This window comes from Conger conger, chromosome 10 (assembly GCF_963514075.1).
Source record: "Conger conger chromosome 10, fConCon1.1, whole genome shotgun sequence".
NCBI classification, from domain to species: Eukaryota; Metazoa; Chordata; class Actinopteri; order Anguilliformes; family Congridae; genus Conger; species Conger conger.
Genome location: NC_083769.1, coordinates 10,152,628 through 10,224,716, shown reverse-complemented (window position 1 = coordinate 10,224,716; position 72,089 = coordinate 10,152,628). Strand labels below are relative to the sequence as shown.

At 43.0% G+C, this 72,089-nt stretch overlaps 1 long non-coding RNA gene across 1 annotated transcript; it reads right to left on the bottom strand.

The window, feature by feature from the left end:
* Positions 1 to 25,513: 25,513 nt before the first annotated feature.
* Positions 25,514 to 70,729, bottom strand: LOC133138150 (uncharacterized). The gene is made up of 3 exons (XR_009709681.1): positions 70,268 to 70,729; positions 67,622 to 67,717; positions 25,514 to 25,675 (listed from the first exon to the last, which is right to left on the bottom strand). It is a non-coding gene; the product is annotated as an uncharacterized LOC133138150 (long non-coding RNA).
* Between the last annotated feature and the right edge of the window lie 1,360 nt (positions 70,730 to 72,089).

The following is a 72,089-nucleotide window of genomic DNA, read 5'->3' as shown; positions in this document are numbered from 1 at the left end:
AGAGTACCGTACATAAGGTCATTTGAAGGTGTTGAGGCGTCTTTCGTTTGCCCTTACTCTCAAAAAAACCACGTCGAGGGTTGAAGTGGGTCCTCCCTGCCGGCTGCCTTTCCCGACTTCCTCGTACAGGGAACCCGTCCCCCTTTCTAAAAACAGGCCGAGGAACCTCGGGCTCATCTGGTGCTATCACCGAAATAATCTGGGAGACGTCTCTGCGCCGCGCAGTCAGGCAGCTCTGGAGAAAATGGTCATTACCGGAGAAGAAAAGCAAGGCCATTACCTTCACCCCGGAAAGGACACCTAGATAAACGCGCTACCGCTACACAATCCCAGCAGCGCCTCAGAAATGCTTACAGGAGAGGTGATGGACCTTCCCTGGGTACAGGGCTGTTTGGGGGTTGGGGTGGTGGTGAGGTGGGGAATGGTGATGTCACCTGATGTCTGCTGGTCGGCATGGTGCTGGAATGAGTAAAGCGGACTTCATACCAGCGCCACTGAACTCCACGTCCTGTGGGCCGCAGTGTCTGCAGGTATTTGCTCCTAATGTGCGCTACACCGCCTGATTTCACTGATTATTTTACCCGCTTGGTTCAGATAATTCGGTAATTAGTGAAATGAGGTGGTGTAGCGCACGGTTGAAGCAAACGGCTGCAGACACTATGGCCCGCAGGACGTGGAGTTGAGCAGCGCCGCTTCTGAGGCTGTCCCTCAAGTCATAACCGCAAGACCCCGTCCCCGACCTCCCACGAGCGTGTTTCCTCCGACATAACGAGGCTCCTGTCAGCGGCGTCGCCGCGGTAACCCGGCCGGCCTTCCCGCCCTCTCTCAAGGTGAGATCCTTTCGACCCGGCGCCGCCGACCGTCCAGGTCTCTCTCCAGGCCACCCCTCCGAATGAATCATCCCGCCGGGCAGGAGGTGTCCGGAGAAATGTAGGCCGAACGAAAAAAAATTAAAAATCATCAATTTATCGCCGTGTCCCCTCCGGGGCAGGCGGGTTGAGGTTACGGAGACAGGGTACAAATGGGCCGCACCTCCGTCGCCCTACAAACGGGAAGACAACTACACACCGCGCCTACACGATTCAAAAGGGGACTTGAAGGCCGGAGCGTTGAATTCTGGGACACGGGGGGGGGGGGGGGGGGGGGGGGGGGGGGTGGAAGTAATGTGTCGTCGCCTGGCATTTCACGGGACACGTTCAGCCATTTCAAATCTGAATACACGTATGACAACCCATGCAATGCTGTCACGAGCAAATGCCACACGCCTGTATTTTCTAAGGTTGTGCTGCTCCATAAACAATTTGCTGTATTTCCACGGCAGTATTTCTTAGGGGACGTGAAAATAGCGGAGCAATTTGTCCCCAGCCGCAAGTTGACCCGACTTCTCCGTTTAAGCAATTCGCCGGCTCGAGAGCAGGCATTATCGTCTCCGCTTGTTTCATTACGGTTCAATCTCAGCAGAGAGTCCCCATTTCAGAAGAAACCATTAGCAAGCAAATGCGCCCCAGATTACAATAATCCCGGCCGGTCTTCATCCATCTTCGCTGAGCAAACAGCAAATTGATGAGCAAAGTGCAGCTCGCAGCACTTCATCGTGCGAGGATTCTCACGAGGTCACTTCCTTTAAGGCTGATGGATCGTTTCGCCGAACACGTGCGAGGACACGTACCGCCTTCGCGTGAAGTCGCACAGCCACGAAAGTGGAGCGCCCACACACACCCGCGCACACGGACACACACACGCAGTCGCGCACAAGCGCAAGCCGAAGAACGCTCAACGTGCGGATTACGTGCGCTATCATACGCCAGAAAAGTGGATGACCTTCCTCAGGTCAAAAAAAGTTCTGTGGGCTTTCTCCAAATCCATATACATTATGGACAACAAACGGGGGGAGAAAACGATTATGTTTTGTTTTTTTTTCTCGTCGTCTTAATAACGATTATGCCCTGAAGTGCATCCAATCAAAAAGGTACAGCTAAGGGCGTTTTAAGATTTAAAACTGAGACGGATTAGGGATTAATGAAGACAAACTGGCATCGGCAGATGGGCTACGGGCTTTTTGGATGGCAAACGGTCAATAAGTCATCAGCGCGTTCTCTCCTCGAGATAATGCACTCACTCCCAGATTACGCCAGCCTCCAGAACACGCCTTTCCGTCCTCGCCCCGAATTCTCATTCTTCTCAGATTCAATACTCGGCCGTCGTCTTTCTCAGCTGTGAAATGGAGGCACATTGACATTCAGACTTTTAAACAACAACAGCATAAAAAAAATAAATCAATTTCTCCCTCTCTCCCTCTCCTCTGCCCCTCGCTCTCGCACACGTTCTTATTGTGTTAGAGACTTCTCTGCAGGCACCTCCGGGGGATTGGAGGTGCAAGACTCTTAGGTGGAAAAGAAACATTTGAAGAGGCTGCTTCACACGCGGGTGGAAGGGGAGTTGTCTACAAGTCGGGGAGAGGCGCGCGGGCGACTGCATAATTTAGCGAGGTCAAACAGACCCCCCCCCCCCCTCCCCCCGCTTTGCGGTCGGGAGCCGTCCACTGCGTGGCGCCCTGCTGCTGGAACCTTCCGCCGACCTCAACCAACCGCGTCTCCTGCACGGACCGTGACTGGACACTGTGCCCGGGGCTCACCGGGTCCAGCTCCGGCCTCGTATTGGGGGTCGCTTCAGGTCGGAGGTCAGCACCGGACCAACCCGCTCCAGGCCTAACGAGCCTTTGTGCAAGAACAGCCAGATATCAACCGGAACACAGTGATTGGCTTTCATTCAACTCACTGCAGAAAATGGCTGTGTTTTTGGTCTCGTAAGATGTCGAATACGTATTAGCTTGATTTAAGTTACCGTTTGACAATTTGATACAGTTTTCTCCCCCCATTGCCAAACTCTTACCTCATTGGCAGTTTCTTTTTTGTCTCATTTAGAAGCAATATAAATAAGATTTTAAGTGTAGATATAACATATGACTGACTCATTCTTCAGGGGTTTTTTTTCAGCGCTTTGGGTGCAGTGAGGAAGAGTGAAGGCATCGTATGACATCGTAGATGGGTCACTGTTAGTGTCACCAACAGACCCATATTAGGTGTTCTGTATATCATGCAAAAAGATTTTCTCATAGATATGTCTTTGGTAAAATACCAAATTTACTTCACCATCCAGTTCATGTGCCCTACAAACATTACAACATCAGTTAAAACGGTTTATCTGCATGTGAGAGAACTAAATGAGCAATTCCCATGAATACACAAACTGTAACCCCCAGCCCCCCCTCGACAATATCATCAGTCCCCTTCAACCTGTGAGCCCAAACCCTAACCCCCCCGCCCCCCATACTCAGGGAAAGTAACTACTTTTTTACCTTTGCTTGTCTCTAAAACGTGCACAGATATATACAATAAGAATCTTCACACCTGCAATTGAATGTGTCACTTCCGTTGTCAAGGCGACAGAGGATTCAGGTGCTGTAGTGTGAAGGTATCAAAACAATGACAACTAACTTCCATTTTGAAAGTTAGTTATTATGACCGCGACGAGATGTTTTTGGCGCATTAAATTGTCAGGAGAGGTGCGATAGCTTTTCTCTGCACGTCTAATTGGTGCGGCCTCGTTCTCTCCACCAACTTCCCAGAATCTTGGAATACAAAGGAAAATGCAGTCGACACTGCGCAGAGGCCATATGTTTGAGTTAACCGCACTTCAAAAAAAAAGTGTGATTTTCCGAGCTGTGCGATGGCCAATTATCACTTTCACCGTGAAAAGAATTAGCGTGAGAAAACCTGACATGACCGGTACGTGTCAAAGTCGCTTTAAATATTGGAATTATATTTCTTCTTCATATTTTTCTTTTACAAGGTCGCAACAGAAGCAGAAGCACTTCACTTTGGCGTCCATGTTGTTAGAAGGAATTCTTTAAGATCAATTTGGCACAGAGAAGGGAGCAAACGATCCGAAACAAGCAGCACAAATAATTAAAATGTGAAAATATCCCAAAAAAACCAAACAAACAAAAAAACAATTAACTGGCTAAGTGAGTTAGCCCCCTTTAAGTCTGAGGTCCTTCTATTAATAAAGCATAAAGAATACAACATGGCTGCAAACATAATCTCATTATTTGTAATACCCTTAATTAAGAGCACTCACAGCGAGGCCTTGTTCTGCATGAATATGCTACACGCTTTCCCATTAGCCCCGGGCACGGGTATTCGACGCGGACAATTGGCGCTAAACTTCGGAGCCCAGTAATAAGTGTGTGTGTGTGAGAGAGAATAAAAGAGAGGCAGGGGGAGGGAGAGAGAAAGAGAAAGAGAATGAGACTGAGAAAGGAGATTGAGACAGAGAGAGAGAGGACGTGAGCGAACTATTGACACTTGTTTACTTCATCTGAATCTAATTGTAATTAGGAGTATTCATTTTTATTCACTGTTACACACATTGGCAATATGTACTCATGTATTTCCTGCCAATGAAGCACATTGAAATTGAAACTGAATGGAGAGAGAATAAGAGGGGGACAGGGAGGGAGAAAGACAATAAGAGGGAGAGAGAGAATGAGAGAAAGGGAATGAGAGACAGAGAGAGAGAATAAAAGAGGCAGCAAGAGGGGGAGAGAAAGAGGATGAGACAGAGAAAGGAGATTACGAGGGAGAGAGAGAGCGTGAGAGAGTGAGAGGGGAGAAGCTGGAGATTTGAGGTGTTGAGATTTCATGCTCCTCAGGAATGAGATTGAGAGGGAGACAGACAGAGTTTTTACCCACCTTTATTGTGACACGGCAACAAGCCATCACACAGGCCATTTAATACAGAACAAAGAAAACCAAAAACCAGAAAATTGCAAAAAGAAAACTCCACACACAAAACACAAGAAGACAACGCAAAGAGAGGACAAACGTCCAACAAACAAAACCCAACACTGACCCAAAGGTCAAAAGTGAGAGAGAATGCAAAGGAGGAAGAGAAAGGGAATGAGAGAGAGAGAGAGAGAGAGAGAGAAAGGGAGAGGGAGAGAGAGAAAATCAAGCTGGAGATTTGACGTGTGGAGATTTGACGCTCCCCGCTCAAGCATCACACCGCCTGACCGCTCCCGCCCGTCCCCCTCCTTAACTCCTGCCAGTTCTCCAGAGGAGCTGAGGCGAGGAGCAGCTAACAAAGCTTTCACCGACAGGAGCGCGGGCCACGGACTCGCCCTCCGCGGCACAGAAACGGGCTCCTCGGGTCCATTAATCAGGAGGCCCTCCTTCCAGCCCCCGACTCAAATAAATGGCCTCCTGTACCTTCCATGAAAACAGCAGCCCAGACTGCCCTGAATTTACACTCCACCTCCTCCAACAACCCCCTTGAGAGGCAAAAGCAAGCCAAGCCCCCTGGGACCCAGAAACTCCCTATTGGGGCCAGACAAAGAAAAGCACCGTTAACCTTCATATTATCTTTCACACACATTCAGTGTTTGACATCTCTTAAAAAGCAGTTAACCTTTTTTTTTCCCCCCCATCTTGATACTGTGTGATTTTTCTAATTTTCTAATTGGTGGGATTAAATAGTAAACATGCAGTAAATATAAGGATATGCATTCTTAAGTCCTGTACCAACACTGCATGTGTACTGTGGGGTTATTTTGATACTCTGTAACAGTATAAAATGGAAGAATTTATCTCAGATTCCTTTGTGGATGATACTGGTGGCATTTTCCCCACACAGGTGCCAAACGTTCTGTACTTTAGGCTTAAAATGAGATGTTCCTCACAGATTTGATATATTTATGGATAAAAAGGCTAGTCATTCGGGAGACAATAAGAAGGCGAAAAACATTGTGTGTCAGCATTTTTATTGCAATACTTTTGTGTTTCTTTAAACTCTTGAGGGTCAATTTGACCCCAAACATAAAAGCGGTCATACAGTCGTAACATGACATGACGGTTAAAGAAGCGGCCATTTTGAGCTGCTCGGTGAGCAAAGAGGGGAAAATGGGGTCCTCTGCAGACACGGTCACCCCCTCCTCTGTGTCGATAAAATCAGGAGCAGGAAGTAGAGAGGTTCAGCACTGGTGATGTCTGGGAGATTAGGCCCGCCTGCTCTCATGTCAAGCCTGAAGACTGGCAGAGCCTGTCAGGGGATTCAAAGAGAGAGAAGATAAGGTGAAATGGGCTGTATTTGACAGCCATCTTGATGGAGCCTCACCAGTCTCACTCCAATGAGAAGATTAGAGGGGGAGAGAAGCCATCTTTTTTCTGTTTTTCCCCTCCGTTATTTCTTTTTCCCGACCAGGCCGGCTGAAAGTGGGCAGCCACAGATACGCAATTAAGGTAAGTGGACAGAAGACGGCTGTGGAGGGTGAATAAGAGACTTAAGGCCTGTCCACAACCAAGGACAATAACTATAATCATAACTATAAGTGTGGTTTTAAAAATCGTTCAAACTCAAGTGGATGGCCACTGAGGATGAATCCACGCCACAAGTACAACGACAACAGCAGAGGCGAACGATATCGTTGGGATCGCTGTCAGAGCGAATTTCTACCAGCCACATGAGTGATAAAACACTGACCGCCAATCAAAATTCATCCGGATTTACAGGGCGTCACGTGAAATGTCAGATCACCAAAAGACTATTAACAGAACGTCATCAGTGTGGATGCTCACATCGTTATAGTTATGGTTATAGTTCTAGTTCTTGGTGGATGCTCACATTGTTATTTTTATATGGGGCGGCCTATAGTAGTGGTTAAGGTAAATGACTGGGACACCCAAAGTCGGTGGTTCTAATCCCGGTGTAGCCACAATAAGATCCACACAGCCGTTGGGCCCTTGAGCAAGGCCCATAACCTTGCATTGCTCCAGGGGAGGATTGTCTCCTGCTTAGTCTAATCAACTGTACGTCGCTCTGGATAAGAGCATCTGCCAAATGCCAATAATGTAATGTAATGTAATGTTATAGTTCTAGTTCTTGGTGTGGGTGCACACATTGTTACGGTTATAGTTCTAGTTCTTGGTGTGGGTGCACACATTGTTACGGTTATAGTTCTAGTTCTTGGTGTGGGTGCACACATTGTTACGGTTATAGTTGTAGTTCTTGGTGTGGGTGCACACATTGTTACGGTTATAGTTCTAGTTCTTGGTGTGGGTGCACACATTGTTACAGTTATAGTTCTAGTTCTTGGTGTGGGTGCACACATTGTTACGGTTATAGTTCTAGTTCTTGGTGTGGGTGCACACATTGTTACGGTTATAGTTCTAGTTCTTGGTGTGGGTGCACACATTGTTACGGTTATAGTTCTAGTTCTTGGTGTGGGTGCACACATTGTTACGGTTATAGTTCTAGTTCTTGGTGTGGGTGCACACATTGTTACGGTTATAGTTCTAGTTCTTGGTGTGGGTGCACACATTGTTACGGTTATAGTTCTAGTTCTTGGTGTGGGTGCACACATTGTTACGGTTATAGTTCTAGTTCTTGGTGTGGGTGCACACATTGTTACGGTTATAGTTTTAGTTCTTGGTGTGGATGCACACATTGTTACGGTTATAGTTCTAGTTCTTGGTGTGGATGTGGAGGTTACATGACTGCACAGGTCATGCACTGGCAAAAACCTGCAAAAGAATTTGACAAAAAAACTGCACAAACTGCAGTCTGAAATGAGTTTGAGACGTGCTATCTGCAGATCTGCGAGACGTCCAGTTTGTCCTCGGAGCTCACGCAGCCCTGCGTCTCATCAGGAAAAGGACGGCTCGCCTCGAAGCAAATTCCAGAACACTGATGCAGTAAATGCTTTTCCCGATGCCTTAAATTGCCTTTCTTTTAAAGATTAAACGAACACAATTAAGACAAATAGCCCACGCACGGCTGTTCTGGGTCTACCCATTTTAGCTCGTCGCTCCGGAGACCAACAGCTGGGAGAAAGCAATTAGGCGGACGCGTCAGCTTCGTTTCCCGGTCCTCCGAACCGCCGTTCTCTCCGTTCCAGCGACTGTGGGGCGGTGGCCCCGCCTTTGGAAACGACGTCGGCGGGAAAAAAAAAGTGCCTTTAAAAAAAAAAAAGAAAAACATCTGCCGGGGGAAGAGGCGAAACGTCCGTTTCGCACCGTTGATGGTCCTGTCGGCCCGTCTGCTTTAAAGAGCTCGGGAGACCGAAGCGAGGAGATCAATCCGCGTGTCGCCCATGTGCATCGGATAGCTTTATCCGAGGGGCGGGAGGGCTGGCGTGTTATCATTGATGTGGCGCGTTGTAGGATTATAATGTATATGCTTTGACAGGAGAACCTCTGTTTCAGCATGTTAACGTGACACTGGCATACACTCACTCATACTCTGTAAAAGAAAAACTGCTCAAGCTATGTTTTGAAAGAGCTGGTCATAGCTGGTATTTACAGCTGGGAACAAGGACTGATCTTTTAGGGATTTTCAGGGGACTGAAGAAATTGAGAATTTACTTTGTCCAATCATTTATTTGTTGTTACAGTACTGCCTATGTAGCCCTTGGTGAAAGCGTTTGGATCAGAAACCAGCATACACATTAACCGTTGAGCTCAGAAACCAGCCTACACTGTTTAGATCAGAAACCAGCATGCACATTTTACTGTACAGATAAAAAACCAGCATACAAATTTAACTGTTTGGACCAGCATACCCAATTGTTACGTGAACCTCCACTGTGTCACATAAGTCTTAAGGCCGGTTCATACTCCGTCGCTCGACCGAAATCGCAGAACGTTCACGGACATCACAACGTCGGCCGACATCGACCACGGTCGTCGTTTCATTTAAAACCAGCCTTCGGAGCGCGGACTGAGGGACACGGAGCCGCGGCGGAAGGCGAGACGGCGGACGCGGGGTCCTCTGGGGGCGTTCGTGAGATAAGATGGCGGGAGGTGGCACCGGGATGCCACAGCGCCTGCATTATTTAAGAGAGCGCTTCTCCATTGCGCCGTGTCGTTGGGCCCCCCCCGTCCTCTGGGACGGGGATCGGCGCGGACACTCGATACTGCGGTTTACAAAAGCTTTACAATGTCAAACATTTAAACAGCGCGACTGAGTAACATCCCCGCGCACCTGTTTCCCTCTCCGTCCATTAGATGTGGTAGATTTTTATCGGGGGGTTTCTCGCCGCGGCCAGCCCTCGCCCGCCTCCCGGACTGCCTGCGGGGGGCGCCGGTGAGCCACGGCAACGCACCGAGCGGTGGTTTGTATTTCCCGGGCGTTGAAAACGAGGTCTTTGCCTGGAATTTGGCGTGTGTAGCCAGGTAATGGAATTTTAACAAATCACCTCATCTAGGCTTAGATTAGATTAGTAGATACAGATATATAGAGATAGATTAACAGATAGAGAGAGATAGATAGATAGATGAGGGGGAACTCGCCTCAGCCACCACCAATGGGCAGCACCCACCTGGATGATGCAACGGCAGCCATTTTGCTCCAGAACGCTCACCACACAGCAAGGGCACCACCACACAGCCCCCCCCCCCGCTCCTCTCTTTCTTACCCCCCTCTCACCTGCCCCCAGTGGCAGCAACTGAAAGGAGCGAAAAATCACACGATCGTTGCGTGCAAGATTCAGGAACGGAGCTGGATCTAAACAAGCATTTTGGCCCCTGGGGCGGCCTTCCTTGGGGGTTGGAGGTGGTCAGGTGGGTGGGGGAAGGGGGAAAGGGGGGGTGGCACATCTGTTTGCCCGCTGTGCGCAGACCCGCCACAGTCTGCGGGAGTGGGCGCGTGAGGGAGAGGGAGCTCTGCTCGCTCTGCTGAGGCGTGGCGTTCTGATGGAGCGCACAGCCGCCCAGGGGGGCCACAGCCCGGCCCGTCCGTCACAACGTACGGCGGAAAGTTTGCAGGAAGTTTGAGGACTTATGCGGAGAACTGCCATGACACATACCACCCCACCGCCCCCCCATCCCCTTCCCCTGACAATATCCCACGTCCACATCAGTGAAAATGGAGAATATTACCACCTGGAATCCCACTGCCGTGCCTCACCTGGAAAAGCATGTGGTGCTTGATTGATACATGTCTGTTCACTCATTCCCACTAACTGCTATTTACTTGTTTGCTGTTACTAGTACAATTACCGCTATTTGCAAATGAATGATATTCATACTATTACTGTTAATTACATACATTTAGTGACAATTATATCGTTACTGCTTTACTTGTGATGTAAGCATCCACTTTCTATAAATGCTACAGACTAAATCAAGCAAGGCATTGATGAGGAACAACACCACGACTGAGTAAGGTTCTTTACAAAAACTGTATAAATGACAAGTACTACATTATGCTGTAGCACTCTCTAAATATCATTCATAGGTGATATTATAAAATCATTCAAAGGCGATTATGTCAGTTATAATAATAATTATAAACAATAACAACAACAATACACGTTTCATTTACAATATACAGCTCAAACCCTCACAAACAACATTTGCTGAATGTGAGAAAACCATGACATATGAAGTGACACACAGCATATACCCGTTAGCAACATTAGCACTTCTGAATGTCTATTTACCGCAGTGCTTTTGAATGTGCCGTTTAGTTATATACTGAAGCTGTAATGTAAGGACGTTCGGAGAGCGTTCCCAAAAGGAAACACACAAAATCAATTCTCCCCGTCAAGCGATAAATTTGCACTCAACAGCTCTGAAACATGAAATATTAAATAAATGTAATAAAGTACCTATCAAAATGACACCAACTTCTCCCTGCAGAAAGATTAATACTTACAAAACGTGAAAAAAATACAAAAACCTTTACATTTATAGAATTACAGATTCTTAAAAAATGAACAAAATAGTCATGTTTAAAAATGTATTTACTATGAAAAAAACAATGAATAAAATGCAAAACACAGAAATATTAAGAGCCATTTCAGGAACAAAATCAATACAATGACATCAACAATTACTCATGAGCACTTTGAATACTGCACCCAGGCGAAGATGCCCACTGTACGCTTGACTCTGTAGGAAGTTATTTAATCTGACATATCTATTTTTGCAACAGTTTTTAGTTTATTTCCAGAGCTTGCCTGCAAATTACCTTTCTTAAAAATAGTTTTACAATATCATCAAAGTGGGCTTGTGGTTTCAATCCGGCCTACTTGATAAATTACTTTTTTTGGTTAAATTGAGTTTCCTCAATTTAAGTGTCCATTCCATATAGCTGCAGTTGCAAATGAACTCCTTTCATCCAGTAAGAGACAGATGGCAGAAACCAATCACAGAATGAGTGGGACACTAGCACATTGCAACATAACAGATTCTTTAGATTGACCAGATCCTCAGCTCCATGTCCATAACATTGATTGTTCTGCCACAGATGTACAGTACAGTACTGACTAAACAGATATTCGGCTCTGTATACTTACCATTGAGAATTCCACGTCTGTATGTTTGAAGCTGAAACATAAATTGGATAAATGTTCTGAAAGTCGTTGAAGGACATTCTCCTATAACAGCACTGTGACAATGGCATTTGGCCTTTAAATAGTGTTGGAAACCAGCCTGAAAAAGCAGAGAGGATGGAAGAGACACAGGAAATGGGTATCCAGCAACATAAAAGCCAACATGAAAGCCAAGGTGGGAAGAACTACAGAACAATATATAATAAATAGCCACACAAGTTAGAAAGTAAACGAGCTTAATGGAAACTGAATCTTAGAGGGCTTCTGATCCCCCACATTTTCTGTTGAGTTGTATTTACTTTCCTTTTATAGCCATTAGATTGGCTCCACATAGCTAGGGCACCACATCTGTGTTTAATTAGCAAGCTCATAGATAGTCTTAGATAATAACTGTTGGCTAATTACACATCTATTAATCATTTTGAAAAGGCAATTAAATGCTTAATATTTGATAGAGACGGAATAATCACTCAGCTGACTCTCACCTGTGAAATATTTATTAAACGTTAATAGATTCGGGGAGTAATTAATGGAAACTAGATTAAGACCATAATTTCCACCAACAATGAATCATATCTGGAGCCCGGTTGCTCAGCACGCCCAAGGCTGGGATGCATTTGTCCAAACTGTCGCATTTGCATGCCAATCAATCCGCTTTAATGGGCAGGCGGGGGCTTAATGACAGCGCGCCGTGTTGTTTCCCGGAATCCGTAATTCCTAGACTCCTTCTGCAGCGAGACTCCCCACGAGGCCGGAGTCAAGCGCGGGTTCATCCATCCTGAAAGCTGTCAGGGGGACCGCCTGCCTTTCAGAGAAGCTGCCGGAAGGACTGGAAACGCATCAGGTCCGTAGAACAGGCGACCCAAAATGCGAGACCAAGGTGCAGGTGTTCTTTATAATAAGAGTCTGTGTTATGAAGTAGCAGGTCAGACTGGCGAGGGTCAATAGACCGCAAACGGATACGGCAGGGATCAGGCAGTTCGTAATAGAAAGTCCAGGCAATGTGTCAGAATTCCAGCAAACAGGTGTGTCAGGGATAATCCAAAACGTAATCGGGGTTACGGGCGAAGGGTCGTAAAACAAAGGGGCTAAGCAGACGGAAACAGAATCCAGAAACAAAAAGTCGAGGTACAAAGACAGGTCGATAAACTATGGTTCCGAATCAGACAGATGGTCTTAGCAGAACGCAGAAGTCAGGGGCCAAACAGATCGTAACAGATATTCATCAGAAATCGCTGGAAGGTATGATAGACACATAATCTGGTGACGAAGGGGTTTAAATAAGACAGGTAACGAGAGGGAATGGCAATGAGGTGTGGGAAACAATCAGGAAGTGAAACAGGTGAAACGGGTGAATGGTGACAGGGTGGCTACGGTGCACAGAGGGAACAAAAACACGGAAACACCAACGACAGACAGAATACAAGACAGAAAACTCGAAACGGTGGAGCGATGGCCTCCGACCCTGGACCAGGAGAGCTCCTGGGTGTGCTGGGGTTTGTTTTCACCTTAAAATCAGCACCCTGTTGAGACCCAGGGGAGGTGATTTAAGTGTGTAATCAACTGCTCTAATTGGTTAAGTGCCGAGTAACAACAAAAACCAGCAGGCCCTGCAGCTCCATGAGACCAGGCAGGAGACTGCCGCAGTAGAGCAAGCAAAGCAATTATAAAATATCAACAAATTATGTTTGGGGTCAATTTGACCCCCTTTAGAGTTTGACATTGCTTAAAAACCAGTTAACCTTGATACTGTATGATTGCTCTAATTTTTTTTTGTTTTGTGATTAAATAAACATGCAATAAACATAATGCTGTACTAACTTTGCATACAAACATGTTGTGTGACCATTCTGACCAGAGACTCTGTAAGCTGTATAAAAAGTACGTCTCTGATTCTTTGTGGGTGATTCTAGTGGCACTTTCCCAAACAGGTTTCAAACTTTCACTTACCATCAGACTAAAACAATGTAGAAGTTTCACAAATTTGTAATATTTTGGGATAAAACTGTCATCATTTGGAGATAATTATGTAACACAGATTGTGACACATTGCGAATTTTATGTGGCTTTTACAGTAATTTTATGTTTATGTTTAACTTTTGGGGTCAATTTAACCCCAAACGTAAAAGCGGTCATAAAACCCTATCATAATATGAGGGTTAACTGCACGGTAACAGACCACTGATTAGAAAAATACTGGTGGAAAGACAGCTGTGCTGTTGGGAGGCTGCTCGTGGGCCGCTTTTTGCTTACCGTACAAGGAAGAATCCACTGCTAATCTGTCCAGAGACTCAGAGAGAACAACGCCGAAACAAGTGCTGTCAACAATTTCTTCTTCCTGTCTAAATTACAGACCTGAAAAAACTAAGTGAAAGGCAGTGAAGGGAGATTGAAGTATCAAGAAGCCAACAATGGGCGAGGAAGCAATTAGTCGTCATTGACTTGATTTAACCAATCAGCAGGCTTAGCTCCCTAGAGCCAAGCATAACGATTGGCTGAAGTCAGTGAGTCACTGATAGCACATCCAATTTTTTTGTGTCATCCTCCCCTCACGGGTAAAAAGTCATAGGGTCGTGGGGAGGTGCCACAAATAATGTCACAATTACGTACGTCAAATCGCAAACATTGCAAATGAAAAAAATCTGAATGTTTCTACTGTCTCAGTAGGCTCCGACAAATGCTGGCTAGACAGAAATGTTAGCTGGCTGCTGACGCGAGGCCGCTCTGCCCGCACTCTCAAATTCCCTCTGACGGGGATTTGGAAGCATTTAATTTCTTCGACTGGAGTAACCTTTAGCATGATTAATATTCATCATGCTTTTTAATTATTTGCCACGTGCTGGTTGTTCTGTCATGTGTCGGGCGTGAGTGGTGTGCTATCTTCAGCACACAAAGAGCGCTCTGTCCTTTTATTGCACCCCACGATAAAATGACTGTTTTTAAATAATATTTTTTAATTGCATCCTCCCGGTAATTCTATGACATCAAAGCTTCAGGGCAGTCTCCAGAAAAGGGGGCCGTCTGGCTTTTCCAAATGAGAACGAGAAAATTATTTTTTGCCTCAAATGAAGTGTGGGTAGCTACAGTATTCTTGCTTTTTAAAAATGATTTTAATGAAAAAATATGGCCTTTTTGCTTTTTGTTCCTATTTCTAACTATAAATGCTGTTTGCGGACGGAATATTTTACTTTGATGCCGATATTACGAGAGCAGAGAGCTGCATTCTCAGTTTCATATTTCTTTATAATTGATTATCCTTTATAATGATTTATTTATTATATTTCAGATTGTAGTTCTTCAATATTAGGGAATCTTCCTGATGTTCTTCTGGGCTGTGCACATGGGACCTCTTTAATGGATGTGATCTTTCAGCAGCAGATTGTTCTACGCCGCTTATTTACCAGAAAGTGGCGGGTGAATGAGAAATGGATGCCGTCCTCCTCAACTCATTCTTTGTATTCTTTCATCTTTCTCTTTCACCTTCGACAGAGCATTTTTCTTTGACAGTACCACACCTTAAGATTGAGATAACATAACATAACATAATAACAGGCCATTCAGCCCAGCAATGCTCGCCTTTTCCTACCATTAGATTGTACCTAATGCTTAGTTTGTCTCAAAGCTAAATAGTATCTTCTCCCAATGTGGTGCAGCTCTCAATATTCATATTTGCAACGATAGTCAATTCATATTTCTATTATATCCATAACATGTATTACTTCATGCGTTTAAGTTTGAATGGACAATCCTCATTGCCAAGGCAAATTTCAGACCGCAGTGCTGACTAAACCAACACATATTAACTGATTCCAATGATCCCTTTTATGCTAAATTTCCATTAACAAGGTAAGATTATATATTATTTCTACATATATATTACTATTAAATTATTTATTTAGCTGATGCCTTTATCCAAAGCGACTTACAGTTGATTAGACTAAGCAGGGGGGCAGTCTTCCCTGGAGCAATGTGGGGTTAACGGTGTTGCTCGAGGGTCCAACAGCTGCACTGATCTTATCATGACTGCACCGGGTGAAATGTACCTCAGCCACTAGGCTGCAGGCGGCCCATAAGGCTGTCCGATTGTCGTAGCATAGCGATTTAGTTGGCTTCGACCATTGCTGTGAAGTTGACAGTATATTTATTACATTTGGAGCAGCTGCAGCCAGCCCCTAGACAGTTTTTTTTAAATGCCGTGCTCGCTAATTACTGAAGAAAAACAACATTTTGAAAATCAACACTAGGCATGGAGAATTCAACTACTGTTAACTTGGAAGTTTTTAAGCTCTGTCACAATATTCAAACTTCTAAAAAGCCACGCTAAGCAAAATGTATTCTGAGCTAATGTATGTGGCATTAACGTATTGTTTGGAGTTGGAAGCACCGCAGCTGTTGGAGGTGTAACAGTTTAATTTATGTGTCAAAGAGAAAGGTGCAATTAAAACATAAATTAATGGCCGGTTAATATGTTTCTTGAGCTCAGAACACCAGAACATAATAATCAGACAAGCTACCAGCACTAGCTGGTGGACCAGTTCATACCTAGACCAGCTTTATAACCAACTTCGGCCATGCTGGTTGACCAGCTCATACCCAGCTAGACCAGCTTATGACCAGATTCACCGGCTCAAATTTCAAGATGTTCAAGCTGGCTGGATTTTACAGTATGGGGCATTTCATTTTTTGATGCAATTGCAGATGCTTAAAATGTGCCTATTCATAGTGAGGTATGACTGCTGTATAAATCTTAAACCCCAATAAACGTGCTTGTAAGCCAATGTAAATACTAGTAACTAAAGTATTCCATTATGGGATATTAATGAACAGCAGCACAGCCACAGCGTAGGGTAGGCTACATCACAACAACAATGGAGGGAGCATTTTGAGCGCATTTGTTACAATGCATTAAGAAAAACAAAATGATATTCATGTGGGTGTCGGCGTGTATGTACCCTGCTGTGAAATTCAGCCAGCTTCAATAGCTTTAAAATGGAGATGGTCAAGCTGGTGAAAAGCCGGTCTAGCTGGGTATGAGCTGGTCAACCAGGGTGGTCAAGCTAGTCAAAGAGCTGGTCTAGCTGGGTATGTGCTGGTAACCTGTCTGAGGTGGTCTGAACTGATCAACCAGCTACCAGCCATTTCAAAAACTAGTTTCAGCTGCTTCTTTCACCAGGGTAGCACATCATGAGGCAGGCCTCACGTTTTTTGACTTTGCACAGGGCCTCACGTATAAACCAGACGGCCTCGTCCGCAGGTGTACAGTGAGCCATCTCTACCAGCTCCTAATGTCCCCAAAGGCCAGATGCCAGAAGAGGCCATGTTCCAGCCGGTGAAACAAAGCTTCCCTCTTCGCCCTTTTAGCTGGAGGTTTGACAGTTTCCGACTGATGCGCCAACTACGCACAACCTTCCAAAGGTAGCATGCAAAGATTCACCCAAAAGCACCTTCTCGGAGTCTCTCCATTTTTTTAAAAGAGGGAAACCGGAGTTCAAGAGGCTGAGCACGGTATGACGAAGGTCATGAAAAGTTAATGCAAAGAAAACACCCTCTGCCTTCATTATTCACCAGGGCCATGCAATATTAACGAAGGGCTTGCGCGCAGTGGCTTTTTAACAGGGGTTTGCAGTGGCTGGGGATGCCATTACGACAGAGTTGTGATCACTGCTCTGCACTGCCGCGGCAGAGATGTAGCGGACAAAAGGCCCGCAGATGCATCTGCTGCCTCAGAGCGGATTTGAAAGGCGTTTCTGCATGGATGCTAAGGTGGGGCTCCAGGGCTGGGCAGGGGAATTAGCATACGTTAGCTGTCGGGGCTCAGTGCGCTCTGTGGTTATATTTAGTTTTCCTGCTGCAGTCGCAGCAGGAGCGGCGGCCATTTTGTTGATACATTTCATACATTTCACAACGTGAAACGATAGGCACAGATTTGTAATACATTAGGCACACATGATCTCAAAAGCAATTTCACAGGAAATCAATGTGTAAACAACAAGCCAACATTAAATCCGACATAAAAAATGCTGACTCATTCAACCAAACCCACGAGTCGCAAGGAAACATCCTGTTTCTCGTAAAGCCCTGAACATTCAGAACTGACAATTATTACATCTTAATTTATATACACACTTTTCATCATTCAAGTTCAAAGCGCTTCACGTGGATAAAACACGGAATGAAAGCAAAAAAGGACAAAAAAAGGATTTTGCAGGTACAGTCTGTGTTGCAGGTGCACCCATTAAAAGGGGTGGTTAAAAATCACAATTAGAAGCGCTAGATTAAGCGCTGCGCCGTACGCCGAAGCCAGCGGGCCTGGCGATAGACGCCTCACCGCCTGTTGGGTAATAAGGAACACAGCGGGCTTTCGCAGGACACAGAAGTTAAGTAATTGGGCCGGGCCGGCTCGTGGGAAATGGGGAGCTCAGCAGGACGGGCCTGCATGGATCGATATCCTGCTTAGAAGAGAGATGAGGCTGGCCGACTCTCTCATTTAAATGTGTCTCGTGTACGGCACGCCGACGGCCGAGACAAAGCCAGCCGTTTCCTTTTCAAGAGTCAAAATGCCCTCGGTGGGCGGGGCTTATAGAGCTAAACCAACCACGCCGCAAGCCCTGGTCACCTGACCCCGAACTAGCCCAACGAGACCACAGCTTTAGATATGTGTTCGAGCCAGGTCGGGTTTTACTGTGTACCTGGGGAATGGGGGGGGGGGTCGGGTTTGGGCTGAATCTCTGTCAGATGTTCTTAATTTTACAAAATGGCAATACAAGCCCAATTTAAAATTAACATCTGTGTGGAAATTATAATGATTAATGTGTCTTCCTCCACGTAATGCTACCAGGAAAATGAATTAAATGTGAAGACACTTTGCTACAGTTGGTGCATTTTAACCAAAAAGAGGACTGTTTGAGCATTAAGGCAAGGTAAGTGCAGATTTTAAAATATTACTGAGGAGCAACAGTTAATATACATGCAATGAATATACACACATTTTTTCAGTATTGAGTTATGGTAGTTAATGTGCACAACCCAATGCCCTGGAAACGGAAATTAAATAAATGACCACTGAAGGAATTTGTCTTCAGATTTTTTTTCTCTGACCCAACAGCTTTTGCTTAACTAATTCATCAGGGGTATACCAGCCCTACCTATGCTGGATCTAACACTATGCCCTCAAACCTGTATGCTACTTAAAGCTATCTGTTCTCCACCTGCCTTGCACCTATGCCACTTAACTTTTTGTTGTATGTTTATTTGTTAACAGCCACTTCCTGCCTCAGCCTTTATATATGCGCCTATGTCAATCAGTCTGGACAAATGTGTTTGCTAACCCTGCTGAGAAAAACAGCTCACCCATTTCAGACCAGCTCCCAGCATGACATGGTTTGACCAACTGAAGCTATGATTTGAAACAGCTGGTTGACCAGCCACCAGCTCAGACAATCTACCTGCACTATCTGGTTGACAAATCCAGCTAGACCAGCTTTATGACCAGCTTGGCCATGCTGGTTGACCAGCTCATACCTAGCTAGACCAGCTTATGACCAGTTCAATTTTCAAGTTGGCATAGCTGGATTTTACAGCAGGGCTTTGTTGTGCAAATACGGACAACAATGCCTTTTTCACATTAGTTCACAATTAATTTAAAGCACAATAGTAGCTTTGAAAATGTATTTGGTATTTATGGTGCCTCAAGGTCAGAAAAGAAGGGTCAGGGTCTTGGTTGTAAATCATTGGCTTGCGTATTATTTTCAGGACCATACAAGCCCTGGATTTGGCACCAGTCTCCCGCAACCACAACCAGACCTGGGCCAAATACTTAATTGTTTCGGATTCAAATACTTTTCTGTGCTCAAATGATTTTGCCTGCCACAATTGAGCGAACCAAGAGGATCTGAAGGCGGGGTTTGCACTTTTTGAGAGCATTTCAAAAGTTGTACACTATCCATAGGTGCCAGACTAGCGGAGTAAAGCATAGAAAAGAATTTGAAGCCAAAACAATTATGTATTTCAACTAGATGTGCCCACAGCCCCTCCAGAAACACCTACAGCACACAGAGGTAGGATAGTGATACCATAATGGATTCGGGCATATTGGCTTCAGAGGAAGCTTATTGCTCTGTGGGGTGCCTGGCTCTCTGAAAGCTTTTACACTAAATGTGGCTAATGCTAATCAACGCTCCAGAAGAGCCTGGACAGCACAAACATCAAAAAGCTGCGTCGGACACTATTCAATCAAAAGCGTTCGAATCCACTTCCTCCTCCCACGCCCACTACCCGCCTAATGCTAAAGTAATATCTGCGAATTAAATTAGAATGAAAGCTCCTTTCTCTCGCCATAAGGGCGACCTTTCCCAGGTACTAATGGCCTGAGATTTCCACGTTTCTTTCCCCTGAAAATGAAATTACAGCAAATTTAAAATGTGAGACCCTCCTTCCCTCTCTTCCCCTATTATCCTTTTCGCATAGCTCCTCACAATTCATAAAAACTAGTGTTGGTTCAGCAAAGACAGGGCTGACGTTTTTATTTTTTTGCGCACCTCTATCAGAAATAAACAGTGGCCTGGTACTTTGTCAACTGTCGTCATAACTGCGCCCCCCCCAGGAGAAATTTATTGCTGCAGTCATTTTTTTATGTCTGGTCATAAGCAAAAGACTATCTGTGGCTAATGATAAAACCCTTATTTATGATTAGTCTGATGAAATGATTTCACACATAAATCTGCCAGAGAAGACCATTCGGCAAAATGCAAATGGCGGTCTATGGACAATAATCAGAATACTGTAAAAGATAATTGCCTCAGTCATTTATTGGGGTGATTTAATTGTTTGTCCTCAACTTGGAGAGATATGCCAGCGTTCATTTTTTGTTCAAAAACACTTAGGGGCAGCCTGTAGTAGTGTAGTGCTTAAGGTACATGACTGGGACCCGCGTGGTCGGTGGTTCAATCTCCGGTGTAGCCATGATAAAATCCGTGGTTGGGCCCTTGAGAAAAACCTATTTAGTCTAATCAACTGCCCTTTGATGAAAGTGTCAGCCAATTAACATGTAATGCAATTACATTTCCCAGTTGCCATACGTAAATAAAACGCTGGTGAAAACAGCTCAGACTTTCTTCCTACCTCCCTGCGTCCATCTCCTCTGTCCACCCGGGGGTGCGTCACAGCGTGTAACACACATCAAAAACCTGCAGACACCGTGGCCCTCCAGGCCTGGAGTTTGACACCCCTGCCATAGGTTAAAACTCAGCAAATTGAACTGCTCCCTTTCACAATCCTCTCAATGAAGTTTCTGGTGGGCACTGATGCAGGCCATTTCAAAGACCTGCAGCTGAATAAAAACAATGACCCAGCAGCAAATTAATGTTGATTCTATTGTGTCATTGTATATTTCCTCTGTAGAGTGTGGGCTGTATTTCAGTGGAAGCTCCTTCACAATCTTGTGAATGTGCTGGAACCAATTTTTGGGAGCAGGTCCAAGTTTGGGGTGTGGGGTGCTTGTGCCTGGAAAATAAATCCCCCAAAAAAGTCCTGGTCTGATTTGGATCCAGCAAACCAAGCCAGCTGTAAGCCTGCCTTGATACCTCATATTTAAAAGAGCATAATCACTCTCTGGTGAAAACCTTGCAGGACCTCAATTGCCTTCAGCACTCATTTGGCTAAACATTACATGGAAAACAATAGCAGAATATTTCTGAAAAGAATCAATGGGTCTGCCTGCTGGGACCTCATATGGTATGCTCCAGGACTGTGGTGGCTTGTGTATTTTGGGGAGGAAGTTAAAAAAAAAGAAAATTCCTTGCAGCTTAGGCAAAATATTTGTTTTTTTGTGATGCATTTAGTTTCTTGAGACTGCATACGGCTTATTGACAAAGATGAATGGGACACTTGGAAGGGTTTTTTACCGTACAAAATGAGTCTGATATATCAGTCAACTTTAGAGACGAGGCATGGGTGTACAGTAAAGTACAATAACAAATATTTCTTATTTCTGATACTTATACTGTAATACAGAAGACCACTGCAAACACAATGTTTTTAATACTTTCTCCCTCGTCTCCCTCGGGGGCGACATTAGCTCAGGCGGTAATGCGGTAAGAGCAGTCATCTGGCAGTCGGAGGGTTGCCGGTTTGATCCCACGCTGGGTGTGGCCAAGTGTCCCTGAGTAAGACACCAAACCCCCAGTTGCTCCTGGCGAGCTGGTTGGTGCGTTGCATGGCAGCCAATCACTGTTAGTGTGTGTGTGTGTGTGTGTGTGTGAATGAATGAGTGGGTGAATGAGAAGCATCAATTGTACAGCGCTTTGGATAAAGGCACCATGTAAATGCCAAGCGTTCGTCTCCAAATACAGAATGCTCAATTATATTCACCAGTCACACTCCAGTCACAGTCCAGCTAAGCAACCACTCTCTTCTGAGGCAGAAGTTTAAAAATAATATTTTATTATAAGTGCTGATAAGGGCGAAAAAAGAATTTCCACTGCCTGTTACAATAGTACAATAGCCTGCATTTATAGTTACAATAGATTAACATATATAATATAAACAAACACAATTGATTGAAATAAAACCACAAAGAAGAACCAAGCTCAATTTTCAAAAGTGATGCTTACAAAAGTGATTACAACAGTCTATTGACACAATACACGTGTCTCACTGGAATTACAAGAGTGATACTGAAATGGCTATCGATACACTGTTTAAACCGGTGGTTTTAAAGAGCTGCAGTCATTATCTCTGGAAGACGAAGAATGTAACAGTCTTTTCTGTACTTAATAAGCGTAAGGTATTGCAGGGGGCTTGCATAAAGTATGGATGAAATGTGCTTGCTTGCCGGAGCTGGGAACGTTGTTGACATCATTACTGCGCATTGCTAAATGCCAGACCTCATAATGAGGTGGAAAAGTCCCAATACATAGCCTTCTCTGACTCGCTGTTTACTTTACACTTTTTTCGCATTTGACCCGTGTTAAAGACGACCTTTATCAAAGCGAAAAAGAAAAATGAAAACGCACACCTTGTTTGGCGCGGCGAAGACCGAGGGCCTTGAAAATAAAACTAAAAAGGAAAGAAAGGTTGCGCATTCTGTTCCCTCCAACGCAGTTTTTTTAATTTTTATTTACTATTTTTTTTAATCACCGATGTTAAAACCGACCTTTCAGACAAACGTGTTCTGATGGCAATCAGGGCTGTATGGTTAAGCAGCGATACGCCACCGTTCCTCTTCGCGGTAAACAGCCGTTTCACAATCAGTACATACAAAGCGTCAATCAGATCCATAGAAACATTCTGCCTGAGGCGGATTCAAATCTCCAAAATTAATGCCTGGTCATGCCCCACAAAAAAAAAGGCTTTTTTGCCAGGCGGGGAGTACGTGTTTAGGTCCTCAGGGCCCGAGATTGTCGCTCTGTGTGTCATCGTTGGTGACATCACCATGACTCACATTGCTCAACAAAGTGGAGGGCACACATTTGTGGGTGGCAGACGGATAGACAGACAGACACCGGAAAACTCCCAGACTGTTGAGCAGACGGTGTTTCAGGAAACTGATCCAGAGCCCAGTAGTTTCCCACTCATCCCTGCGTCATCCCTTCTCTTCAGATACAGTGACTGACCCAGGAACAGAGATTTGGGCGTCAAAACTTGAACACTCAATGACCTCATTATTGCCTGTATTTCATCTCTTCCTTTCCACCGTGGGCCATGTCCTTCTGATAAAGGAAATCTGCACTCACTTGGGAGTCATGTACTCATCAATTTTGTTTGGAAATATAGAAGATAAATGGTTCATTAAATGGTCATGTCGACATTTATATAATTATAACAATTTATGCTTCTCATTCACCAATTCTCACACACACACACACACACACACACACACACACACTCCAACAGCGATTGGCTGACATGCAAGGCACCAACCAGCTCGTCAGTGAAAATGGAATGACCTTGGAACCCATGCCTCTCTATTCACCTCAGTACTTCCCATTCTTATTTTTCATTTGTTTACAAAAGGGGGTTGTATTGCCCCCCAAAACAAAATGTGACTGGGGCACATCTGGGGTCGGCCCAGTGCAGGGACCCATCCTTTGCCCTTTGAGTCTGGATGAACTCTGGACCATGCCAGCCGGGCAGTGGCAGAACATTTGACTGGAGTGAGGCACTACTGGCAGCAGGGTGGGAGTGGGAGTCAGTCAGCAGCCTGTCCTCTGATAGAATGCCTGTGTTCTTCCTGTGAAGCGCCATGAGCTCTGATTGGATGCACAGGGTTCTTCCTGTGATGCCCTGTGAGTTCTGATTGGACAGCTGCATTCTTCCTGTGGCAGCTCTGTGACCCTCACTATAGGCTAGTTTGCTGCTCAGCTGCAGAGTGAAGAGATGCATTCGGCTCACATGACACATTTCGGAGGAAGTATATTCCAGCCCCATTTCCTAAATGGATGGGAATTCTGCTACTGGGCATGCCAAACTGTGGTGATTAATAATAATACAAATAATAATAAGTAGAAAACTGAAGAAGCTGTGGGGGTTGGTTGAAAGCTAGATTGGCAGTAATCATGGCAGCACAAGAGTAATAGTGAATGCAGTAGTAGTGTTAGTTATCCTAGCAGTCTAAGAGTAGCTGGGATTGCAGTATTCTACTAGTAGTAGTAGTGTGATTCATAAGTAGTAGAGTGTAATTCATAATAATAATAGCAATAATAATAATAATAATAATAATAATAATAATAATAATAACGATTACTAAGGTGTTGTAAGATGTTTGCCAAGGTGTTGGGTAGTTGCAAAGATGTTGTGTTAAGGCAAACCAGACAGAGCTACCTTGTCAAGGAGTTATATGCGAAAATAGCGAAATATGGTTAATTTCAGAATCCAGCAATTTTAACAAACAACACCCTTGTTTAAAGTTTGGCACTCTGAATACCAAGCACAAGCACTTATCCAACATGTAAAATACATTTATTCAAATTAATTCGTTAATTATTATCAAAAGATAACAATTGTCAAATAAATTACCAAATGAGTTGATAGGCCGAGTATGAAAATACATGTATAAAAATACACAAATCACAAGGAAATCGAGATTAAAATTTGATTAAATTACAACACGAAAATCTGAATCTAACTCTAAAGACGAGGGTCAAGTACCTTAAACAAAGACCATTAAAGACATAGAAAAGGTAGTCACAAGAGAAAAGAAGGAAAGAAAGTGCCAAAGCCCAGCGTGTCTCCCAAAGCAGTCCCACGAAACTAAATTAAATTAAAGTCTCAAAGACCAGACGGCAGCTGTATCTTCCTGAAATCACTGATGGAAAAATGTGAAAATTGCCAGAGCAGCTGTAAGATAGAATCCTCTGTGAACACCAACAGCAGCAGATCAACTCCCCAAAATGTCCACTCTCTTCTCTCCCTGAATGCGTCGTTGTGAATAAACCATCCAAGTGAAGGAAGGCCCGCATTTTATGTGGTTTGGATAAAAAGTTCCCTTATGTTGTTAGAAGTAGAACTGAGCAGTATGATATCATCATTAAAAGATTGATGATTTTAGTCCCTTTCTAAGCAGACCAAACATGAATATTCTAAGAGGTACACAAGATCAGTTATTCAGTTACATTCTTCTAACATTCCACAAACATGGTTTAACAGAGCAGGGTACCTAAACACATGAGTTTGCTAAAAATAATAATAATCAAGTCTGTCTCTCAAAGGCAATATTCTGACTAGTTTTCCGGCAAACCACTACTCATCACTCCAGCAACACGTCAGCATACAGCAAGTCAGCCTGGCTTTACACCAGAATACCTAAGGCACCCACGTATTACCTTATAGCACAGTCTGATCCTGAGAGTAATGTCTACTTCTGACATTTTAGGCAGAGACAATCAGAGTCTGGTCAAATGCAAGATGTTCTTAGGAAAAGATTATAACAGTTATAACTCCCGACTGATTACATGTAATCATGTTAAATTTTAAGCCTTTGAATACAAGAGAGAGAAAAAAATCCAATGTAGCTTCTGTTATTCGGTTGCAGGAGAGCACATTGTTAAATTATAGTTCTAAATTTACAGTTTTAATTTTCATTAACAACCATAACTTGAAGAAAGCAGGGAAAGAGAATATGGTTTATGAAAAGGATACACCCCCATGAAAAGGACACAACCCCAAATGTTATGAGTTCTCAATGCAAAACATAACATCTTCTCTCCAATTCTGCGGATCACCGAACTCCAGTCCTTGTGTTCAATTTTCAACTTCTGACTCCACTCCCTAATCTGCATTCAAAGCCTGTGAAACAATACAAAAATCAGCCACAGGTGGAGGTCTATTAACAGAAATAATACAATTACATAGCTACCAGCAACAACAGGAACAAACATAATTGCTGCTAAACAATTAAGAGTAATTCAGGCTCACAACAGCCAGGATTACAGCACAGAGATCACACAGACTGTATAAACAAAGCCTAAATAGATAACACAGAAATGGAATTAAACCTCATCTTTTCTCTGATTTTAGATTCATCAGAACCTTCCGGAACGTTTCTGAATAATCGGTAGGCTGCTTTTTTGTAACATATTTCCTGAACATAATTTAACATAACACCTGTTTGCCCAGCTCAAGCTCTGAGCTAATATGCATATTGGTGTTGAAAAAGAAGCAAAGCCCCAGCTTAGCTGACAAGTTGACATCTGTTAAGGAAATGCCTGGTCTTGATAGAAGTCACACAATATGTAAATAATTTGCTTAAAAGGAACATTAATTGAGATTACATTCAGTACCCACCATTTGCATCAAAACGAGGCTCTAGGATTAAATCAAACGACACGCTGTGAAATCCTAATAAAATCCTTGCCTGTCAACCATTCCCGTTATGGTTACGTGAGCTGTGACCAGAGATATTATGTGAAATGCCTTTTCTAGAGAGATAATGCCCAATAATAATTCCCAATTTTAGTTTTTGAACCTTTGAGTCCACAAACAGGCCTCTATAACCATTCTCTCTCAGACTGTAAGGCAGGGATCATTTACTCTGGCCCTCGAATCCAAATCCAGCCAATCCAGTTCTTTTCTCTAGTGTCATTAGTGCTACCGATTGGCCAGACTGTCATCACACCTAACTCCAAGGTGAAAAGGTGAAGGGTGAAAAACCAGCAGTTCTCAGCCCTCATGGAGTTGCAGATCCCTACCATAAGGTACAGTATATTCAGCTATCCAGTGCACTTCATGCTGTTGGCATGACGGTTGCGTTCTGGCTTTAACAGCCAGGGCTCAGACAAACACAAACCATGAACCAACAAGCCGGACCGAAGCTAGCATGTTAGCCGAGCACATTGATATTGCAAAAGGTCCTCCTGACAGATGGCAGATAGAAACCCGCCTTATGCTATTCCAGCATCAAACCATAAGAGGCAATGATGAACATATTGCTTGCCTTCTTTTTTAATTATTATTATTATTTTTTTCCCCTTGGTGCTTAATGGCCTATGGGAGTAATACAAGACACAGCTTTAAACACAGGACTCCTCCTAAGGGATTAGTAACGCTCGAGAATGTATCAAAAGGCAGCTTTCATGAACAAATTAAAATGTGTCCGTTTCTTTTCCATCATTATTTGGGTCGTTTTTAAAATTTTTATATGGTCCCCTAAATGTATTTGTGGATGCACACTACAGGTGCAGCATCCCCTGTCAATTTTGGGGGGTGCACATCTTCTGAGGAGTCCGCTGTAAATTGGGGAGTTCAAGTTTGTGAAGCTGGAGACAAATCGCTGGTGTCCAATTCATTCAAATTCAAAATCATCCCCGATGCAACACTTATGGAAATATAGCTGGATATATAGCAATATATTTTGGATCAATTAAAATGATATTAAACATATGAGGCCGTTTTGGAAAATGTACTGATATAAAAACATTTCTGTGAAATATAAGAAAATAAAACGCATATCAAATAAAAGCAATGAGTTGATTGCCTGCCAGCATGTACCCATCTCCTGCTAAATGGCTGAAGCTAAGCGGGTATGCGCTTGGTTTGTACTTGGATGGGACACCTCCAGGGAAAAGCAAGTTGCTGCAGGAAATGGTGTTTGTGATCAAATAAACCCCAAAGTCCTAGCGCAGTGGAGGGGACACTGTGCTGTAGGACACATTAAACCGAGATCCGGACTCACTATGGTCATTACAACCATCCCATGACACTCTTTGCAAAGAGTAGGGGGTTCCTGTGTCAAAAGTCCCAACCAATGTGTGTGTGTGTGTGTGTGTGTATATCTGAAAGTAAATTGTGCATTTGGAAATACCTAGAAAATATATTTCATTTCAATATAATGCCATACATGTCATTTCCCCTTACCAGGATAGGCAATGGCGCGGTTGGTTACAGGTGACCCTGTGAGAATTCCTGACCAAAGTCAGCACCGACTGTAGGATTCTGACATAACAACAAATACTTCAACAGGATACAAAACTCCATCAGGGAGCCTCTTAATAGGACAACTTTCTCGAAATAACTGCAAATCAGCTGAACCTTTTCAAAATCAATATAATTTGTGAGCTGATAAAAAAAAAAAAAATTATGAAAAGAGATTGTGTAAATGTTAGGGATTTGCCAACCGGTGTCACTCTGCATGGAAAGCTTCCTCTGACAATAATGATGATTTGCCAAATCAATGAACGCCTCTGGGTCATGGTCTCTGCTGCTGATTTAGTTTTTTTTTCCTGCTAGGAACTAATGAAGATCTTGATTGGGGAGGAAGCAGACAGGGGAGGGGGGGGGATTCAATAATTGCGACACAAAGAGAAGCTTCCTGTGCCGTTTCTGCATAATTCACTGGCACAGCCGCGCGGCGGGTTACACCACCGGGGGGGGGCGGGGGGAACGTGGCGTGAAATCGGGGTCTGGTGCACCCGCTCCTCCCCGCCACGCTGTGACTCTCTGACACAGATCAATATCCAATTCAGCCCGCATTACCCACCCGCGATAACCGCGACCCGGGCGGAATCACTCGTCCGAAAATCCCTCACACCCCAGTCACGTCTCGCTGTGCTTGTTCGGCTCTTTTGAATAAGGCCGCCGCTCCACGCTCTCTCTTTCACACACACTCTTTCTCTCTCACACACACTCTCACTCTCTCACACACACACTCTTTCTCTCTCACACACACTTTCTCTCTCACACACACTCTCACTCTTTCACACACACACTCTCACTCTCTCACACACACACTCTTTCTCTCTCACACACACTTTCTCTCTCACACACACTCTCACTCTCTCACACACACACTCTTTCTCTCTCACACACACACTCTTTCTCTCTCACACACACTCTTTCTCTCTCACTCACACTCTCTCTCTCACACACACTCTCACTCTCTCACACACACTCTTTCTCTCTCACACACTCTTTCTCTCTCACTCACACTCTAACTCTCTCACTCACACTCTCACACACACTCTTTCTCTCTCACACACACTCTTTCTCTCTCACACACACTCTTTCTCTCTCACACACTCTTTCTCTCTCACTCACACTCTTTCTCTCTCACTCACACTGTCTCACTCACACACACACACACACACACACACTCTCTCTCACACACACTGTCTCACTCTCACACACACACACACACACACTCTCACACACACACACACTCTCTCTCTCTCACACACACACACACACTCTTTCTGTCACTCTCTCTCACACACACACACTTTATCTCTCTCTCTCACACACACACACACACACACACACACACACACACACTGTCTCTCTCACTCACACACACACTCTCTCTCTCACACACTTTCTCTCTCTGTCACACTCTTTCTCTCTCAGTCACACTCTTTCTCTCAGTCACACTCTTTCTCTCAGTCACACTCTTTCTCTCGGTCTGATATAAAAAGGTACAGTAATAAGACAGAAATGGGCAGCAGGTTCCGATAATGAAAAAGATCTTTGTGTGATTTCGGTCCACCCACCTCTGGCTGAACAAGACAGCCGTGTTCAACTTCATATGGTACATTCTCAGACTGAATTTGTTTTGGAGTTATTGTAGATTATGTGTGTATTAATAAAACATCAGAGGAGTATAGCCAGACTGGTCAAAGCTGACAGGAAAGTGACAGTAATGCAAATAACCACACGTTACAACAGTGGTATGCAGAAGACCATCTCTGAACACACAACTCATCATAACTCTAAGTGGATAGGCTACAGCAGTAGAAATCTAAAAAAAATAAGTCTAATAAATACCTAATAAAGTGCTCAGTGAGTCTATTACATTACATTAACTATCATTTTACATTTCCATATGTGATGTCAAAGGAAGGATGATACGTAGGGCAGTTGCTGAAACATTCATGCACTCAGGCATCAGTCTGAGTAATAATGTTAAGCATTTTAGCAAGTACTGGGCAGTCCGTAAGTATTTGGACAGTTGCACATTATTTTGTTTGCTCTAGCAAACAAATAGTTGAAATAAGACTATCACTATGTTTAAAGCGTAGACGTTCAGCGTCAGGGTTTTTACATCCATATTGGATGAACAGTGTAGGAATAGTAGCCGTTGTTATACACAGTCCCCCCCAATTTTAGGGGACCAAAAGTAATTGGACAATTGGCAGTTCAAATGTGGCTTGGACAGGTGTGTTAAGTTTCATCATTAGTCGATGCATAAGAGGGCCTAGAGTTGATTCTAGGAGTGCTTGCTGCACATTTTTTTGATTTTTGGGAGATTCGTTTTCCGTTTCTTGTCAATAATCTTCTCATTCTTGCCATCAGACCTGGGTCAAATGCGGAACCATTTTCGATTCAAATAATTTTCTGAGCTTGTTTGATGTGGTCTAGCCAAGAGGTGGAGAAGGCAGGGTTTGCACTTTTTGAGAGTATTTCATAGGTTCTGATCCACCTGACCAGCTCAAAGCAAAGCATAGAAAAATATTTGAATCCAAAACAATTATATATGTATTCGACTCAAGTCTGCATGCCATTGCCATTTCTAATTCTTGACATTTTCAGTTTCATAGGTCAAGCTTGCCTTGATTCCTCATGTTTGAGTAGAGCTGTTGCATTAAGCCTTTTTCCATGCTCCTCACCGATATAAAATATGGGTGAGGAACTAGCAAAGCGGGGTTAGATCTGGCAGCAGTGTCGAGAGGCCAACTAATCTTTTATCATCACCCAGTTTCTCGACCTGCTCTGACACAGGTGCTATAGGAGACGGAAGATGTGCGTTACAGGCAGACCCTACGCTGGCCAGACGTTGACGTATAGCCGAGAAAGGTCGGCAGCCATACGGTCATGCGACCTGCTTCTTCCGAATAGGTGAAGCTAAGCAGGTGTGGGCTGGGTTAGTACTCAAACAATTGCGTCCCTGTCCAAATACTTATGGACCTCGCATCAAATTTTAAACTTTGGTGCTCTCGTACCAGGCAGTTAAGGGATCACCCCCTGCCTATATTCAATCACTTATCAAGACCTATACACCAGCAAGACCCCTCCGTTCTGCCACTTTGTGCCGTCTGGCGCCTCCTCCTCGCCACACCTGCACTTCTCGCTCATGACTGGAATGACCTCCCGGTGTATGTGAGAACGGCAGAGTCTCTGACCTCTTTCAAGCGCAGACTGAAGACTCATCTCTTCAGGCTGCACCTTTCCCTCCCTAACTCACCACCATGATTAGCCTTGTACATGCCATAGACTGTAATGGCACTTATATAGTTGGTTTTTTTTTTGTATTAGCTATTGTATTGTTGTACTCGGGGTATTCTAGCTGCCAACTGTGGTATGCTAGTTTAGAAGTTGATGTATTCTTCAAGGGTTCCAATTGTATCTGTATGGTCACACTAGGACTCAGAACTGTACTGTCCTCTAGGGTCCTCATCGCACTTGTACTTGTGTTTGATCTGCACTTCATTGTACGTCGCTCTGGATAAGAGCGTCTGCTAAATGCCTTGTAATGTAATGTAATGTAATGTAATGCAATGCTGTTTAAAAGCGCTTCTTCCAGAGACCTAGTGGGACCGCGGTGGCGAGAGGGACGGTGTGTTTCCGGTCCTCGGAGATCGACGGGATTCATCACGGCGCCCGCCGTTTCAACCGTTCCCTCACTCCGAATCTCCAAAGCGACAGGCGCCCGGGAATTCCACCCGTCTCCGATCGGGACGACGGGCCAGATGGCCAATCAAACGCAGGTCAGTGGGAAGTGTTTAATTAAGCAGGGTTTTTTTTTTGGGTTTTTTTTCAATAATGTTCGTTTGCACGTTTCTAGTGTGATGACGGCAGGCTGCGTTCAGGAGCTCAAAGTGACCCGGGAGCTGAATGTGACTGTGGGTGGGCGTGGCCCAACGCAGACGAGAACCGAGGAAGAGGAGGAAGAGGAGGAGGAGATGAAGCAAGCGGGTGTGGAAAGTGCATAGATTTCCAGTCTCGCGCATCAGGCAAAATTGTTGCATTCTGCAACAAAATGCTCTTTCTTCTGAAACAGAAAGTGCATAGATGCCATTTGAATTAGGCCAGGGAGTAGGATGAAATGCACTGTGACAAATCTTCTGTACAAATGTGCAATATAAGTAATATCTGACAGATTGATTTGATTGTACCTGCATCTTCTCATCGCAAACTGGGCTAACCAAATCGGCAAGTTGCATTACAATACCATGCATTGCTACTCAATTTTGAAATTTAATTCAGTTTAACTGCATTTATTATCTCTGTAATCCCGGTCCATAACGTTCTTCTATCCTAGACTTTTATCTCTTTTTTAGTTCCAGCACCATTTTATCAACCCACTTGTCACTTCGTTGCAATTTTATTTTCCGCATTGAAATTTGAGGGACTAATATTTGCATGACTATTGTTTTCAATTTGTTAGTGATCCAGAACAATAGTTTTTACTTTGACAAAGGAGCTCTGGAACACTAACAGTTAGCAGTAGTGATTGTGACATCAGCATTAGAATTAGCATCAGTATTAATCACATATGGGTGATCACACAGCTTAAGAGGGTCAAAGCAGGCCAGTGCGGAGTGTGAAAAATGTCAGCTACGGTTTTGAGCCCCCGCCCTCTCACCGCCATCTATTATCAGGGCCATTATGTCAGACTTTAAAGAAGTAAAGGCGCACACTCAAATAGAGGAAATCTGGCTAAATTATGGGGGAAGCAAAGCAATTTAGAGGTGATAACTCCTCCATTTTAGTGGGAACAAGCCCTCAAATCGCCCGTTTCATTACTGGAAGCATTGCATATTTGAAGATCCCCAGTCATAAGAAAATGCATAAATGGTGATATTTATTTTAGCAAGCATTCCCCTGGGAGCCTCCGTGAATATCTGTATAGAAACGATCATGCCACATTTAATGAATTAAAGATTCTGAAGTTATATATATCACATTCTGTAACACACACACAGAAACACACACAATATTAAGCCCGTTGTGTGGAGATTAAGCAATTGGCCCGTTTCAAAAGCTAACCATTATAATTCAACGCAGAATAAGAAGCACCTTTTTATAGGATCATCTTTTCTAATCTGTGTGGTTGACCCAATTACATTATAGTATTTTGGGACAGATATAGAAATTGAGAGGCACAAAAGAAGCGATTTTAGAAAATGTTTGACTGTATGTCTGATTGTTTCACTCTTTCCTGGTTGAGGAGGCCTTTTGAAATGTCTTTTGATTTACTGTTTGTGGCATGGTTTTTAGAACAATAAATGACTTCAATCGAAATGTTTCATACATCCAAGCATTTACAGATGAACAAAACAAATATAACATGGAATTCAAATGAATGTATAAAACTGGAATACATAAGAAGAGTAAAACATGCCAGGTCTACATTTCATAGCTCTCTGTGGCAGACAACCTACACTACCATAATGCAATGTAAAATAATTCACTTTTCAAGAAAAAAATAAATAAAAAAGAAGCAAAGTCCTACAAAATAAAATAGTGCATTTGTCACACATTCTCTCCCATCCCTTAAAATTGTTACAGTACATTTTTATGAAAAATGAAAGCAAATATTTCTCTCACCATATAGCCTGACCCCCTTTTGCAAGAAGTCGGAGTGAGAAAGTAATAGTGAAATCCTCCATGCTGAGAAGGTTCTGTAGAGGGCACAAATACTTTAATAGTGACTTATTAACATCATAATTTGAAAAGGCAGGGCAACTAATCACAAGGCCCTCTTGATAGATTGGCTGAAGTACATGATAGATTGGGCGCGCACAGTCCTTTCACTGCGAAATGTATTTTAATCGCTCTTAGTAATTAACAACCGGCGCCGTAAGCCGTATTGTCTGTGCTGGCACGAACGAACGACGATGTGAAAAAGAAAAAAAAACTACACAAAGAGAGAACAAAACGCAAAAACAAAACGGCTGAAAATGATGGCCACACCGTGCCCGGTTCCATCACGGCCATCGGCGCGAAACGGGGGGGAAAAGGAAGTGAGCTTTTTACCCCATTTAGAAAAGGGGGCATAAGAAACTGATTCGGAGCGACCGTTTTATATTCAGGAACAATAACGCGGTTTCGTCTGATTTAAACCCGTTCTGCGTCGGCTAGCTTCTCTTTAAATCAGAACAAAACGCGGCGCGGCGTTCAACACCGCGCAATCCATTTCAATCGGATCCTTTTTGTCATTTCTTTTCCCGCACGCTCACGCGCTAGGCGCGGCACTCCATCTCTTTAATTCAGTTTCCCAGGTAATGTTTAGATTTCGGAGAAAGATAGGAGGCAAAAGGGCAGCCGCGCATCTGAATGCTCCTGCAGGAAAGGCATTTATTGCAGAATTGCTTTCCAGGACAAAATGACCACAACAGGGGGCTGGCTCGACGGCCATTATTTATTTGCTTTGTAGACGGGGAGCGCCGCTTGCCTTGGGTCGAGTGTTTGTGTTTTCCTCGCTAGCTTCCCATCCATCTCCCGCACCCAAGTGGAGTTGTTTACGGTTATTTAGTCCTACCTGCGGCGCAGTAGACTCCAACGTGTCGCGGCGAGCCGCTATTTTTAGAGCGACATGCCGACGAAGACGAGGGAGGCGTGAACATTGACTAACACCCCTGGCTGAACTCAGTGAGGGGGGGGGCGGGCGGAGAGGTGAAATTAAAAGAAATGGTAGCCTCAAATGCTACATTCACCGTAATGAGGGCCAGGCACTTACATTCATCCAAGGCGACTTACAGTTGATTAGACTAAGCAAGGTACAATCCCCCCCCCCCCCCCGGAGCACTGTGTTGAGGGCAAAGGTTACAGGCCTTGCTCAAGGGCCCAACAGCTGCACTGATCTTATTGTGGCCACACTGGGGCTTGAACCATCAACCTTTCAGGATCACACACACACATACACACACACTCCCATAGTGAACCAATCACATACACACAACACATTTTCATACCTATCCAATCACAGGCAAACTATTGGAGTGCCTTCTGATATCAGTCATCCAATCACAGGCAAACTATTGGAGTGCCTTCTGATATCAGTCATCCAATCACAGGCAAACTATTGGAGTGCCTTCTGATATCAGTCATCCAATCACAGGCAAACTATTGGAGTGCCTTCTGATATCAGTCATCCAATCACAGGCAAACTATTGGAGTGCCTTCTGATATCAGTCATCCAATCACAGGCAAACTATTGGAGTGCCTTCTGATATCAGTCATCCAATCACAGGCAAACTATTGGAGTGCCTTCTGATATCAGTCATCCAATCACAGGCAAACTATTGGAGTGCCTTCTGATATCAGTCATCCAATCACAGGCAAACTATTGGAGTGCCTTCTGATATCAGTCATCCAATCACAGGCAAACTATTGGAGTGCCTTCTGATATCAGTCATCCAATCACAGGCAAACTATTGGAGTGCCTTCTGATATCAGTCATCCAATCACAGGCAAACTATTGGAGTGCCTTCTGATATCAGTCAGACATCCCCTGGGCCACTCATTGTTGCTCTGCATGCTTGCTTGCTGCTGCAATATTGCCGCTCACCCTCCATCACTCCAGCTACCACCTGTTGTTTGGATCTGCTTCTAGGTTTCCTGTATTCTTCTTGTTTAGTTGGGGAGATGTATTGTGCCCCCTGTTCGATTGTGTAGTGTGCCATAGGGTAGATCCTTTCAGCGCCAAACCTAAAAAAATACTGTTGAGGAATAATTCAGTTCAGAATAATTCAGGCCTACACAGACTTCAATCTTGGGCGAGCTGTACTGCATGATCATGGAGAGAAGTACAAGCATTTGTGGTTAAAGTTTTGCCCATATTTATACAGACAGACAACGAGAAGAGAAACAACCACAGGACCCCTGCCATATATTACTCTGCTGGGAAAGGATGTTTAGGGGCTCTTCTTCCAAACAGGGAAGGAGTCACTGAGAGCAATAAACCATTAGCATTTAGGCAACGGTATGGGAACATTTCCCAAATTCCTCAACAAATACATTTTTTAAAATAATAATAAAATCATTCAAACATGTAATCTAATCAGTTGTCCCAACTGAACCCAATGTTTTGTCCGATTCCTGTTAATTTTCCAAAAGGCGCCTTCACCGGTGGGCGGAGTTCCCACATTGCCGCCGTTCCCAGCCAGACGCCCCCGCACGCCCGCCGTCGTGTTTGTACTCAAACACGCATTTCAGGAAACCGGCGAGCGTCTCCCTCATTTCCTCTCCTCTCCCGCGCTCGGCGTGCCAGACTCGGACGCCCTCCTGCTCGGACACTTCATAAAGCCGGCCTGCGAAGCCGGAAAATTGAATTTGCTTGTTTTTATCAGCCGTGACCCATTGCGCAAAGCCTGATAACCCTCATCTAATTATGGTTTTCTCTCTCCCTCTCTCTCTCCCTCTCTCCTTGCCCCCTCTATCTTTCATCTACTCATTCATTCCTCCTCTCCTTCCTTTTGTCTGGTTTTCTCTCCGGCAGGAAAGGGGGGGGGGGGGGCAAGAGAGCTCTGTAATCCCAAAAGCACTGGAGCGAGATAAACTGGAGCCAGAATGGCACGTCGATACGCTAGGCTACCTGAGAGCTAATGGTGCGAGCGATGGCGTGGGGAGGCCGAGACGTGGAGGCTCGTGTTACACGCGGCTCGTTAGAGAGGCCTGGCCGTGATTGGAGGCAGTCTACATCCGCCTGTCTCCAAACCGCTTTTATTTTAACAGCTCGGTGAGAGGAGAGGAATGCCAGGACCACGTCCTGTTTTGGCCTGCTTTTCTCAAACACACACACACACACACTCTCCCTCTCTCTTTCTCTCTCTCTCTCTCTCTCTCTCTCGCTCTCTCTGTGTGGGTGCATGTGGGTTTTCCTCTGTTCTTCTCCTCCCCGTTCTTCCCATGATGTCCTTTTGATTTTAGGAATGGGTTCCAATAACAGAGCCTGGCTAGCTGGCTATGAGCTGGTCAACCAGCTAGTGCTGGCAGCTTGTCTGAGCTGGTAGCAGGTCAACCAGCCATCAGCTGCTTCAAAACATATCTTAAGCTGGTTAAACCATGTCAAGCTGGTTAACCAGCTAAAACATGTTGAGCTGGGTGCTGCTCTGAACTGGTCAACCAGCTACCAGCTGTTTCAAAACCTAGTTTGAGCTGTTTTTTCAGCAGGATTGCTGAAAAGCTTTACTTTCTCTACACCAGTAGTTCCCAAAGTCAGGCCAGGAGTCCCCCTGTATATACTGATTTTTGTTCCAACCACAATTGCCATCGAATGATTCTACAAGCCATTTATCTTTCTTAATTGTGTGCTTTTCATTTTAAAATTGATTATTTGCCTTAAAGCACGTTATGCCAGACACTTTCGCAAATTAAGAGCCTAATGCTTAAATTCAGTGTTTTAAATTTGATCAGTTAAAAATAAATGTATCAATATTATGCCATTTGCATTCATAATATAGCATAATAAGCACAATATGAACATGGGATTTGTATTATTTATGAGTTTAAGAGGGCAAGTAATCCCTTGAAACATGAAGAACCTAATTAAGAAAAATTAGCAGCTTGTTGAAATTCTTGGATTGCAATTTTGGTTGGAATTAAAACCAGCCTACACAGGGGTATTCCAGGACAGAGTTTGGGAACCACTGCTTGACGTCACCTCTTTTTTGATTAAATGTTAAGTACACACAAAGCGGTCCAATGGCATAAATCAGTAGGGAGTGAATCTCCCTTCCAGAAGAGAGAATGTCTATGATACGATACAGCACAGATTCGATGGAGCTGATTCACTTCCTTTTATCTCCCATTAAATTCAGTGCGCCGCGATTCAGTTTAATTTAATGTGTTGTCAGTCGACATTCTTTATTCTAGACCGTGAAACCAATGTCTGTTCGTCTTTTAATAGTGTTACAAAGCATTGCAAATGTTAGCTTGTGTTCTGTTGCTTTTCGCTAATACTCCAACAGCAATATGCCATGGCTTATGTAGACCTACACTCAACATACAGCACAGCCTACCTCTATTGCCATATGTCCCATCATCGTAGTGTCGCCATTATAGGTCATTCGGCAGTCCTACATTGTTCCCATTCTTTGCCATGTACAGTGGTGTGAAAAAGTGTTTGCCCCTCTTCCTGATTTCTTATTTGTCAAAGACAACACAAGTAAACCCAAAATGCAGTTTTTAATTGAAGGTTTTTATTATTATGGGAGAAAAAAAATCCAAACATACATGGCCCTGTGTGAAAAAGTGATTGCCCCCCACCCCTGTTAAAACATAACTTAACTGTGGTTTATCAAACCTGAGTTCAATTTCTCTAGCCACACCCAGGCCTGATTACTGCCACACCTGTTCTCAATCAAGAAATCACTTAAATAGGACCTGCCTGACAAAGTGAAGTAGACCAAATGATCCTCAAAAGCTAGACATAATGCCGAGATCTAAAGAAATTCAGGAACAAATGAGAAAGAAAGTAATTGAGATCTATCAGTCTGGAAAAGGTTATAAAGCCATTTCTAAAGCTTTGGGACTCCAGCGAACCACAGTGAGAGCCATTATCCACAAATGTCGAAAACATGGAACAGTGATGAACCTTCCCAGGAGTGGCCGGCCAACCAAAATTACCTCAAGAGCGCAGCGACGACTCATCCAAGAGGTCACAAAAGACCCCACAACAACATCCAAAGAACTGCAGGCCTCACTTGCCTCAGTTAAGGTCAGTGTTCATGACTCCACCATAAGAAAGAGACTGGGCAAAAATGGCCTGCATGGCAGAGTTCCAAGACGAAAACCACTGCTGAGCAAAAAGAGGCTCATCTCAATTTTGCCAGAAAACATCTTGATGTTCCCCAAGACTTTTGGGAAAATACTCTGTGGTCTGACGAGACAAAAGTTGAACTTTTTGGAAGGTGTGTGTCCCATTACATCTGGCGTAAAAGTAACACCGCATTTCAGAAAAAGAACATCATACCAACAGTAAAATATGGTGGTGGTAGTGTGATGGTCTGGGCTGTTTTGCTGCTTCAGGACCTGGAAGACTTGCTGTGATAAATGGAACCATGAATTCTGCTGTCTACCAAAAAATCCTGAAGGAGAATGTCCGGCCATCTGTTCGTGACCTCAAGCTGAAACGAACTTGGGTTCTGCAACAGGACAATGATTCAAAACACACCAGCAAGTCCACCTATGAATGGCTGAAGAAAAACAAAATGAAGACTTTGGAGTGGCCTAGTCAAAGTCCTGACCTGAATCCTATTGAGATGCTGTGGCATGACCTTAAAAAGGCGGTTCATGCTCGAAAACCCTCCAATGTGGCTGAATTACAACAATTCTGCAAAGATGAGTGGGCCAAAATTCCTCCACAGCACTGTAAGAGACTCATTGCAAGTTATCGCAAACGCTTGATTGCAGTTGTTGCTGCTAAGGGTGGCCCAACCAGTTATTAGGTTTAGGGGGCAATCACTTTTTCACACAGGGCCATGTAGGTTTTTTCTCCCTTAATAATAAAAACCTTCATTTAAAAACTGCATTTTGTGTTTACTTGTGTTGTCTTTGACTAATATTTAAATTTGTTTGATCTGAAACTTTTAAGTGTGACAAACATGCAAAAAAATAAGAAATCAGGAAGGGGGCAAACACTTTTTCACACCACTGTATATGCTGTCGTCAATGTAATTCCCATCAATGAATTACATTTGGAGTTCATGGTTTGTATTTCATGGAGTATACCAATAAATTGGTAACAATTTGCAGCCATTTTATTTTACTTTTTGCAGAATGTAGCTGGCTTGACATTTATTTTATCCTCTCAAATCCTAAAAGTTTACAAGCAGTTTCTAGATTTTGGTATAAATAGCTGCTGTTAGCTATAAGCAGTGTGTGTGTGCTCTCTGCTTCTTGTTCCTACCATTACTGTACACTGAGGAACAACAGCAGCACACACAGTTCCACAATAAAGAAAGAGGCGTGCGTGTTAAATGGTCAGCTAGTTTCCCCTCTTAATTTGGACCGCCATTTTGGAGTTGATGCAGCCGCATCTTAGACACTGGCACTGGTCAGCCATTTTGAACCGGCAAATTTTGACATGCGTATAAATAAGACATGGAAGATTTACAGAAACACACAAGAGAACATTGTGCAATTCATGTTAATTTCCCCATTACCAGAGACCAGATGCCAAACATATTGAAGGCTTGTGTGGTCTTTGAAAAGAGTGACAATGAAGTAGAGGAGACGGACAGGAAAGAGGCAATGAAAGGTGAGGTGAACTATCTCTGAAGCAGCATCACATGCTGTGCCTGCACTGTGGTGCACACACTGTGGGGCTTTTGGTCTGCCACACACACACACACACACACACACACACACACACACACACACACACACACACACACACACACACACACACACACACATACACATTCATTAGGCATTTCACATACTTCTCTGATTTAAGTCTTCTGCTGCTGTAGCCTATACACTTACAGATTGTGTGTGTGTACAGAGATGCTCTTCTGCATACTGCTGTTGTATTGCGTGGTTATTTATGTTACTGTCACCTTCCTGTCAGCTTCAACCAGACTGGCCCTGCTCCTCTGACCGCTCACACTGGATGTTTTAGTTTTTCGCACCATTCTCTGCAAACGCTAGAGACTGTTGTGCGTGAATATCCCACAAACCACCCTGCCTGGCACCAATAATCATTCCATGGTCAAAGTCACTTGGATCAAATTCCTACCACATTCTGACATTTAGTCTGAAAAACAGCTGAACCTCTTGACCATGTCCGCATGCCTTTATGCATTTAATCGCTGCCACATGATTGGCTGATTAAATATTTACATTAACAAGCTGGTTTACAGATCTACCTAAAAGTGCTCACTGAATTTAGATAGATGTGCACACACATGCTCCCTCACACACACACACACACACACACACACACAGATCCACATGCATGCACACACACAAACACACGCTCTGCCAATCAAGTGAACAGAAACCCACTGCCGCATTAAACCACGCGCCTTCAGCTAGATTAGGGTTTCATGGTCGTCTTATGCTGGATTAAAGTTTAATTCCGACATTGTCAAGTGTGTGCCCCCAAGCTCTGCAATCACACTGGAAGCAGACGGGGGGAGGTATCCATTTTGTGGAGCGCTCCGAAATCCGAACAAGGACCACCAGCTGTTGTGTTGTACAAACATTAAAGAAAGGGAGGACGGCACGCTCCTCGGAAGTTGGGGGGGGGGCGCGTAACATTTGGCAGGGAGGTGGGGTAGCTCAGTGGGACAGGCCTAATTGAGCCTTAGCCCAACTGCCTCAGGACTGAGGATTGGTTACAGACATGCCAAGAAAAGCTGGATTTAGTGATAAGAGCATTGACCTCTTTCCCAAAAGAATTGTCAAATTTATTATAATTCAAGAACAGAATCATGTTCGCCAGGATGACCCGAATTTAAAAAGGCCATACTTATTCAATCATGCAAAAAAATAAAAATGTATAATAATTTAACCATTTCCACTTTCCACTTCCGCTGCGAATGCAGCGATATTCCTAAACTGTCTGTCACTGAATATGACATTACACCTTGTTGGAAAGGGTAGGAAACCCTGTACAAGAAGTGTAACATATTTCACATTATTTCACATATTTCACTATATTAAAAATATAGTTCTCGAAAATGGATTACGAAAACTTCAATGCTAGTCAGAAAACCGTTGTAGCTTCATAACCAAGTGGGCTATTTTGTTCCATATATGTCTGTATCAAATAATTTGCAAAGAACGCCCACAGGGAGGGTTATACAATAATTAATTAACTCCATCCACGCTGGCCCCTGGGGATGAGTCGTCATAGTTATATCATCAGTTATATTATACAAAAAACTGTGATGTAATAAAACCATGAAATGGCAATGCCGGATTGGTAAAAAGACTCTTATCAGCCTCCTATTTGCAATACAGGGCAATAAAACAGCAGGTTCCCCCATGGCATGCTTATGGTTTACAAACCTGAACACAGACTCAGATAATAAAAGGCATATTCTAACAATCCTTGATACCTTTTCTCTATGAAAAAAATTAATTAAATAAATCATGATTCTGTTCTGGCTTTTTCAACCTGCCACCTAATCATCCCGATTCAATTGGCAAATCAATCGCTCTATATCTCTCTATCTGGGAGAATCATGACATTTCTACCCCTTACATTAAGCAGCATCAGTACCATCTTTGACGACTTTATTCTGTACCTCAAATCTGCTTTTAATGGTTTGAAACAAATCAAATATAAAAATCAATTATCTAAACAGATTGGTACAACATATCCTGATATACAATTCTGCTCTCTGTAAAGCATATTTTTTGACAGTTCTCCATTTAAAAAAAAAAGAAAAAGAAACACTCTTCAAAATCTTTTTACCGAATTAAATAACAAAATATGCCTATGCCCATGTGTTGTGATTGGAATGATTACAAGTACTCACAGCCCATGCAACGGGTGTTTTTATTTGTTAGTAATTGTACCGACTAGCTATTCCATACGGGTTAATTAAGCACTCTGAGTGAACCAAGAAAGCAGTTTTGGACTTTCTGGCAGATGTTTCAAGTGAGGTGTGAATGAGTTGCTCAGGACACGATGTACTGAAAAACACTCCAATGTGTATCAGTCTTCTGCCTGGAGCTTTTCCCAGGCCTGAGCAATAAAAACACATACAGTAATACATTAAATGCTGGTAAATAACCCCTTTATTTGTTTCTCTGGAGAGTGTATTGTATAAGCAATGTGTTTTGCCCTATGAAATCTATAGGTGTATGGAGCTAGATTTACAGACTGTCAAACCTTTTTTGTGGTAATGGAGTTTCGGAGTGTGTGCCTCACCTTTCATGCGTCAATTCTGAGAATAATAATATTTCCCCCCCCGGGAGATATTGAGAGACTTGACCTAATAAAAAGTTTTTTGTGAGGCTTGTTGTTAATTTCTGATGATGGATGCTTTCATTTTTATTTTTTGAAAATACAGTACTGTGCAAACATCTCAGGCACCTTATAACATTTTGTACAGATGAGATTCTTAAAAAATAATTTCAATGAAAGGGCCTCAATAAACATACTATACATTTTACATTACATTTTTGTAATTTGGCGGAATAGTTAACTGAATCAAATCAACTTTTTGTGACCACCCTTCGGTGTTAAACCTGCATCAGTTCTCTGAGTTAGCCAACACTGTCCTGCAGTTCCATAAGACAATCAGCAGGGAGGTTGTTCCAAGCATGCTGGAGAACTTGCCACAGTTCCTCTGCAGACTTTGTAACTTTTTAAAATTAAATACAAAAATGTCTCTGTAAATCTGTTCTCGTATACTAACACACCCAAAAAAAATAAACATACAGTCAGGTCCATAAATATTGGGACATCGACAATTCTCATCTTTTTGGCTCTATACACCACCACAATGGATTTGAAATGAAACGAACAAGATGTGCTTTAACTGCAGATTTTCAGCTTTAATTTGAGGGTATTTACATCCAAATCAGGTGAACGGTGTAGGAATGACAACAGTTTGTATATGTGCCTCCCACTTTTTAAGGGATCAAAAGTAATGGGACAAACTAACAATCATAAATCAAACTTCCACTTTTTAATACTTGGTTGCAAATCCTTTGCAGTCAATTATAGCCTGAAGTCTGGAACGCATAGACATCACCAGACGCTGGGTTTCATCCCTGGTGATGCTCTGCCTGGCCTCTACTGCAACTGTCTTCAGTTCCTGCTTGTTCTTGGGGCATTTTCCCTTCAGTTTTGTCTTCAGCAAGTGAAATGCATGTTCAATCGGATTCAGGTCAGGTGATTGACTTGGCCATTGCGTAACATTCCACTTCTTTGCCTTAAAAAACTCTTTGATTGCTTTCGCAGTATGCTTCGAGTCATTGTCCATCTGCACTGTGAAGCGCCGTCCAATGAGTTCTGAAGCATTTGGCTGAATATGAGCAGATAATATTGCCCGAAACACTTCAGAATTCATCCTGCTGCTTTTGTCAGCAGTCACATCATCAATAAATACAAGGGAACCAGTTCCATTGGCAGCCATACATGCCCACGCCATGACTCTACCACCACCATGCTTCACTGATGAGGTGGTATGTTTTGGTATGAGCAGTTCCTTTCCTTCTCCATACTCTTCTCTTCCCATCATTCTGGTACAAGTTGATCTTTGTCTCATCTGTCCATAGGATGTTGTTCCAGAACAGTAAAGGCTTTTTGAGATGTTGTTTGGCAAACTCTAATCTGGTCTTCCTGTTTTTGAGGCTCACCAATGGTTTACATCTTGTGGTGAACCCTCTGTATTCACTCTGATGAAGTCTTCTCTTGATTGTTGACTTTGACACACATACACTTACCTCCTGGAGAGTGTTCTTGATCTGGCCAACTGTTGTGAAGGGGTTTTTCTTCACCAGGGAAAGAATTCTTCTGTCATCCACCACAGTTGTTTTCCGTGGTCTTCCGGGTCTTTTGGTGTTGCTGAGCTCACCGGTGCGTTCTTTCTTTTTAAAAATGTTCCAAACAGTTGATTTGGCCACACCTAATGTTTTAGCTATCTCTCTGATGGGTTTGTTTTGATTTTTCAGCCTAATGATGGCTTGCGTCACTGATAGTGACGGCTCTTTGGATCTCATATTGAGAGTTGACAGCAACAGATTCCAAAAGCAAATAGCACACTTGAAATGAACTCTAGACCTTTTATCTGCTCCTTGTAAATGAGATAATGAGGGAATAACACACACCTGGCCATGGAACAGCTGAGCAGCCAATTGTCCCATTACCTTTGGTCCCTTAAAAAGTGGGAGGCACATATAGAAACTGTTGTAATTCCTACACCGTTCACCTGATTTGGATGCAAATACCCTCAAATTAAAGCTGAAAGTTCCGAGTTAACCGAAAGCGGTTAAAGCATATCTTGTTTGTTTCATTTCAAATCCATTGTGGTGGTGTATAGAGCCAAAAAGATGAGAATTGTCGATGTCCCAATATTTATGGACCTGACTGTATATATAATAAAGTCTAGGGTGCCTAAGACTTATGCACAGCAACTAGTTTGTTTTGAGGTTTTAAGATTTGTTGCAAAACAGGATGTTTAAATTTGGAACATTAGCATATAGCATATCTTTGTTATTTTTCTCATTGTTAGCAATTAGCATTTTATTCATAGCTGAAATTACAGAGTGGGCCTTTACATATGCGAGTCGACAATGAACGTGATCTGGCACAATAGAAATAACAATCATCTGTATCCACACACAGGCACTGGTATAGTAATGCCGTTATATATGATTTTAAAATATAGGCTATATTTTCAAGATATTTGTCTTCAGTAATGGATTTAACACATACTGGTACACAGGGACCCAAATAGAACACCAGTAATCAAACACCGAATTCCCAGTCCCAAAGCGATCTAATCAATTAATCATATCAAGTCCTGTAATCACAAGAGGGGTACATATGAATCAATTAATTGTCAATACAGCGCTGTGACCTTTAAGAGAAGGTCAAGATCTGCAACCAGACAAAGATATTAATCACAGTCCAAGAGAACATGCAAAATCATGTAAGGATCAATGTTCCCTATGTATGGACAAGAGCCCACCATTATATTAGCTTCAAAAAATCTTGGCTGTTTTGTCAGAACCAAGAAATATGCATGAGTATTCAATCATAACTCATATTAAGTGTAATTCAGTTGGCTGTTGAGTGGTACAGCAGTGGTTTCCACACTTCCTAAGAACAGGCTTCTTTTTCAGCATTTGTATTTCGTGTGATACCATTTCATTTTCTCAAGTCCAATTTTCCCAGTGCAAGTATAATCTTTTTCATTTTAACACTCTGTATGGAAAGTTTATTATACATATTAAGAAAACCCCTCCTGTACCCTGCAGTGAGTCCCGACCATAGACTGCAGAAAAAAAATGGACCAAGTGCCTGTGACATTGCACTGAATATCCGTAGGGTTGTGAAAGCATTTTGACATGGAAGAGAAGATTTTGGGTGCCGCCATTTTGTATAATTTAGAGACCGAGGGCTCATTCCAATCCCTTTCCATTTTCTTGTCCCCAGCTCCATCCGTTGGGAGAGGCTAGGAACAGATGAAAGAAAAAGAAGTAAAGAAATCAAGAAAACACGAATTAGGCAAATGGAATGCTCTGTTTGAAGCCACATCAGTTACAGACGTGGCAGATGCCTGGCAGATGGGGAGAGGCGCATCAACAGATCGATCATTTATACGTCAGGCTCTCCAAAAAATACTTCCACAAAGGATGCGCTGATGTTTTTTTGCTCAAAGGAGAGATTGGGAATTCCTAACCTCTACTTTTAGCTCCTGGTAGGAACATTTAAGTGGTCGAATGTCTTTAAAGATGGCGGACCTCGATCGATTTCTGGGTCAGGAGCAAGGAAAGGAAAAGAGGAGAATAATAAGTGATTGGAATGAGCCCAGAGACTGCAGTAGGCAAACAGGAAGCCCCCATATGGGCCTGAAGTCCACCAAGTGCAGCTCCTGTATTAAGCAGGTGAGAGTGTGACTCGATAGTAACCCAAAATTGTCTGAGATTTGGTGGCTGAAACACCTACCGTATGCTGAAGCTGACCGCACTGGCGCTTGTGGGCAACGTCACTCAACAAGACCAAGAAATGAGCCTCAAAAACTGCTATGGAGCAGTGATGGCAGAGTGAAGCTGTATTAGACTCACTTTGCCATCATTAGGACATCATTCAGAAAACTAAGTGAGAGAGGTCGTTGTGGCTCCACTCATCACAGGGTTAATGAAAACGGATTCTGCCATCACTACCATGGCCTTCACATGACACTGAACCGGAGGGGATGTGGGAGAGGAGACGGGCGGCATACAAACAGCACAGGACAGCCGTGACATGCCACTTACTCAACATGCACTGAAAGAGAACATGGAAATCCCCACTGGTCAGCGAACAGCCACTGTTATACCAGACCAGGGGAAAATACTCAATTTTCTACACTTTAACCCATTCGATTTCTGCAAAATCCCCTGACAGTCATCATATCAATAATCCATTATTTAACAAATTCTCCAATATAAGGATTCTTTTTTCATATGTTTTTACTGTTGGATTTCCTTATTAAAAGTCTCATTTTCATGAAGGTGTTCTGATCGATACATGGGTCTTCAATCCATAAATCAATTTGGGTGAAAAATACACTCATTCTTTCCTGGAACTTTTTAGGTGATTTTCACTGCTATTAATTATAAAAACCCATTAAGTCTGGAAATGCAGGTCAATTAAATTGAGAAAGTCATTATTGGAAGAGTGCCAGTGAAAATTAATATGCATTTCACTCATTTTGCCCCTGCATATTTCTTTCCTGATGATATTTTACTTAATAAAAATATCTTTTATAATTACATATAAATAAAAAAACGAAATACTAATGGCCGTCTTTCTAAGAGTGTAATAACAAACCAAAGTTTGTGACTCAACCACAAAAGTTGGGAGAAAAGTTGGATGCATGTCTATTTGCATGTTGCTTTCACATGCAATTACATTATAGTAATTTAGCAGACAGTCTTATCCAGAATGATGTACAATAAAGTGCAAATCAGAACCAGGGACAAGTGCGCTTAAGAGCCGACAGAAAAGGAAAATACAGTTCCAAGCCCTAGAGTGATCACACAGATGAAACTGAAACCCTTGAAGAATAATCAGACAACTATCCAAGCAGAATACCACGGTTAGCAGCTAGCAATTACTGTAATGGAGTCACAGTGGAGCTACCTCACTGGATAGGCTACCTCGGTGCTTAATTCTCAAGTAGATCTCAGCCTGACTGTCTCTTGATTAATCATCTCACTGGCTGTATCCTGCTGTCCCAGAAGCTCTTCTACAAAAGAAAGACCCAACTGATTGATCATAGAGGTGCCTCAAGAGCTGTAACTCAACAGTGCTCCCCCTGATATAAAATCCAGCTATGCAAGCTTGACCTGCTTGAAAATTGAGCTGGTCAAGCAGGCTATAAGCTGGTAGCTTGTCTGAGCTGGGAGCTGGTCAACCAGGGACCCCATCCGAGGGTGTGACAATACAAGAGGAAATGCTTCATTGTGCTATCTGTCTTTACATTTGAATGAGAGCGCAGGTTATGTTTAATGTGATTGCTGAAGAATCATGTAAACCTTGCTGTACATTTGCCTTGTACTATATAGGTATAGTTATGCGTATTTTACAAGTTTGCATATGTGTGTGCATCCTTCGTCTTCGTTCTCATCTGGAGAGGGGATTATATACAGTGCAGTCCGTAAGTATTTGGACAGCAGTACAATGCATGTTCTTTTGGATCCGTACTCCAGCACATTGGATTTGAAATTAAACTATGAATGAGGTTAAAATCCAGACTTGCCTTTAATTTGAGGGTATTTACATCCATATCAGGTCATCCATGTAGGAATGGGGTGGCCTGTAGCGTAGTGGTTAAATTAAATGACTGGGACACGCAAGGTCGGAGGTTCTAATCCCAGTGTAGCCAAGGCCCTTAACCCTGCATTGCTCCAGGGGAGGATTGTCTCCTACTTAGTCAAATCAACTGTACGTGACTCTGGATTAGAGCGTTTGCCAATAATGTAATGTAATGAATTACACCTTTTTATGTAAAGGCCCCCCCATTTTAGGGAACCAAAAGTAATTGGACAGCTCTTTCTGATTTGTCAGGTGTAGTCAATTGCATCCTTAGCGCAGGTAAAAGAAAGCCTTCAATATCTAGTCTGCAGAACATCTTCCTTGACTGTCATTGGCACAACTCTGGTCCACATGTTGACAAATGCCAATAACAGACTCCACCTGCAATCAAAAGCCTAGAATCAAGACTATATACTGAAAGCTTTGTATTCAATTTTATAATTAGTCCCAAAGGTGAGGTTTTCATGCGTACAGGGACCCTGGAGGACAATCATTGAAATGCAAATTTAAATCCCTGTGCATCACGTGACAGAAACAAAATGGCGGTCCCATTTAGCAGAGATGCTTACCCAAAAAAAAAAAAAAAAAAAAAAAGGTATTCCTTTATATGGCCGGATATTTATTGAAGCAAGTCAGGTTAAATACCTTGCCCAAGGGCGCAGCACTAGTGTCCCAAGAGGGATTTGAACCTGCAGCCTCTGAATTACATACACTGTTCCCCAGCCATTATGATTCACTTTGCCAGAGGGAGTTTAAAAAAAAATTTTTTTACACAGTGAATGGAACACTGTATGTACTACAGTAAAGAGCATATTGTATCAGGATCATTTTATTTCCAACCCATTTAACCAGTAATGAGTATACAAATGTAATACAAAAGGCCACACAGGTGACCAGACAGAATAAAATAAAGACAGAGGTCAAATATGATGGTATTATAGCACAACAGTGAAGAATATAATGTAATGTAACCTATAAAATGTCTACCTGCATTTGCATGTATACATAATAGATATACTGCATAATTACATGAAATATTATCCTTCCACATTAAAACACCTTTCCATAAAGACTAGATTTCGCTTTAAGTGACGACTGACTCGCTGTTGATGCCTCTCGAACGATTTATTATTTCGAAATATGTAGGTTATCAATGTCAAATGGATTATTGACAAGCTTTAGTCGAATCCACAACGCTCAACTTTGTTGAACCCCAATTCATGTTTGTCCTGTCCGTGTTTGTCCTGTGGGATATTCAGTGTGATTTAACCCTCACCTTTCACCCCTCTGAGAATGTAACACTTCGATAAAATGTATTGTATTTTATGAAAAATATTGTGTAACTGTAAATTAAAATTGCAGTAGTCATCCGAAGTGGGGTGGGGGGGTGGGGGGGAATAGAAGACGCTACAATGCGAAAGAGCTCATCAGGGTCAGAAATATGGAGAAGCTCAGAGCTGCATATTGTATTTCTCGGGATCTGCAGACTACAGTTAACCCTCATGAACCCTCAGTAAGTTTTAAGTAAAGATCCGTAACATGGAGCGAACAGAGGCTAATGAGGTCTGTCTTCACAGCTCCCCCCCTCCATCCTCCTCCACTCTCCCCTTCTCCTCCTCCTCTCCTCCTCACTCCCTCGTTTTGCTGTAATTCCCTCAGTGACCTTTTACCTGCATGGGTTTTCTCAGATAAGGTGGTTTTTCCAACCACCACCCACCCTGCTGCACCGTGCTTTACTAAATGAGATTCTGCGAGGATAGATTTCTCCCTGGAGCAAGGCAGAAGTTGTTTTTTTCAGTTTTTTTATGGCCAGGAAACACACAATAATAATTGCAGGTCGCTTCAGACCTTACGGAATAACATTTTTTGGAGGATGTTTGAGACGAGATGAGATAAAGGTGTCTGAGAATAAAGGGATCAATTTGTTCTGGTCTCTACGCATTATTCACTGAGCTGTGATGGTGGTGCATGCATGCACACACACCCATATGCACACACACCCACACATGCAAACATACTGCACAAACACACACATGCAAACATACAGCATACACACAGCCATACCCATATGCAGACACACACACACACACACACACACACACACAGACACACACACAAAAATCACATGCAAACATACAGTACACCCACACACACACACACACACACACACACAACCACATGCAAACATACAGTACACACACACACACCCACATGCAAACATACAGCGTGCATACACACACAACCACATGCAAACATACACACAACCACATGCAAACATACAGCACACACACACACACACACACACACAACCACATGCAAACATACAGCGCACACACACAACCACATGCAAACACACACACACACACACACACACACACAACCACATGCAAACATACAGTACACACACACACACATAACAACATGCAAACATACAGCACACACACACACACACACACACACACACACACACGCAACACACAACACACACACACACACACACAACCACATGCAAACATACAGCACACACACACACACAGCCACACACAGAGCCTTAAAATAGCTGATTGTGAAGCAGGCGCTGGTTCCACTGTAACTCATTACTGCAGGAGAATGAGATTAGGAGCATGAGTAATGCAGCATAATAAGCCACACATCTCCGGCAGGGACCCCAGGGAGCATGCTCACATGGGTAAGCCAAGATCACTTACAGCACACAGATGAGACACTGCCAAATGCAACCCAACCCATTCACCTAGCCATGACCTTTTCAGGTCAGAGATGTGCGACTGTCCAGTAGTACCAACCGCCCACCCAAGATCATTTACAAGACAGAGATAAGCAACTGCCAAATCCTCCCCTCTCCCCAACCCAGTGAAGATCATTTACAACACAGATAAGTAACTTCCAAATCCGCTCCCCACCCACCGCAGCCAAGATAATTTACAACACAGAGATAAGTAACCACAAAAACCCTGCCTCTAACCACCCCAGAATCTTAGGGAAGATCATTTACAACACAGAGATAAGCAAACACCAAATACCCCCAACCCCCAGCCCCCCATCAACCCACAACCCACATACCCAGATAAGAACTTCTAGTGCAGAGATAACCAACCACCCAGTCCTGACCCCACACACCCAGTCAAGATGATTTACTGTGGGGGGTATAGTGTTACTGGGTCCTGAATCAGTTTCTGTTGTCACCAATAACACTGGATCAATTAACCAAGTGGATGCAGTAACAAACGCGAATCACTCGCGGTTTTAACAATGCAAAAAGTTTCATACAAGGACACAAACGTCTGCAGCAGTCATTCATGAGCTCAACTAAAGTCTCCAAAATGTCATAACTTATAAATAATAATTGAAATAATTAAAAGGAGAATATAGTGTGTAACCGAAAATCCAATACGGCTACCCAGGAACGAAGTTCACGAGCCATAACTTTCAGCAAACAGACAAACAATAAAGCTTTCCTACCGCCACCCCTGTACCTACCTAACTGAGGTAATTCGGGGAGAATGTGTGAAAATCAGACACTTCATTGATATTCACGGTAAAGAGCAAGGTCAATCCAGCAAACATAACTCCCCTCCAACACAAACGGCTGGTTTCACAGACACAGATTAAGCTTAGCCCTCGACTAAATTCAATTTCGAATGGAGATTCTCCGTATAAAACTCAATTTAGTCCAGGACTAAGCTTAATCTGTGTCTGCGAAACCAGCCGATATAATAATCATTACCAATGCGGTAGAAAATGATGCAGTACGTAGTATTATTCGAAAAAAGTGGGCTTAAGGCACAAGCTTGTTTCTCTGCAGGTGAGGTTGCAGCTTGATGAAAATTCAAAAAGAAAATGCGGCAGAAAATTATTTATTTTCTGGAAGAAAAAAAAAAAACAACTTTCAAAATATTTCCCATTAAAGAATCAGGTCATGACTTTGAGGGTGCGGCTCCAAAATATATATGCTTCCCTTTTTCCTTTTTGACTGCATATGATGAGTCAAAGTTGAAAAATGAGTCTTATGGTATGTATAACCTCTACAAGTCATGACTTCCTTAATATGCATATGTAAATGTATTGCTACAGTACCTACTGTATTGTACATGAGAAAGACAAGCGGGGAGGAGGCACTGATAACGGTTTCAGTGCAGAACCAACGCAGGAGCCGATATGATTCTGCATTTCACAGACGGCGGCAGGGATGTCTTATAATTGGAATATAAATAACCATAATCTCGCAGGGCTCTTGTGAACAGACAAGCACCTTCACAGGAAAAGTGGAGGGAGCTAAAGACCGGCCGCAATATATCAGTTAATCGATAACTGAAACAAATCTTTGTTGGCTTACAGAGGGTGGGGGGGGGGGGGATCCACGCGTTTAGTCACCTTGTAAAGCTCTTTGAGAGCTGCTAACGTATATTGTTACACCGTCAGGGGCACTGTCATGGAAAGTAATCTATCAGGTAGCTGGGTTCATGTCGGTATCTCTTCCATTCAGTGAGGAACCAGATATCTGGTGATACGGACACAGAAGCGTTTCCCACTCATCTGATTGGGTGCACAACACAGGTATTAACACAGATAATTTTACACAATAAAACTCACCAGACCGTTCTGTCCTCTCCAATTTTTCACAACGGGAAGTTCCAGTTCCTGCACACTACACTTTCGCTCCAATAGGTTTATTCTTGCAATGTTTTATTCTAGCAGTATATCTCAGGCAAACACCCATGTCAAAGTCAGACAGGCTGTATATACATACAGTAGGCCTACAGGCAGGCAGTGATATCATGTTAGTTAGCAATCAGTGAGTATTTATGGTATGTGAACTGCCTATACATGTAACCCAAAGAAATATAATAAAAAAGAACTGTATACATACTGTATGCAATACAAGTATTAGCCACTAATCAGCTTGTGCAGTACATTACATTATATTAATGGCATTTAGCAGATGCTCTTATCCAGAGCGACGTACAGTTGATTAGACTGAGCAGGAGACAGTCCTCTCCTGGAGCAATGCAGGGTTAAGGGCCTTGCTCAAGGGCCCAATGGCTGTGCGGATCTTATTGTGGCTACACCGGGGTTCAAATCACCAACCTTGCGTGTCCCAGTCATGTACCTTAACCACTACGCTACAGGCCGCCCTACATTCATCGGTAAGTCAAAACATTTTTTAGGCGATTACATAAGCATGTACCCTAAAAAGCATTTTTTCATATAGGCTTTTGCTATGACAAAATGGAACAGCCTACAAACATGGGGGAACGAATGAGGAGTAAGTGTACAAACCAGTTAATAAATGAAGTTGGTACCAGGAGTTTCCAGTGATAGTTCAGCGGGAAAAATGTTCATTACCATAGTGTTTGGTCATGCCCTTTAGTGACATTTCAGAATGTTCTGGTTGTAGTGGTAGGAAAACACTCACTACTAAAAACACGGAAGTGAATATCTGCAAAGTTTAAAGGATCTCAGAATTTCAGAGTGACACTGAACAGAGGTGACAAGCGTCCCCGAGTGACCGGTTCGAGAGACGAGGTAAACCACACGAAGGGAACGGCTCTAAACCAAAGAGATTTCCTCCAATCCACACACCGAACACACTGCCTAAATCTAAGGGTGTGTTTTTAGTGTCCATTAAACAAAAGCCTACATTTGGAGATAGAGTATCGACAGGATCAGCAGATCATTGTGACACAGAAAACAACGCTACCAAATTGTCCTACTTCTTAAAAAGCCGGGATCGTTTTGGGTTGTTTACCACAGCTTCATCCCACAGGCTTGCTTCCAGGGGCTTGCATAAAACAGAATAGCAGTGGGCTACTTAGTGGCATATCTGGCTGAGATATTTGTTCTTTGTGCAGTGATGTGCCCTGGGGTTTGGACTGCATGTCAACTACATCCCACGGGGTGACAAATATTAATCAAAGCATGACGCAGGGAACAAGGGTTTCATCAGAATGGTATACCCCACTTTGCGCAATAGTAACTGCTCTCTTCAGTCTAGTGACTGCAAAAAGGTAGTAGCAGAGAGACAGGACTACACATACAAATGGACTAAAATAAAAAAGGCAGGCAATAGAAATTTACTAAAAATATGGATAACATAACAGTTGTGACTGGTTAGTATGGGTTATTATAACTCGAACCCAGGACCTCCTTGCTGTGAGGCGGCAGTGCTACCCACTGCACCATCCGTGCCGCCGATCAGATCATAAATGATTGAGCTAATTAAATAATTAAGAACAGAAGTTAGTCTGAAATCCAGAAACAGATATGACCCTCCTTGCCCATCCCTGCTCTAAAGCACGGCATTGGCGCAGAAACATGACGTATCGATTTCAGAATTAGACAGAAATATTCTGTGACGTTCAAAGTGATTCGCCTCTTCCCTCGTGACCCTGAAGATGACCGAACTGCTGAGACGGTGTCTTTTTGAAGGGAACTGTTGACACGGCAAATCCAAACACCGAACACCTCCAGTCAGGAAACATATGGTGCTCTTTTTAATACCCTGATTAATACCCTGGTCAAGTTAAACACTGGGGCTCAGAGGATTGTAGTGATCTGGCTGCAGCCCACGCTTCTCTTGGCTGATTATGCTCTTCTGGGGGGGGTGATGTACACATTTGCTTCTTACTACAAAGCCCTTTATCCTGCATCCGTGTAGCAGATGCCGTTCGAAATAACACGCATCGTGTAATCTACGCTCTCAAATGAATCGGGACGCTCAACGGAATAAAATGCTTTCAATGAAATCCAAACTCTGTTCACCTTGGGACGTCCTCAGTGCAACAGTGGACACCCAGTGGACATCTGCGTGATAAAATGGATCATGTCCACCGGTGACGAATACGCAGGGGAAACCGTTCACACGTATCACACAGAACGGGCATCTGGCTGTTCGGTCGGTCCACATCTGGGGGACAACACACGATAGCGTATGTTGAAGAATTAGCAAATGAAACTCAAGGAGGAGTTGACCAACAGTCATCCAGTATTTCAACGTTTTTTTTTTAAATCTGCGTGTGTATCTGCAACAACTGGAGCAGCCTCCATTTAAAAAAAAAGGAGACACGCTCACCTTTACAGACAGAAAATGAAATAAAAACACAACGTAAAATTCATTCACGGCTCATTTTCCCCTCGTATGAAACAGAACTCTCACAAAGCCTCCTGAAGGGAACGACAAAAACAATGTTCTCAATATTGTGAAAGCAGCCCAGACAGCCGCGCGGCGGCGGCTAGGGAAATATACTATTACGACGTGGGTGGGCCAGCCGTCTGGCCGGCTCTTAAACTGGGCCGGCCTCTTGTAAATAATATTAAACGCCTAATGGAAACTGGCTCTTCTTCACACGAAGGGGTTAGTGCGATTTGAACTCATTTTTACAAAATGGAGGCCGTCGGGTGTCGGGTGAGTGCTGCTGTCAAAGTGATATACAATTTACAATTCCCCGAAACAATTGTGATTTGGAGTAGCGGGTTAACAGGAGTGTTGATACTTGAAGCTGATGTAAAGGTTGAATTACTCAGCACGCCAGCGCATTCTGACTGTCCTTGTTCAGATCACTTCAGAACGAACACAGCCCAGAGTTTCTGCCAACATTATCGCCGCCTGCTTTTCAGTCCGTAACCCCCACCACCCCCCACCCTCTTCTTATTTGTTTGTAATTAATCCGCTATTTGCACGTATACAACTCCGATGAATTCTTGGACAGGCTCCAGGATAAATCTAAAAAAAGCGATAGTTTGCGGAATGGGGGAACTGGAGCGCGTTGGAGAGCTGAAATTAACGGGAGGGACGCTCGTGAAGCGTGCTAATGGAATTCTCTCGCTTGCTAATTATTTGACGGCGGTATGGGCCGTTTCGCGCAGGACGAAAATAGCGCTAATCCCACCTCTGCACCTTGAGTCGATTATGGGGAATTATTGTTTAAGGCTGCGGTTGAGAAAATGGGCAAATTTTCACAGTAATGCCGGGAAAACTAAAATCGATAATGTTTAAAAAAAACAAAAACATTTCAGAATAATTCCTCTGCGGTTGTCAACTTTCAGTAAGTGTTTTTCACCCCCCTCACACACACAGTAGTAGTGGGGTTGGGTTAGCACTTGGCTGGGAGACCTTCTGGGAAGTTGCTGCTGGATGTGGTGTGGGCAGGCCAGTAGGGCGTCACTCTGATCAAATAAATGCCAATGCCCCATTGCGCTGATGGGGACACTGTGCTGCAGGAGACGCCATCTTCCGGATGAGACATTAAACCAAGGCCCTGACTCGCCGTGGTCGTTAATGACCCCATGACACTCTTCACAACGAGCAGGGGGTTCCCTGGTGTCCTGGCTAAATTCCCAACCTGGCTCTTTCAACCGGTCACCATACTATCCTCTGATTGAATTGGCAAAAAAAAAAATGTTTCTCTCCCTCTCCAGCTCAGCTGATGTGTGGTGAGCATTCTGGCACAAAATGGCGGCCCTTCCGTCGCCCAGGTGGTTGCTACACATTGGTGGTGGTTGAGGTGAGTTTCCCCTCATCACTGTAAAGTGCTTTGAGTTACCGGCTGGTGAGAAAAGTGCTAGATAAATGCAATTATTATTATTTTATTTACCAATTGTCTTTGTGGTCTTCTTTTGTTTTATAGTGTAGGGTACATTACCATACTTCCGGCCCTAATTTTCCATTGTTTGATAGAAGGATTGTGTTTATGGTACAAATTAATACTGTTTCAGTGACTTTGTTTCCACCAGGGAACCGACTGGCTTCATATGAAGCGGGCTAATACATTTTAAACACTTTCCAGTTGTGCTTAATAATGTACCTCTTAGAGAAGTCATTATTTCTCATTTGGCCCACGTTCAGGATAGATTGCTCCCACTTCCTCTGCTTGGCCATCCAGTGGTGCAGCAAAGGGAAAATAAGGACATTTTATTTATTTTATTTTATTATTTTATTTCCCCTCCAGTCTTTATAGCAAGTCCAAAAATACAGAAAACAGTTCAAACAAAATATCATGAGCCTGAATTCAAGCAAAACGCATTCAAGTGTGCGCAGAAATGGACTGGAAGAACCCTGTCACTTCTTTTAAATCATTTGAGGTGTGCACCTGTGCGAACAGCACACTTTGAACAGCTCCTATAAACACAGTACATACTGTACTGCCAAACAAGAGAAACACTTTTCAGAATTCTCACTTCTGGCCATTATCGTATTACTGGAAAAACATTTATGGAGTCCATTTTACATCCAGCAAAAAGTGGTCAGAAGTATATTTGAATGAAAAAAAATTAATTAAATAGTAAAATGGTCTCTGTGCATGGCGGGGTGCGAACGGGCACTAATGATCTCCCTACTGATGCAAATTAATTATAACAATCAATCACCCCGAATTACAAGAAAAGACTGGATATAGCCTAAAGTCAATTAGCAATCAACAAGTCTGGCCAATGCTCAGAGCTGATTGGCATGAAACTAATTGAAAGAGAAGGACACGGCTTCCATTAATAAAGCAAATGTCATAAGAACAGCATACTTAATTAAAGGTTGCAACCCTGGCCGGGACTCTAGAAAATGGAGGGGCTGTTTATTAATAGTTGCTACTTTGGGGGCTGTCTAGCATGCTCTACCCAGACTCCTCTTTTATTCCGAAGGACTGAGTAATCCACACTGATTTAAAGGCGAAAACCTACTGCTACTGCATGCACACATTTAATATGGGATACTACCTATTTTGTACCATGGTAAATACAATCATTATACAAAATTGGTGACAATCCAATTATGATATTATTGAATTATTATTACTATTATTACAACCCCACACATTTCAAGTGGAGGTCTTTCTCTTTGATAGGGTCAACATTGGCTCAGGCGGTAAGAGCAGTCGTCTGCCTTGCCTGACAGCCAATTGCCATTGGTGTGTATGAATGGGTGAATGAGAAGCATCAATTGTACAGTGCTTTGGATAAAGGCGCTATATAAATTCCAACCTTTACGATTCTAAAGGACTGAGTAATCTGCGCTGATTAAAAGGGGAAAGTCAACTGCCACTCAAAGTTCCATGTAGACATATTTAATATGAGATACAGTACTACCTACTTTGCACCGTGATAAATACAGTAACTCACACTACAATACAGTCAGGTAAAGCAATGCCAAATGCTATTGGAAGATGTTTGACATTAGGTTTATCTAATAATGAAGATGAAGATTATGCTGAAGGGGCAGTTATAAACCCACATACCACTAAAGTAATGCAACAAGGCCAAAGTACTAAAACTTTTATTCCAGCATTTATATTTTAAAATGGTACACTCTATGATGTATATAATGCAGTTGTCATGAATGCATGAGGCCATTTTGTAAATTATGGCATTAGAAAATATACTCGATTGAACCCCATGGGGTAATTTGTCCTCTAACTTTGACCCATCCTAGTTATTTAGGAGCAGTGGACAGCCACCGTGCAGAGCCCGGGGAGCAACGTGGGGTTAAGGGCCTTGCTCAAGGGCCCAACAGCCGTGCAGGTCTTATCGCGGCTACACCGGGGCTTGAACCACCAACGTTCTGGGTCCCAGTCATGTACTGTGCCTCAGTCACTACGTGACGGGCTGCTCCCATTGCGTTGTATATGGTGGGGCAGGAAAAAGCCCTTGTAGATCCATCTGAGAGAAGCAGCCCAGGGCAGTAGCACAGTGCTCCGCCCTTCAGTCCCATTGTAGTTGGCTTGTGAAATGCTCTAACACGGGGAAGAGTCGCAGCGGGGAAATGACCCTTTTGCTTGCGTTTACCTTTAGGGGTGACATCGGCTCAGGCGGTAAGAGTTTCCAGTTCGATCCCCAGCCCTGGGGTGTGTCGAAGTGTCCCTGAGCAAGCCGCCTAACCCCCAAATGCTCCTGACCAGCTGGTTGGTGCCTTGCATGACAGCCAATTGCCATTGATGTGTGAACGGGTGAATACGAAGCATTAATTGTACAGCGCTTTGGATAAATGTGCTATATAAATGCATCCCATTTAATTTTGTGCTTTTGTCACAACGCCATTTCTATTTACACCTTGTCCTCACACAGAATATAACTATTTTACCCATTCCTTATACTGTACGTCTCATTGCCTGTGGCTTAGTCAGGGCCTTGGTCAGTGTTTGACACTGCTTTGTTTATACAGCAAAGAAACCCTAAAACTGTTTGTCTTGTATTAATCTAAGCAGCAATATAATGGCCTGTATCGCTTTACTTTTTTATTCACACCGTTACATCTTTTGGAGCCTGTAGCCAACCTATGTTCTGTGTGAAATCACCTCTTTTAGAGTAAATGTTATTCTTTTAGAGCGCATTTTTTATCCTTCTTTGACTTATATTGTATACACTCTGCAAGAGTCATTACATATTAAGAGTTATTATATTATTCTAAAACAAACAAAATGGAACAAAACCTAACATGCCTTGATACCCTTTTCTCCGATTGCTGTTTAATTTGATTCATTTTGGCACTTGATGGCTGCATGTTCTTGGCATGAAAGGTCAAACTAACAAAGGTGTTTTTATTTTTTTTAACCAAGATTGTCCTGCCCTCTTCCTGTTTGAGTGTGAATAGTCACTGAACCTCTACTTTAACACACGGCCAATAGGAGAGCACAATCTGTACCTGTACACACTTAAAATATTAACAATAACGATCCCCTAATTCAGAATCATTTTAGATTTTACATCTCAATATTAAAATGCACTGCAATTCAAGCAGTAAAACTGCACAGCAGCTCTCGTTGTCTTTGTAAGAATCCTCTTGAATACACCGGCCATACACACTACAGTCATTCAAAGTTTATTATTCTGCTTTTTTTTTTTACGGCTTACTCCGACCTATCGACACCAAACCAAATGGAAAACATCCGGCATGATCCAGAATGGTGTATTTGTTTCACAGCTTTTTTATATTCCGATGTAAGGTTTTCCAGGGGAAAAAGTCCCATTGGATAGAATGGTGGAATGTTCAGTTTCCAGAGTGGTGACAGTTGGAATTTGAATTTTTAGACATGGTTTTTAACCACTGCCATTACTCTCAATTTTAACACTACATATATATATATATATATTATGCATCAGCATTTCATACCGTTTCTCACAATATGAACATGTTTTGGGTAGTACTTTGAGAAGAAGGCTGTTCTCAAACAGATGTTCATAATTCACTCTAGTCTCACTATAACACACAGTTCAGCCAATTCACATTATTTATTATTTAATGAGCTGTGTGCCCATGGAAGCCTGCGATGCCTGTGCCCTCAAGCAGTGTTCATGCTCACCTGTACACCAGCTTGTAAATGCAAATATTTCAACACCGTAGTATTAGCAGTAGTCCACCGATTTAGTCCGCATTTCCTTTATTATTATTAAAAGAAGAGTGATACTAAGAACGGTCTGAGCTCCCAGCCTCATGCTGATTTATTTAGGGAAAGGAAGGGTGAGCCTGGGGACCTTCTTCTGAGAGACAGGGCCAAAAAGCGTCCCCTTTAATGTCTAGTTTGGGGGTTGGGGGGTCCTGATGGGAGTCTAGGGAGGCAGCGAACGAGCCTTCGCTTTGGGCTGCAGCAGCTCCAGTCAGGCCTGACGAGTCTGGATGGATGGCAACTTTTCACATCAGAAGCAGGCTGACAATAACTTAAAACAGCTGGCAGAAACAGTTTTTCATGAGACGTCAACGTGATGGAGCAGGACCAACGGCCTTCTACACTATGAACTCCTGCCGGACGGACACTGTGCCCGGAGTCCAAACTGAGGAAATTGATTCCCCCCTCCCCCCTCTCCCCTCTGCCCTCTGCCCCAACACACACGGACACACAAGCGCACACACACACACACACACCATTTTAGTTTATATCCCATCTCACCGCGTCTCCGGGGCCCTCCAAATGGGACTTCCCTCGGAGACGGAGCCAAACACAAAGCCGTTTGGCCCTTTCAGAAGCCTCCGCTGCAGCTGCAGCACGTCTGCTCCCAAAGGTGACAGCAGATTCATTTTCATTAGAGGAGAGGCGAGGAGTGTGTGTGTGTGTGTGTGTGTGTGTGGGTGTGCATGCATGTACGCCCGCGTGTATGCATGTACCTGTGTGTGTGTGCGTGCGTGTGCATATACCTGTGTGAATGTGTGTGTATGTCTGTTTATGTGTATGCATGTGCACACGTGTGTGTGTGTGTGTGTGTGTGTGTGTGTGTGTGCATGCATGTGCACACGTGTGTATGCATGTACCTGTGTGTGTGTGTGCATGCATATACCTGTGTGTATGCATGTAACTGTGTGCGCGTGTGTATGCGTGAATATACCTGTGTGAATGTGTGTATGTCTGTGTGTGTATGCATGTGCACATGTGTGTGTATGTGTATGCATGTACCTGTGTGAAGGTGTGTGCATGTGCGTATGCATGTACCTGTGTAAATGTGTGTGTATTTTTGTGCATGCGTGTATGTGTGTATGCATGTACAGGTGAGTCTATGTAAGTTTGCTGGGGGTTGGGCAGGGCCTGTTGGTGAGATGACAATATCTCATCTGAGATCTGAACGCTGACGGATTTCTCAGCCCTGCCCATGAAGGGTTTCCCATCTTCACACTCAAAAGAACTACAGTAAAAAAATCCCTCTGTGCCTACCTAATTCTGTGCGGCAGTTAGTACATGCAGTGTGTCTGCAGACACGTTTCCAGATTTGCAGTGCACCTTGGTTTCTTCTCTTGCCTTCAATGTCTTGCACCTTATAAAGCACAGGATTCACCTGTGTGTCGGCTGCAGATTTGAACTGCGCCGACACCAAAGGCTGGCAAAATAATGGGACGGATGAGCTACCTGACAAGGGAAAATAAAGCGTTCTTATCAAAGACTCGCTGAAACAAAGGTTGTGAAACTACAGAAGTGAAAGGGAGATTGAAGATTTGAGGATCCCAAAATGAGTCGGCGTGAACAGCTGGCGACAGTCAATTTAAATTTTCTGTCATATTTTAGTGTCACAATTCTGTGAGACAATTCAAACTGAAATGAATATAGTGTGCATAAAGATCTCATTTGGTTGACTTTACAAAAAAGCTAGACCTTAAAAGGTAGGATAGGTAATTTCAACGGTCAGGAGAGGAATAGCAGCAACAAACACCTACAAACCACAACAATGTTTATCCCTCCCCCGTCTCTGTAAACACGCTGACGTTGAAACGCCATTGGCTGTGGCAATTAGAACTGATTTTCAACCAATGAACTTGAATTAGTGTACAGTTGTACAATGTTTTGGTACAGAGTTGGGCCATCAACTGTATATTTTTAAACCTGAACTTAAGGACTATAAACACAGGCAGAGGGTTAACATGTCAGTGAGCCTTTTCCAATGATAAGGGAAAATTCTTACCTATTGTACCTTTAAGGTTTTTAAACACGTCACATTTGAGGAAATGGGAATTAACTGGTCTAAATGCACCTGAAGGCAAATGGAACCATTTAGAAACTTACTCCATGCCTTGCCTGCTTCAAATAAAGTCCATTATCATCTGAACGTTTCAGCCTTGGGAGGGCTTAATCAACTCATGTGAGGCCACTTTTCTGGGAAACAGGTGCACAAGTAAATCTCTCCACCACCCTTGTGTAAATATAAGAGCATACTTTATTTGAACCAATGATATACACTCAAAGCACTTTTTGGTATCTTAGACTTTTAGACTTATTCGTTTTCTGCTGCTGTAGCCTATCCACTTAGAGGTTTGATGCATTGTGTATTCAGAGATGCTCTTCTACATACCACTGTTGTGTGGATATTTACATTACTGTCACCTACCTGTCAGTGTTGAGCAGTCTAGCCCTTCTCCTCTGACCTCTCATTAACACTATTTTTGCCTGCAGAACAGCTGCCCACTGGATGTTTTTTTCCACTATTCTCTGCAAACTCTAGAGACTGTTGTGTAAGAAAATCCCCGGAGATCAGCAGTTTCTGAAATACTCAAACTACCCTGTCCGGCACCAACAATCATTCCACGGTCAAAGTCACTTTGATCACATTTTTTCTGAAAAACATTTGAACCTCTTGACCATGCCCGCATGGTTTTATGCACTCAGTTGCTGCCATATGATTGATTGATTAAATATTTGCATTAACAAGCTGGTGTACAGGTCTGCTCACTGCAAGTACTTTTCCAATGGAAATTCAAGTGCTAAGATATTCAAGTTGCATATAATAACAGTCCAATGCTTCTTCTGAGCATGTACTACAACAGTAATACCCTGCTGAAAAAAACAGCTCAAGCTAGGTTTTCAAACAGCCGGTAGCTGGTTGACTGGTTCAGATCAGCTCCGAGCTTGGCATGGTTTGACCAGCTCAAGCTATGTTTTGAAACAGCTGGTAGCTGGATGACCACTTCAGACAAGCTCCCACCTCGACATGGCTTGACCAGCTATGTTTTGAAATCAGGTACCAGCACTAGCTGGCTTATACCCAGCTAGACCAGGTTAACCAGCTCAATTTTCAAGATGGTCAAGCTGGCATAGCTGGATTTTACAGCAGGGCAGTCATGCTTTTCCAAAGCTCACATTAGTTTTTACATATTGCCCAAACATATTTTCACATATTTACTTAGCCAAAGTAAGTATCATTCTTAACAGCAGGGCTTTATCTGGGATTTGAGCCAAAAACTTTGCAGTCACAAACACAGTTCCCTAAACACAACAAGATGGTCGCCGTATTACTCAGGATTGTGGGATTATTTAAATGCCCTGAAGGGATTCCAGTATTTGTTTGCATCACACACTACAGTGGGTTACACTTGTTTTTGTTTGTGTAAAGCTTGCAGAGTACTGCCACAAATGGAATGGAAACTAATGACAAAGTGGAGAATGTGACAATGTGTAATGAATACGCTGCCATAACAGCAGTAGACAACAATAAGGGCAGAAGAATACATTGATTGCAATGGGAGAAGAATTCTACTCGAAGCTTGAATGTAATACCCACTAATACCTGTTAATGCGCCCTGGTAATCAGACCTGGGTTAATTACAGATTTAAACTGTTTTGGATTGAAGTACTTTTCTGTGCTTGAGTGATCTTGCCTTGTGCAATTGAGGAACAGAAGGCAGGGTTTGCACTTTTTTTGAGAAAGATTTCCTAGGTTCCAAAATACCAGACAAGTTCAGAAAAACATAGAAAAGCATTTGAAATCAAAAACAATTACCTATTTGACCCAAGTGAGGTCAAAAACAATTAATTTGCTGGTCATATATTTGGTCAACAACAGTTTGAACTTGCTGGTCTACTTTCTTACTTAAAGTTGTACTCATTAATGCAATTCACCAACTTAATTGTAATCCTCACCTTTTCAAACCTATCTGGTATCTCAGTCCATGAAGTTCCTCGCGGTGACACATTCCCCTGAGGGTATTACACTATGCGAACCGGCTGCGCTCCGCATTACTCTGTAAATATCATCGCGCTTGTTAAGTGCGCAGAGCGGTGCTGTGCTCAAGCGCGCGTCGCCCGTTTACCGCCCTTGTGCCACGGGCGGCCATTTTGAGCATCCGACCTCCTCCCGCCCGCCATCCTCAATTAAAATGCAAATGGCCGACGTGTCCCGTAGAGCATGTAATCGCAGCCTTCCGGCGTCCCTGCTGACCTCCCTCCCTCTCTACACGTGTATGCCGGTCCGGTCGGCCGCCAATGCCCGGAGAGAGGAGCGGGGGGTCCCGGCGGGATTGGGGGAATGAGAAGCCAGATCCGACTTTCCCAAAAAGGTTGCAACCTTTCATTTTTTAAGTGATCAGGGAGGGGGGGGGGGGGGGGGGGGGGAGTGAAACTAGGTATACCTTTTTCTCCCTGGTGTCTGAGAGCTGGGAACTCCCCCCACCCCCTCATCCTCTTCCTCACATAACACAGCGAGAAAGAGATACCAAAGGAAGGGTACTCCCCTCCATGCTGGGAATATTAACTTGAGTGCATTTGGGGCCGATCAATAAAACAATAGGGACAGGGGACAGGCACTGAATGGGGGATGGGGGATGGGGGGGGGGGGGTTCGTTTGGTCAGCTTTGCAACGAAAAGCGGTGTTTGAAAAGAAGCATAAATTAGTAATTCAGAAAGGAATTTCTCTCTCCTCTGCCTTTCTTCTAATCCTGGAGAGGTAATGCCATTTTTCTTTCTCTTCATTTTCCTGCCGGCAATTCATAACAGAAGGCACAAGGTAAAACCTCATTCTTGATGCGAATTCTTTAAAAAGAAAAACTTTCTGCGCAGACAGGCTTATTCTGTAGATGTCTCAAAACACCTTCCAGGAGAAAGGAATTCCAGATCATGTTTAAAAATGAGCCTTTTTTTCCTGTTTGCCAAGCAAAATTTGAAAATTTAGTTTATTTCTCTTTCCCACAAGTGATCTGACTCACCCAAAATGAAGGAGACAGCAGAATTTGAATTTGCCGAAACAATTGCAAAGCCCTCACCCCAACATAACATAGCACAGCATAACAGGAGCAGGGCCTGAGAGAGTTGTGGGGAAATTGACGTATTTACATGTAAACGGCCACCTTCCCTCTGCAACCGACTGTAGTTAATTTTGTACTGAAGCCAGAGATGAGCACACTACCAGCACAGACTAATAATCCCTAAGTGTAAACTAATAAGGGCTAAATTAAGCAAACTGTGGCTGCTGGCTTTTGATGTGCTATAATTACAGGTATTTTCCAGTTGTCAAGGAGTGTTTATCTTAAAACCAATGAAATAATTTATTCCCTGCAGAGAATGATAGTCTTTCAGGATAATAGCACCACTGTCCGCAGATTGAGTAGTTACCTATTGATGTGGGAAGGATCATAATTTCAGTCAACAGATCTGAAAGGAATCTACTCGCGCTAGATCAGTGGTCACCTGGAGATCTACCGTCCTGTAGGTTCATTACAACCCAAATTCTACACCTAAATAGCAGCTCAACGGGATCTTTAGCTGTTGAATGAGGGTGGGCTTTGCTAAGGTTGGAGTGAAAACCAACAGGACAGTAGATCTCCAGGAACAGGGTTGGTGAACCCTGCATTAGGGGTTAAAAAAATCATTTTCCATCTATTAGTGGTGCCATATTCTTTCCTCCTGTAGAATTCCAGATGTGAACATCCTGGCTTTCCTGGCCTACCATCCCATAATGACTAATAGGACTTTGGACTCAGTCAGTAGTGCAGCACATTGGGTGTGGCTACTGAATCTTGGCATTTTTCTGACCGGATGGGAGAAAATGGGCAGAACTTATCAGTGGGCGTGCTGCAACCCAATTCTATCACAGCCCATCATTAATGTACAAAGGCATGGCTTACTTGAACTAAACTCCTCTGAGTTCTCATTTGGAGGAGGAACAAAGTGTCAGCCTTTAGAAGGTTAGAAGGGCAGTCGCTGCCTGCATACATTGCAGCCAAGGTTATCTCCGTGGTTATTATATAGCATCCGATGGCACAGAACATACATTTCCAAATGACACTCATGAGGAGTTATAATTGTTCTTGGCTCCTCCATTTTGAATGTATAGCCTACAGCCAGACTATGCGTAGAGCATGACCCACAAATGAACCTAGGCTCCTGAAGAGTATACCCTCCAGACAAAACAATAACATGCCTTGTTGTTCATCTGTCACTCTACCATGAGAGCAAAATGGATGAGCACAGATTTATTCATCTTTATTTTGCCTATGCAGTGGAATTAGGAGTTAAACCCTTTACAGATCACAACTAATATATATTTTTTTTAATCATTGAAAATTAAAAATGTTACGTTTTAGATTATAACAAGTTTTACTATAAAACAAGAAAGTGTGCCAAAGCAGAGATGTTGTGGTAGAGTCTATGGTGCCTAGCAACTTGCCAAGAGCAGTGATGTTAAATTTGCTTGGGAGGAGATAACGAATGCAGTTCATGAATGCTTCATTTTAACAGTCATAATTAAAATGATATAATGATTGTACAAGTTGTGTTTGTAATTCTCCTCATTAGACAGGTGTAAGGAAAAGAATGAATACAATACCCTGGATACACAGTGCAGTATTAAGACAGCCATAAACACTTAAAAACCGAAATACAGACAAATCAACATTGAATGCATAATTTTGCATTTGTCATGCAACACTGTACATGAGGCATCATAGTGCTTTTCTTATTTGATGCGAAACAAGAAGATCAGAACTACAAAATGAAGTATCATTTTATTACTTTTCGATCAGTTTTGGAGATATGGCTTGTTAAAATACACGTCTGGCAGAAGTGGTTTTCAGAAATGTCTTCAAACCTTTGCGGGGGTTTGTCACAGATTCTCACCTAGAAGTGACGTACAGTAGGTGTAAGAACTGGCCCATCAGCCACTGCTGTGAAGAGGTCCGAGTCGTCGGTGGCAGGACTGATGGTGTCAACAAGCTGTAAAATGTACGCATGAGCGTTCAGTGAGAGGTTGAAGACTTATGTGGCGTAATACTACAAATGGAGCGTATTTTTTTATCCTCCTATTAGTGATACATTTGTCCAGCATTATAGCATCAATGCCTGCGCCCTTAGCAATCTACAATACATATTATGAAATGATATACTGTAAAACTATTTTCTAAAAGAGAAACTCAGCAACTGGATTTTCTTCCAGCAGCAGCGCACTGGTTTAAGAACACTGTAGCACGGCGGGGTTCCATCATCAAACTGACAGACCAGGAATTCAATGCTCAATGGTTTTATTAGCAGAAAACACATGATCAAGCAGTTCAGATTTCAAACACAGACAAACTTTCAATAGCGGCTGGGCCACTAAAAGCCCACACAGGGTAACAACATGCACTTTTCACATATGTGCACACCTTTTATTAAACGTTAACATCGTTTGCTAGCTATATTATACCTATTATACCATTGCAGCGCAGAGCTAGTGATCTTCAAACCATACCATCTTCTAGCATACAGAAGCAGATCCATTAGCCTACCTCTTGAGTTTAGATAAAGCCACGTTTTATCTGTATTTGGTTGATGGTCGGGTGCATATGCAAACCGAATACTTTTGTGGCGGACAAAATTGAATTTGGTGTTAATGCAGCAAGTCAAGGGCTGTGACAATGTTATCACCTCTTCATTTGCATTACTTTGAGTAGACTACAGCCGCTCCACCAACAAAGAAGAATGTGGAGGACAGACAGGGAAAGTGACTTAATATTTTTACATTACATTTATTTCATATTTGCACATTTTCATGCGTAATGGAGTTGTAGCTGAATGATAGTATTTCAAGATTCCAGATTCTGCACTCATCTAATTTTTGACCAATTGATTACACAGTTTTCAGCATTCTGTAACACTGAGAACTGCGCAATGATCCGCCCTTCGCTGTGTCGAGTCACATTTTTCCTAGTCAAATTGGACAGCAAAATGCACAAAAATGGTTGAATGGCTTCTGCATAGGTTGTGATCCTAGGCATTGCTTGGGAAAACCCTGAAGTTATCAACTCTCCATATTACTGGGCAGCAAGTCACCACAGACCTGGGGCCTCATTTATAAAACTGTGCGTAGGATTCACATCAAAAGGTTGCATACGCATGAAACCCAGGACGTGCGTACGCACAAAAATATTCTGATTTATAAAACACGCACGTCCCATGCCAGTTTTCCTTTATAAATCACAATCAACTCTAAATGTGGCGCACCTTTGCCAGATTCATGTCCCGCCCACAGTTGCCTATAAATAGGCAGTGAACCACCCCTAATGAATATGCATTTCACGAAGACGACAATGGCAAACGCTGAAAAGAAGGCCAAGAAAAGGGATTTCAGCCATTTGATTGCCTCTGAAAAGCTACAGGTGTGGGAATTATCCTGATTGAGTGTAAATGACGAACAGTTCTGCACAACGAATGTGATGATGACGATGATAATAATAATAATAATAATAATAATAATAATAATAATAATAATAATAATAATACACGTTATTTGTCTAGCACCATTGAAAACAGAGATGAAACAAACAAAAATCCATAACAATAAACACATTATAAAACATAATATATGACTATGATAACAATATATGAAACTATGCACTCGTATCTGCCCGACTGACGCATTGTAAACGGCATCAGTGCAGCGTAATTTGTCCGACTGTTCACCGTATTATTTATGAGAATACATTTAATAACATGAAGTATTGTTTAACAATTTGTCTATATATGATCTCAGTTTATATTTATCATCCTAAATCATATTTTTTTGGGCACTCCAGGGAGCATCAATCAAACAGCTGTTTGTTTATTCGTTGTAAGAGAGGCTTTTATCCGTTTTTGCAAATTAACTCTTCATATATGATACGTGAGAGGTAATATTTTGATTTATTTTACACAGCGGTATCAATTTCACACCATTTCTCGCGTTTCATCCCATTGCCATCGGAGTCGCAGTTTCTCATTTCTCCAGTTAATGTGCGCACGCGTGGGTCAGAGTTTCCGTGGAGGACCGCACATTTTCCCGTCAAGTTCGTTTTTTATAAATGCCAAAGTTTGCTTAGAAAGTGGCGTACGCATTATTTTGTGCCTACGCAACGTTTATGAATGAGGCCCCTGGTCTGAGCTGGTGGGCAGTGCGGGCATGAGTCACAGACTACGCTGATGCCAGTTGCTCTGCACTGCTTGATCGTCACAGACCCTGGGCGTGGCCTTGAACAAGACCCAATTGCTCCCAAGAAGTTGATTGGTGGCTTGCATGGGAGCCTTTTACCAGCGTATGGGTGAACAAGAGCTATTAATTGTGAAGTACTTTGGATAGAAGCGTGATATAACGGTATATTGAGTCCATTTATTATCCTCACTATGATGAGGGTCAAAACTGCACTAGCTAGTTAGTTCTGAACTGTAGAAACAAAAACAAAAAAACCCATAAAGTGTAAAGCAGCTTCTCCATTCTTCCTGATTACTTGTGCGTCAACACTAATCACTCACCATTGAGGACCTCTATCGAAGTCACCGTGGATCTCCTCAGACCACATCTCAATGCGATCCACGTACATTCATGCCTGTTCCTCGTCCCTTGGTGGTGCAGCAGGGTCAAAATAGTGTCCATAATTCCATCTCCGCTTTGGAATTCATCTTTTTATTCTAGCCTACAGCCATGTCACACTTGGGATCACCTTACTCCAGTGCTACTCAATTCCACATAGTGGAATAGTGTCCATAGTGCTGGCATTTGCTTCACTTGTGCATTACACCACCTGATTTAACAAATTTGCTTATTATCTGAACCAAGCAGGTAAAATAATTCGTGAAATCAGGTGGTGTAGCGCACGGTAAGAGCAAATGTCTGCACTGTGAATAGCACTGCCTTACTCAATGTCACACTTCCTGGTTTTTCATCCCAATCACGTTTCGAGCTGGGTGTGACTAAACTTGTTACAAAATCAGATACAGCTGTAAGTATAAGCATAGATTTACAGAATGCATTAAATGCTATTCCTACATAAGTTCTCACACATTATTTCACTGACGATGCGAACTTGAAAATTGCAGTTTAAAGGTGAGAACATTTCCTACTCAGACCACCTGTTTCCATGGAGTGAATAATTGGTAATTACACCTAGTCACCTGCACCATCTCAGGCCCCCGGTGTACTGGTTTTTGTTTGCAATCCCAAACTTTAACAAGCTATTAATTCTTCTTAATTATGTGCTTTTCATGTTCAGAGGGATTATTTACCCTCTTAAGCCACATTTTGCCAGACATGGCTAGACATGCCATGAAGAATAAAACTCCCATGTTTCTATTGTGCTTACTGTGCTTATTGTTGCAAACAATAAAGAAGTAAGTTTGTGAGGTGAAGGTAACTTCAAAGAGGTAACTTTTTCGATCAAATGATAGACTGAGGTTAATTAGTAGACTCGTAATTAGTTTGCTGGACGCATCTGTGTAATTTCTTTAATATTTATTCCTTTAAATGTGCCGACACACAGGTTTGGCTCGTTATCATTTGCTTTTGAATTCTGTATTATCTTCCAGGTGGTATTTATTGTGGCCAGATGTCAAGAATTGCACCAATTGGGAGCCAATTGATTCACCACACTCTTTCATTTGATCAGTAAAATCAGTTTGATCAGTTGCCTTTTTAGGCAATTGCTTGCAATATAGCACAATACGCACAATATGAACAGGAGAATAGCCACTGTATGTCTGACTTAAGAGGGTAAATAGTCACTCTGAACATAAGAAGCACATAATTAAGAAAAAATAACTGCTTCTTAAAGTTCTGGGATTGAGATTGTGGTCGGAATGAAAACCAGTATACCTGGAAAAACTACAGAAAAAACATGCTCCACACACATTCCCCAGAAGTGTTGCACCTTGGAGTTACATGTTAACTTATTTTAGGTAATTAGCTTAATGAAGCTTTCACCATTGGCCCCTGTGAAGTTCATAACCACAAAACCACACTGTAGGGACTGTGGGAGTGGTATTAGGTGGGTGGGTGGGCTGTTGGTGGTGGTGGGGGTTCGGGCATCTAAATATTCTCAGGTGGCAAAACCTCATGAGGCTTTTGTGCTTTTGTGCAGATAGCCCTCATAATTTATACGCTGAAAATGCTCTCTCTCTCGCTTCTTACCCTTTCTCTTTCTCTCACTCTTTCTCACCCTCCCTATCGCGCGTTCCCATCGGCAGACGAGATGGGCCTCATCCATAAAATCCTTCATCCGCGATCATTTGTTATTCCTTCGCCGGGTTTGTTAAGGTGAGAATTACATTAGAATCTCCCTCAGGGATTTAGGGAGAGGAA